Below are 72,089 nucleotides of genomic sequence, written 5' to 3' on the forward strand. Positions count from 1 at the left end.
GATCTTAACATAAACAGAAACTAGTGAAAGGTAAACTAAAGGAATCCAAGATAAACAAGCACAGATTTAGCCATACGCCTAACGAACAACTGTGCCTAACTTTTACCGCTGAATGATATAGATCTATATTCATGAGTTGGGTCTCTCTTTCTATGGTCACTAAGGTCCGGTGTCTCATTTCCAAAGATACTAAGTAAGTAATATTAACCAAGTGTCCTTGCGCTAACATACGAACAAGCATTAAGCAACAGAGAGCATTCATAAAGAAACCCCAATATGTGTTAGTTTTCGTATCCGTCCACTACAACATATGCCGATTAGCTGTTTCCATTACGTTGGAGCACTGTCGTGTCATCCTCGATAACTATCAAATAGACTCGATCTTAATCTATTCTTTAAGCATGCTAATAACACTCAATCATGGATAAACATACTTCATTCATTAATAAAAGATACTTGCAGTCGCCGTTTAAATGGCTGGCTAGGCCTGCAGAGTGACTACTCACTCATTGACATGAGTGAACAACTTGTTCTTCCCAAAAACATCTTTGCAACGGAAAATAAAAACAGAATATAAAAAACTAAGGGTGGCGGTAATGCCGAGGTCCCCTATTACAATCATCCTTCTCCTATTTATACTCCCCTTACATCAACCCTAATTACAAGGGCAAAAAGTCACAAAAAGGTAAAAACAAGGACAAGTAAACAATCTTCCTACACTTGGCGCAAGATGGAAAGCTGTTTTGCTTTCCACGTAATTCTCTCTTTCTCTCTCCTGTCACTTGCTCGACCCGCGCGTTTATCCGTTTTCCTTCCAAATGACCCGTTAAACGCTGTTGTTTAAGTTGTTCTGTTCTACTGAGAGGCTGTTCGTGAAGATTCCTGCTTGAACTGTAATTTTTGGCTGTTTCTTCCATTTCTGGTTGAAAACTAGGACTTTGAAGCTCTTTTTCATGAATGACCGTCCTCATAAATTTGCTCTTTTTACTCACATCAAATTACCCCCAACTTAAGCTTTTGCTTGTCCTCAAGCAACACATCAAAAGGAATGGAAGAACATGATGAAATTTACACAAACAAACGAACAGCTAAGTCCATGCATTTAAGGTTTCTGTGATGATTGAAATTCAGAATGATGAGTAATTATGCTGACATAACCAGTTTGCGAATCCCCTAATCAAAAATCAATTATTTTCCTAGTACTTCTGGGAATTCGCTCATCTTTCACAGTGTTTGCTCTTTGTTTGTAGGATGTTTAAGTCACTCGACAGCTATGCATAAAAAGAAAAAGTTTTGATCTGACTTCTTGTCCAACAGATACTTGAAACTTCTCTTGGCACCTCGGAATCCTTACAAGGGTGAGTGGTGGTTTGAATGGTGGATTGGTTGGAATTTATAGTTGGAGTGGATGTTTCGTGTTTAGCGGATAAGTTTAGCTTTGAATAGCTGGTCTTTTTCTGTTTGTAAGCTTTCCTGTTTCGTTTTTCTTTTTTTGAATGCTTTGAGGGGAAAGGTTTTCTACTGTTTATTTGACAGCGTCCCCTTTTGATATATTTAGGGAAACATGGCCTTTTTCTTTTGTTACCAGCTCCCAGCTATGGTTGTTTGATGGTGAATGATTGGATGTTAATCCTCATGTGCCAAGATTCATTTCTTTCTACTGAAGGGCAAACAAGGCAAAATCTAACTCATCTAATATACACAAAGCCCACTCTAAAAAATAATTTGCACACAATATGCACAATTTAAGCACAAGCCTCACTGGTTGTTTGTACTTGGTCAATACTTGATCTGATCAGGGACTTCACAAATTAATTAATCAGCCTAAACTACTCATCAACAAATCATCACCTCATCACAAAGAAAAAAAAACAGCAATTTCATGGTGACTTAACTATGCTAAGTTTGGTAAAATCATCCCAAACTGATTATGGATGGATGAGTGGCGGGTGAAGCGCACAGGGTGATTATGGTGTTTGTGCTTTGTTTTTCTTTTTGTGGGGTGGTGTTGATGTGAAACGAGGACCAAGCAAAACTCAAAAGTGGGAATAAAATAAACGAGCATGGAAAACATTATAGCAAATTTAAACAGCTAAACAGTTGCTAAGACGCTGGTCTCCTACCCCCAACTTAACAAACACATTATCCTCAATGTAAGATAATTGGGCAAGAGACATGCGCCAACAGTATCGCGCGAAAACAACAGCAGCAGCAAGTCGAACAAAGGATAGAGAGAAAGAGAGTGATAGATTTACACTGTGGGGGACTGGGAGGACTCTGCCTCCTCATCGGCAGTGGGTTTGGGGACAGATGGTGTGGTGCTTGCTTCAACTGGTTCATTTTTTATGGGGCTCTTCTGTGATTCATCGGAAACATGGGGCTTTGGTGCGGACTGGGTGTTCCCTTCTAGAATGGTTATTCTGGCTCGTAAGATCTCCACTTCTTGCTCGTAGGCATTGATTCGCTGCTCCATCACCCACATGTTGAGAAGGATGGTTTCCATGCTCATTCTAGAGGCAATGCGGTAGATTTTGTCATCATCACCGGTTGGTGGGTATTCTGGAACAGAGCGTATGGGGGTGACATTAGCAGGTTCTGGCATGGACTCTTCGGATCTGCGTCTCTTGGAAGTACCAGCTGGGTCTTTGTCCTTTTTCTTGAGTTGTTCAGCCTCGCGCCATAGGTACCAGACTCCTTTGATATCGAAAATAGACTTCAATCCGCTTCATCACCTGCAAGTTCAAGGGTTCCATAACTGGACCAAGGGTTAGTGTAGTGAATTTGGGATAGAAAAATCCCAAATTCTAAGCAATGGTAGTGATGAATGGTCCACAGAACAGGCCAGCGACATTCTTCTTTTGTTGTAATGAGGCAATGTACTCAGCAAAATAGTACCCAACATTCAGCGGCTTCCGATCACGCAAACATGCTAGTGCGAATAGGTCAGCGGATGGTACTGTGGCTTGATGGACCCTGCCAAAAAGTGAACCAGCAAGAATATGGTGTAAATATTTCAGTGAATAACTCTCAATACCTGAGGCCTTAGAGGAACTGGGATTATACTCGGGGTGACCAGTGATTGCATGCCAGAAGGCACTAGCATCAAATTCCTCTGGAATCTCGCGGTATGCCGATAGGTAGGGTTCTTCTTCGAGTTTGGTTTGGTCGACCAGGCCAAGAAAAATGTTCATTTTGTTGATGGAGCAGTTCATGTGGTTCCCCGTGAGTCGAAATTGGTAGCGCTTGTGATGATTGGGGTCAGTGTACTTGGCATCCCGTTGGAAGGTGGAAATGAACTCCATTGTGAGTTCGTGGTACGTGAACACGTCAATGGCTATAAATTTAGCCATATTCGCGTCTTCAATCATTTGTTTAACCTCCGCATCAAGACTAACCTCTCGTAAAATTTCCCAGCAAATTTGTCTGGTGGCGCACAGCTCCGTGTTTTGGAAAGTTTCGTAGTTAGTTTGCTCGATCTCATCGAAGAAGGTAAGAAGTTGCTTAGAGAGAACACGAGAAGTTTGGGTACTGGAGCTCACATCAGGTTTCTTTTCCTTGCCCTTGGTGGCAGTTGCAGACCTTGTGTTCTTTCGTGCCATGGCAGAGTTGCAACCGCGGTTTGTGGAGTTGAAGGTGAGAAAAAGTGTGGGTTTAGTAAAACGGGCAAACCTTTATACAAGATGGGGCAGAAAGGTGAACCGTCAAGGATGTTTGCAACCGTTTGAACCAATCATGTTCCTTATTCCACCGTAAGAATAGGGAATCAAATTGCCCTGTTTGGAAAGAGGGATAGCCACATCAATTCTTATGACCGTTGAGGTTGAAGGTATGTCGTCTGACAATGTGGCATTAAAGGACAAGACGGCTGAGGTGGTGATTGTCTCGTGGGTGGTGCGGGTTGGTGAGAGGAATGATTGTTCGTACTTCCCTATGTACTAAGACACAAATTTATTCAAATGGGGACTAAAATAGGGGAGGTGAGAGAGTGCAATTGAAAATGAACTAAATTGCGGAAAATAAAAATTTAAAACAAAAGTAGAAAAATGAAATTTATTTTCCCCCAACTTTTGATTTTTCATGGGTTGGTTAGGCGATGGGTAATGCCCACAGTTCCGGGGGGTTCATGGGCCAAGTAAGGCTTCAGGCGTTGTCCATTAACTTTGAATGTATCGCCATTGGTGTTCTGAATTTCTATCGCCCCATGAGGGAATATGCGGTGAACGGTGAATGGGCCAGACCATCGTGAGCGAAGTTTACCAGGGAATAGGCACAGGCGTGAGTTATACAGGAGCACAGGATCACCCTCTTTAAAATGCTTGGCCTGAATACGCTGATCGCGAACCTGTTTGGTCCTTTCCTTGTACTTGATCGCGTTTTCGTAAGCGAATAGTCTGAATTCATCCATTTCATTCAACTGAGCACACCTGTTTAGCTTAACATTCTGATCATCAAAATTTAAAAATGTTAGTGCCCAGTATGCCCTATGTTCTAACTCAACAGGGAGGTGGCATGCTTTTCCGAACAAGAGCCGAAAAGGGGACATCCCTATGGGTGTTTTATAGGCTGTTCGGTAAGCCTACAGTGCATTATCGAGTTTTAGAGACCAGTCATTTCGTGAAGAATTGACTGTTTTCTCTAAAGATCGCTTCAGCTCCCTATTAGATAATTCCACCTGTCCGCTCATTTGGGGGTGGTATGGTGTAGCTATACGATGTGTAACACCATATTTCTGAAGTAGTTTCTCAAATAATTGGTTACAAAAATGAGTACCTTGATCACTTATAATTGCCCTTGGTACTCCAAATCTGGCAAACAATTGTTTCACAAATTTTATCACTACCTTGGCATCATTCGAGGGACACGCGTATGCTTCTACCCATTTACTCACATAGTCCGCAGCGACGAGGATATACTGATTCCCAAAAGAGATGGGAAATGGTCCCATGAAGTCGATACCCCATACATCAAAAATCTCGCAAACAACGATGTTGTTTTTGAGGCATAGCGTTTCGGGCAGAGATGTTGCCTGTTCGTTGACATTCATCGCATCGTTGAACGAACTGTTGCGCATCCTTGTATATGGTGGGCCAGAAGAAACCTGCTTAAAAAAACTTTGCAGCTGTTCGATTGGCCCCAAAGTGACCACTTGATTCCGTAGCGTGGCATTTGTGCAAGATTTCTATGCCTTCCTCCCTGGTCACACATCTTCGCATGAGCTGGTCTGCACATAATTTAAATAAATAAGGTTCCTCCCAAATGTAATATTTAAGATCAGAATAAAACTTTTGCTTCTTATTAGTGGAATATCGAAACGGTTTTATTTTGCAGGCCAAGAAATTCGCAATGTCAGCAAACCAGGGGAGCGTGGAGATAGCAAACAGTTGTTCATCAGGGAAATGGTCGAGTTTCTTGGGTTGTTCGATTTCTATGGTCGCTTGTATTCTGGATAAGTGATCATCTGCTAGATTTTCTGATTCCTTTTTATCCTTGATCTCTAAGTCGAACTCTTGTAGGAGTAACAACCATCGTATTAATCGTGGTTTAGCGTCCTTCTTGGCAAACAGGTATTTCAATGCAGAATGGTCGGTGTAGACAGTCACTCTGGAGAGCACGAGATAGGGACGAAATTTATCAAATGCATAGACCACTGCAAGCAATTCTTTTTCTGTGGTTGTGTAATTCTATTGAGCTTCATTCAGAGTTTTGCTTGCATAGTGTATGGGCTTAAACTGCTTGTTAATTCGTTGTCCAAGAACAGCCCCTACACTGAGATCACTGGCATCGCACATGAGCTCGAATGGTGCGTCCCAATTTAGTGCGGTGAGTATAGGTGCGTGTGTCAAAAGCTTCTTGATCTGTTCGAATGCCTGGTTGCACTCATCTGTGAATATGAAGTTAGCCTCCTTGTGTAATAGTGCAGAGAGCGGTTGTGCGATCTTTGAGAAGTCCTTGATGAATCGCCTGTAGAAACCAACGTGTCCCAAAAAACTTCGAATGTCCTTAACCGTTTTGGGCGCAGGTAGTTTCTCGATTACCTCTAATTTAGCTTTGTCAACTTCCAACCCTTTGCTCGATATTTTGTGACCAAGTACAATACCCCCTGTTACCATGAAGTGGCACCTTTCCAAATTTAGGACTAACTGTGTTTCCGTGCAGCGTTCCAGAATAGCTTCTAAGTTCTCCAAACAAGCTTCGAAGGATGTTCCGTAGACCGAGAAATCGTCCATAAATATTTCCATTGTTTTCTCGATCATATCATGGAATATGGCCATCATGCACCTTTGAAATGTTGCTGGAGCATTGGACAGCCCAAATGGCATACGTTTGTACGCGAAGGTCCAATATGGACAGGTAAATGTGGTCTTTTCTTGATATTTGGTGCAGATGTGGATCTGATTATACCCGGAATATCCGTCGAGGAAACAATAGAATTGATAACCAGCTAGTCTCTCCAACATTTGATCAATAAATGGTAATGGGAAGTGATCCTTTCTGGTTGCTTCGTTGAGTTTTCTGTAGTCAATGCACATCCGCCACCCTGCAATTGTTCTGGTAGGGATGAGCTCATTTTTGTCATTTTTAACCACGGTGGTCCCTCCCTTCTTAGGAACAACTTAGACAGGGCTGGTCCACATACTATCGGAAATGGAGTAAATGATTCCTGCCTCGATGAGTTTGATCACTTCTGCTTTCACAACATCCTTCATGGTCGGATTTAGTCGTCTTTGCGGTTGCACAGTTGGTCGGTGATCTTCTTCCATTAAAATTTTGTGCATGCAGATGGTTGGGCTGATTCCTTTTATATCTTCGATTTTCCATGCTAGAGCCGTCTTGTGCCTCCTTAGGATGGTAAGCAACTGTTCCTTCTGGTCTTTTGTCAATATTGCCGAAATGATTACTGGTCTACTGTTTGGTGGATCTAGAAATGCATATTCCAGGTGGTCAGGCAACTGTTTCAGTTCGGGACATCTCTCCTCATTCCCCTTTTCGGGATCTATGTCAGGAAGACTATCCTGTTCTTTTTCATTGTCAATGCCTTCGTTATTACTCCCTTCTTGGTCTAGATCAAACAGTTGTTCCTCCTCTTGGCGTTTTTCCTTATCCACTTGCTCCTGCAAGAACAATTTCATTATCTTGTGTATCGAGAAAGTAACATGAATCATCAAAAACTAAAGCGTAACGAACTGCTTCATGCATCTTAAATACTACTTCTTCATTATTGATTTTTAGAACAAGTTGTCCTTTGTGCACATCAATGATAGCTCTTCCTGTGGCTAGAAAAGGTCGTCCCAAGATTATGGGAACTTCCAAATCTTCCGCAATATCCATTATAACAAAGTCGACAGGCAATATGAAATTTCTGACTTTAACCAAAACATCTTTAATTATACCCTTAGGGTATCGAATTGATCGGTCTGCTAATTGGACCGTGACCTTTATTGGTCTTGGTTCTCCTAATCCTAATTGCATATAGATTGAGTATGGCATAAGATTAATGCTGGCTCCTAGATCACATAAAGCATTCTGAATAGTAAGTGTTCCTATTGAACAAGGTATAGAAAAACTCCCTGGATCTTTGAGCTTCTTTAGAAGTTGTTGTTTGGCTTGTAAGATTGATGAGCTGTCCCTATTCAGTTGCACCATGGCTACACTTTCCAGTTTCTTTTTGTTGGTCAGCAAATCCTTCAAGAATTTGACATACATGGGCATTTCAGACAAGGCTTCGATGAATGGAATGTTGATGTGCAGCTTTGTCAATTGTTCTAGAAAGCACTTATATCTCTTCTCACAATTCTGTTGCTTCATTCGTTCAGGGTATGGAACCCTTGGTTTGTAACAAGGCATGCATGGTTCATCTTCAATCAACTATTTATCTTTCTTCTATTGAGGCACAGGTGGTTGATCATTGGACTTTGCTTCATCTTCTTTATCTGTAACAGATTTTTCACCATTATTCCTTATTTATTTACCTCCCCTTAGTATGATGGCATTGACTTCTTCTTTTGGGTTGGTCACAATGTAGCTTGGGAGAGCGCCTTTTTCCTTAGAGGATATGGCTGTGGCAAATTGCTGAATTTGAGTCTCGAGATTCTTTATGGAGGATTGTGTCTATTTCATGAACTGCATCATCATGGCCTCTAGATCAGGCTTTCCTTCTTGTTGAACATTTGATTGGCACTGATACTGTTGGTTAGATGAGTTGCCTTGTTGTGGTTGATATGCTGGCCGTGGGTGCTCTTGTCTATAAGGTTGCTGCATAGCTGGTTGCGTCTGATTATCTTGCCAAGAGAAGTTAGGATGGCTTCTCCACCCTGGGTTATAGGTGTTCAAATAAGGATTCGGTGGTTGGCGAGCAATGAAATCACACTGTTCCTGCATTGATGCACCTGGTTTGGTTCCTGGGCAATCTATGGGTCGATGAGGTCCACTGCAGAAATCATAACCATCGGGTGATAAGATCTCCATCAGTGCGGAAAGCTGTGTGTTGACTGCTGAGACGTTCATCTTTCCCATCATTTTGACCAGTTGTTCCATTTGTGATGATAACTTACTGATTGCCTCACCGTTTACGGTATTCGTGACTCTCTTACCATCAGCTCTCACTGAGTGCCAGTTGTAACTAGTGTTGACCACTCTCTCTATTAGCTCATACAATGCTTGAGGTTCAAGTTCCTCCGGATTTCCATTGGCAACTGATTCAATTTTTATCTTATACGCGTTGGTCACTCCATTATAGAAGTTTTGCACTTGCATCCATATGGGTATGTCATGATTTGGTACTCTTCTCAACAATTCTTTGTATCTTTCCCATGCTTCAGATAAAGATTCATCCTCCTCTTGAAAAAAATGAGAAACTTCATTCCTTAACTTGATTGCTTGTCTGGGCGGAAAATATTTCATTAAGAACATGGTAGCCATCTCCTCCCAGTTCGTGATAGATCCTGGTTGTAGATTCTTCAACCAATTCCTCGCCTTATCCTTCAAGGAAAAGGGAAACATTTTGAGTCGGATAACCTCATCACTATCATTTCTGTGAGTACGAAATGTGTTGCATATGGTGACAAAGTCTTGAATGTGCGCATTTGGGTCTTCATTTGGGTATCCTCCGAACTGCACAGCTGTTTGTAGCATCTAAACCATTGACGCTTTCACTTCGAACATTCGATTGCCTTCTTCTGGTAGGACGATGCACGATGAATGGCCCTTAGTAGATGGCCTAGAGTAATCCTTCATCCGCAATCTCTAGTTGCCATTATTATTATTTTTGTTTTCACCATGACCCTCCTCATGGTTCTCATTCTGTCTCTCGTTGTTTGGCATTTTGACCTCGCGATCCATTCTGATGCGTCTAGCTTGTCTAAGTATTCTTCTCCTTCTTCTGTACGTTCTCTCTATTTCAACGTCTATAGGAAGGATAGGAACACCTGCTCTTCGCATACAAAGCTAGAAACCGAAAAACCAAAGACTAGACAAAAGATGGTTAACAGGTAACGAAATAAGCATACGTATTCTTCAAAACTTAAGTTTAAATAATCCCCGGCAACGGCGCCAAAAACTTGGTGTATTAAATAGGGATGCTAGCAAGTGTACTAGGTCGTCTGTAATATTCGGTAAGACCAAGTGTCGTATTCCACAGGGATTAGTCTTTAGTGAGAAGAATAGGTTACCTTAAGTGTTAGATTCTTAACTTTGATGAATAATGTGTGGGATCTTAACATAAACAGAAACTAGTGAAAGGTAAACTAAAGGAATCCAAGATAAACAAGCACAGATCTAGCCATACGCCTAACGAACTGTGCCTAAATTTTACCGCTGAATGATATAGATCTATATTCATGAGTTGGGTCTCTCTCTCTCTATGGTCACTAAGGTCCGGTGTCCCATTTCCAAAGATACTAAGTAAGTAATATTAACCAAGTGTCCTTGCGCTAACATACGAACAAGCATTAAGCAACAGAGAGCATTCATAAAGAAACCCCAATATGTGGTAGTTTTCGTATCCGTCCACTACAACATATGCCGATTAGCTGTTTCCATTACGTCGGAGCACTGTCGTGTCATCCTCGGTAACTATCAAATAGACTCAATCTTAATCTATTCTTTAAGCATGCTAATAACACTCAATCATGGATAAACATACTTTATTCATTAATAAAAGATACTTACAGTCGCCGTTTAAATGGCTGGCTAGGCCTGCAGAGTGACTACTCACTCATTGACATGAGTGAACATCTTGTTCTTCCCAAAAACATCTTTGCAACGGAAAATAAAAACAGAATATAAAAAACTAAGGGTGGCGGTAATGCCGAGGTCCCCTATTACAATCATCCTTCTCCTATTTATACTCCCCTTACATCAACCCTAATTATAAGGGCAAAAAGTCATAAAAAGGTAAAAACAATAACAAGTAAACAATCTTCCTACACTTGGCGCAAGATGGAAAGCTATCTTGCTTTCCACGTAATTCTCTCTTTCTCTCTCCTGTCACTTGCTCGACCCGCGCGTTTATCCGTTTTCCTTCCAAATGACCCGTTAAATGTTGTTGTTTAAGCTGTTCTGTTCTACTGAGAGGCTGTTCGTGAAGATTCTTGCTTGAACTGTAATTTCTGGCTGTTTCTTCCATTTCTGGTGGAAAACTAGGACTTTGAAGCTCTTTTCCATGAGTGATCGTCCTCATAAATTTGCTCTTTTTACTCGCATCAGATTGTTATTTACTTTTTTCAAAGTAAGGACTGGGGTTTTCAATTTTAGCAAAATAAGGACTTTTTCGATTGATACTACTAAAATCACCATTGACGACTTCAAAAATGACATATTTTAAGAACTACTAATATTCTAAGCAACTTTAATTCTTTAATTTTTTTTTATTTTCAGATTATTTAGATGATGTTTGGTAAAGAGAGAGAAAGTTAATGTTTAGAAAGAGAAAGTTCTAACAAATATGATTTTCGAAAATCGAAAATGTAGTTGCATAGTAAATATGACATTGAACAGCTTTAATTCTTGAAAATTTTCATTTTCAGGTCGTTAAAGATGGGTTTAATAACATTAATCCAAAAAGTCCTTATTTTATTAAAAGTGTGAAACCTCAATCCTCGTTTTAACAAAAAGTAAACCACAGTCTTTTATCTGAAAATTAGTTAAACCACGTGAGTTTTATTTGAAATTTATCCTAATATTTATGATACAAGAAGGGTGTTGTTATATTCAGCCCCAATTTCCCACCACATCCACGTGAAATGATGAAAATGCCCTTTCATGGGTTTTGGAGTTGAGAAGCTTTTTTTTTTGCCTTTTCGTCACGCGGACGTGTGGCTATCACGTCCCACCGTCTACCGTGTGGTGGGGCGTATGTCTATCACGTCCGACCACACGGTAGGGCGTGTGGCTATCACGCCTGACCGTGTGGTCGGGCGTGATAGCCACACGCCCTACCGTGTGGTCGGACGTGATAGACACACGCCCCACCACACGGTAGAGCGTGTAGTTATCACGCCCGACCACACGGTGAGGCATGATAGCCACACGCCCGCCCGCACGGTGAGGCGTGATGGCCACACACCCGCATGTCGGGAGGGCAAAAAAATTAGCCCGTTAATCCGATTAAACCTGTAAATACCTGTTACCTGCTCAAACTACACAATTGTACTTAAAACCTATAAATACCATACAATTTTAACTAAAATCATTAACAATAATATAAGTTCATGAATAAATATTATTAATTACAACACATAAACTAATATAATCTAGTCCAAGATGCTCTCCTTTTAGCGTATATATTGTCCAAGTGACGAACGCTCGGATCACGAAATGTATGCCATTGGGTGGCAATGGGAGGCACTGGAAATCCAGGTCTTAAATAAAGACGTATGTAGTGATGATAACTCCCCAAATGACAAATCATAATCTCTCGCTCCGGTGGTCTTCCATCGTCCGAACGCATCAGCAGTATAGTGCAACATCCTAACTGTGATGTAGTAAAAAGGAATATTACTACATTCAACACAAATGCAGCAGCATATAAGTCATCCGGACTCACCATCCAGTAGGACTCACCACACCCCGCTCCTGCCCATCTAATACGCGTGAGGGCAGCATCGAATCCGTTCCAGAACACTGGTGCATACAGATCACGGTGTGCCCGCACCTCATTCTCTATAAGCACTTTAATCAGCTTCCAGTTAACAGCTTCATGATATGTTAGAAACGTTTGTTCGGGAAAAAAACTGCGCACTGTAATCAACGCCGTTCTCGCCAAAATCTTCTAACGGAACCTCCTGCAAATGATAAATAAAGAACATTAGATTCCAATACACGACATTTCTACAATGTTTCAGTGCCTAAACCCGAGAAATCGCCAAAAATAAGCTCGGGCGTGTGAACATCATGCCCCACCACATGGTGGGGCGTATGAACATCACGCCCCACCATATGACATCACGCCCCACCATGTGGTGGGGCGTAATAGCTATACGCCCCACCACATGGTGAGGTGTGATGTTCATACGCCCGTGGGTCCGAATTGCGATTTTTTGAAATAAATTAACAGAATCAATCGGGAAAATACCTCGACTTCAGGGACAACGTCATTCTCTTCTCTTCCCGGTGATAATGGATTGCTCGCCATGAAACGTTCTTTGATTTCGGAATAAAATGTGTTTGGGAGAGTTTGGGAGGGTTGAGATTTTTCAATTTTTGGCTAAGGGGCAGGAACGTCTTTTTTCGGGGCTGGAAGTGGAAATTTGGGGCTGGATATAATAATTCACTACAAGAACTTAGCAGTGACATAACGCTAACATACCTATGATAACGTCTCATAATTTTGAACTAAAGATTATTTTATAGGTCCCACGCGTTTGTAGACACCGAGTCGGAGGACCTGTGATGAAAACCTGTAACAAGACGGTCGAAGCGGTTGGTTCCGGAAGTTTTAAAACAAAAATATATAATAAAAAGGGAAGAAGTTAGTGGGAGTCGCGGTCGTCGAGTGGACGGCTCGCGAGGGCTCAGCGACGTGGTGCGAACGCCTAGCGGCAGCCGACGCGGGGCGCACGCTTGACGTCCGCGGGGCGCACGCACCCGACGGCCGTTGGGTGAGCGCCCAACGACGTGGGGCAAACGCCTAGCGTAGGTGAGGCGAGCGCCCGACGGCCGTTGGGCGGACGTCCAACGTCCGTTGGGCGAACGCCCAACCAGCGTTGGGCGAACGCCCAACCTGCGTTGGGCGAACGCCCAATGCCTGTTGGGCGCGCGCCCAACGCAAGTTGGGCGTTCGCCCAACCTGCTTTGGGCGACGCCCAATCTTAATCGGGCGTCGCCCAAAGTCCCCGGGATCCGTGCCTATATAAGGCACGGATCCCCATGCATTTAAGGAGAGGAAATTTTTGGAGCTTTCTCACTCTAGACATTTTTAGAGAGAGAAAGTTAATTTTTTGGAGAAAATATTTTTTTTTTCCGAAAAAATCCAAATTTTCCAAAGTTGAATATTTTATCGAAAACACAAAAAACGCCGGAAAATCATAACTCGTGGAATCAAACGACTTCGACTGTCAGATACCGATCTTAAGGTATTATCCGAGGACTAGACTCGTTTTATTTTATTTATTTTTTATGTTATAGTTTTTTATTTATTTAGTCTTTTATTTATCACGTTTTATTTATTATTCCGTATTTATTTAATTTTCGTCACGTGTTAAATAAACGTACGGTTTTGTTTTGAAATAAAAACCTCGTTTTAATATCCCAATACGAACCGTGATCCGATTCAAAGGTAGTTCGGGAATTAAAAAACGTTGTAATTATAAGTTTTTGAAAATATTTCTAAATAATGTTTTAAAAATAAAACGTCGTTTTAGGGATCTCCGTTATAGACTATGATCCAATTTTGGTAGTTCGGGGACCCAAAACGATAGAATAGATCTAATCTAAAGCTTTGGAATAAATCTGGAAACTGTTGGACTAAGTCTGTAATTTCCCGTTTTCTGTCACTAAAGGCTGTTTACCGACGGATTTTCCGTCGGTAAAGCTGCTGGAATGTAAAAAATGCTGTTTTGGTCCTCCTTTCTCAACTTTTAGACATTAGGTCCTTTATATATATAGGTATAGTTATGTAATATTTACTTTCAAGCTATTTTTAAATATTTTGTATAAATATTACTCAATGTGTTTGTATATTGTTTTCATTTAATTTGGTTTAATAAAGTTATATATATATATATATATATATATATATATATAGATTTTGCCATTTAATTCATTTAAACCATACATATTTGTTATTTTGGGGTTATTAGGGGTTATTTTCTATACATATTCATCATAAACCATTTTGGGGGTTAAATTCTATTTTCTTGTTTATGAATCTTATTCATTTCCTTTACATGTTTATGAACCTTATTCATTTCCTTTACATGTTTATGAACCTTATTCATTTCCTTTACATATTCATTTCCCTATTTTATTTTAGTGGGTATTATTACTCACTTTTTGTACATATGTATATCTATGTATATGTATTCTATTTTCCTACTTATATATATACTCTTTCAAATGTATTTGATGTGGGTGAATTTGAGATTTAATTCATTACTTGTTGTCATTTTATTTACATAAAGGATAATTGAGTGAAAAAGGGGAAAATAAACCACAAAAAAAGAGTTTAATTTGTTTGTTTAAATTAAAGCTTTTCTAGATATTCCTAAAGTGTAAATAACGTTTTCTTGTCATTTTTAAACCATTTCCAAAATATCACGTGTTGAAACCTTAATTCGTTCCAACGACGGATTAAGCGAACCTTGTAATTAAAATCGTGTTGTTGTAAATAATAGAGTTTTGAATCGTTTTCTTATTCAAATGGATTTGTACAAAAATAAATGAACTTGTATGCTTAATCACGTTTTCGGTTAAGACTTCTTGTTCAAACGTTTTCAAACGCTCGAGTCGTTCCAACGGCGATTCGAGTCGATGTCATGTAAATTAACGGGGTTTGAAAACATACCTAAATCGTTCCAACGACGATTAAGGTACGAACCGTGTAAATAAACTCGTTTTCGGGGAGTAAGATTAGCTTAGAGTTAGTGTATAGTCTAAAGCATAAAATCACACTGTGAATAAACCAATCCTCTCTTCTCCCCCTCTCTCTCCTATGTATTTTGAATTTGTGTAAATGGGTGATTCTTTACTAAAATGGCTTTCAATAATATATGCTCAAAACGGTTTTCAAAACGAGAAAGAAAAGGTTTCAAATGAATTTCAAACTTAAAGAAATATGTGATTAGTCCGTTATCGCCTAACACGCTGAGTAGGAGGCCGGTGGTTCATAACCGGGCGATGTCGGGGTGCCTAGTAGCCTTTCTCCGGAAAGGAGCTAGCCTTCTCGGCTCGTACCTAAGTTTCCCGAACCCTCACCGGTCTCCCGCAAGGGATCGGTGTTCATTTTCCCATTCGTGGGTGGCGACTCTTCCATACTCCGAGCTCCGATCCTGCCGAGCAGCTTGATTCCACGATTGGTTGCTTTCGGTGCCAATCACCGCTTACGTCGCCATGAGGTGTCCACCCCCCGGTCCGCCCGGGCGAGGCCGTTCGGCACCTTGTCTAACAAGTGGCGACTCTGCTGGGGAAGCGAGAAATTTGATTCCGGAAGGCGTGTATTAAGCCCTTAACGGGGACGGATCGTATTATTTCTTTTCGTATGCATTCATAAGCATTATTGCAAACCTTTTGGGTAATTTCCGCGAAACCTCTAGCGAGAGTCCATTCGTCGCTCGAAAGAGGCTAGCGTAAGTTCCCCCTTACAGTAAGGCGCCAAAGGGTCCCCATCCATTCGTTAGGGGCGAATTTATGCGGTCCTGTGAGGTCCCGCGATCAGCCGTGTCAGCATATAGTAGCCTTAGAAGTTGCCATAGGATTACCCGTTACTATTTTTGATGTGATAAATGAATCAGTTCGTGTTTTCAAATTGCCATGATACGTGTCTAATCCTAAAATATGTAAAGAAAATGAAACGATATGTTAATATATACTTTTAAACCGATATACAAACTACCCCAAAACGTCGAAACGATTCGAACTAAAGACGACTTAGTCATCTCGTATGAATGAACTTGTGCGACCCGCCTGGTCCCTTTCTGTGTCCCGAAGAAGGCACATATTCAGGAAATACGTTATAATGTAAGCACGTATTAATACGAATTGGTTTGGTATTAAGGATAGTTATATATCGATTCAAAGGACTATATTAACAGTAGCCGTTATTCACATTCTTTAAATAAGTTGGGATAAAACGAGATTATGACAAAACGAAAACAAAGAACATTTCTGTTTCGAATGACCCCGTTGTAACGTAAAGAGTTTCGCAAACGTGGCCCGTCCCTTCCGAATAAAAGACGAGCTCTTACGTTATGCCTTGTGTTGTTCTTAAGAGAAATGGACGTGTCCGCGAAAGTGACTAAGAGAATAAAAGAAAAGCAAAAATAAACAAACGACCAAAGTCATTCTGTATCTACGATGTATATCCATCCCGAGGGTAGTTAAAGAAAATGAACCAATGCCGTTAAATACGTGCCTCGAGCCGGTATATACGCCGTTTAAAATCATAAAGCCGAATTAAGCTAAAACCGTATAATTGCGCCATATGGACGAGACTGTGGGTTTGACTAATGGCTCGATCATTTCGACCGTTACCAAAACTACAAGAAGTATGGCCCGATCTCGGGGTGCCTAGTAGCCTTTCTCCGGAAAGGAGCTAGCCTTCTCGGCTCGTACCTAAGTTTCCCGAACCCTCACCGGTCTCCCGCAAGGGATCGGTGTTCATTTTCCCATTCGTGGGTGGCGACTCTTCCATACTCCGAGCTCCGGTCCTGCCGAGCAGCTTGATTCCACGATTGGTTGCTTTCGGCGCCAATCACCGCTTACGTCGCCATGAGGTGTCCACCCCCCGGTCCGCCCGGGAGATTAGGCCGCGATACCTCATCTAACAACTATCTCCTCCCCGAAAGGGAATTTGATCATTTGGTGGAGCGTGGAGGGCACACCTCCCAACTTGTGGAACCATGGACGTCCCAACAACACGGCAAATGTCACATTGTAAACAAATCAATTCTTTCTTCTCCCTCCTCTTTCTCCTACGTATTTTGAACTGATGCAAATGGGTGATTCTTTACCAAAATGGCTTTCAATAACATATGCTCAAAACGGTTCTCAAAACGAGAAAGAAAAGGTTTCAAATGAATTTTAAACTTAAAGAAATATTCGATTAGTCCGTTATCGCCTAACACGCTGAGTAGGAGGCCGGTGGTTCATAATCGGGCGATGTCGGGGTGCCTAGTAGCCTTTCTCCGGAAAGGAGCTAGCCTTCTCGGCTCGTACCTAAGTTTCCCGAACCCTCACCGGTCTCCCGCAAGGGATCGGTGTTCATTTTCCCATTCGTGGGTGGCGACTCTTCCATACTCCGAGCTCCGGTCCTGCCGAGCAGCTTGATTCCACGATTGGTTGCTTTCGGCGCCAATCACCGCTTACGTCGCCATGAGGTGTCCACCCCCCGGTCCGCCCGGGCGAGGCCGTTCGGCACCTTGTCTAACAAGTGGCGACTCTGCTGGGGAAGCGAGAAATTTGATTCCGGAAGGCGTGTATTAAGCCCTTAACGGGGACGGATCGTATTATTTCTTTTCGTATGCATTCATAAGCATTATTGCAAACCTTTTGGGTAATTTCCGCGAAACCTCTAGCGAGAGTCCATTCGTCGCTCGAAAGAGGCTAGCGTAAGTTCCCCCTTACAGTAAGGCGCCAAAGGGTCCCCATCCATTCGTTAGGGGCGAATTTATGCGGTCCTGTGAGGTCCCGCGATCAGCCGTGTCAGCATATAGTAGCCTTAGAAGTTGCCATAGGATTACCCGTTACTATTTTTGATGTGATAAATGAATCAGTTCGTGTTTTCAAATTGCCATGATACGTGTCTAATCCTAAAATATGTAAAGAAAATGAAACGATATGTTAATATATACTTTTAAACCGATATACAAACTACCCCAAAACGTCGAAACGATTCGAACTAAAGACGACTTAGTCATCTCGTATGAATGAACTTGTGCGACCCGCCTGGTCCCTTTCTGTGTCCCGAAGAAGGCACATATTCAGGAAATACGTTATAATGTAAGCACGTATTAATACGAATTGGTTTGGTATTAAGGATAGTTATATATCGATTCAAAGGACTATATTAACAGTAGCCGTTATTCACATTCTTTAAATAAGTTGGGATAAAACGAGATTATGACAAAACGAAAACAAAGAACATTTCTGTTTCGAATGACCCCGTTGTAACGTAAAGAGTTTCGCAAACGTGGCCCGTCCCTTCCGAATAAAAGACGAGCTCTTACGTTATGCCTTGTGTTGTTCTTAAGAGAAATGGACGTGTCCGCGAAAGTGACTAAGAGAATAAAAGAAAAGCAAAAATAAACAAACGACCAAAGTCATTCTGTATCTACGATGTATATCCATCCCGAGGGTAGTTAAAGAAAATGAACCAATGCCGTTAAATACGTGCCTCGAGCCGGTATATACGCCGTTTAAAATCATAAAGCCGAATTAAGCTAAAACCGTATAATTGCGCCATATGGACGAGACTGTGGGTTTGACTAATGGCTCGATCATTTCGACCGTTACCAAAACTACAAGAAGTATGGCCCGATCTGCGTGTTTGCTTGACTCGTGCCTAAATGAAAAAGAACGGTAATATCCCTGCTTCGAATAAGCATGCGATTCAACGAAACGTTGACTTTCTATAACCACGCTAGGGTGATAAATCCCGTAGATTGGAAGGAATAAAAACTTGTTAATAGCCGAAGGATTACCGTGCGCTCAAATAAGACTCGCCGTCTTTTTACGTAGCCAAAACGAGCAAACAGATTCTTAACGCTAAAAACAAACACGTTACGCGATAAGTCCGTTCCTTAAAATAAAAAGTGCTTTCATCACTAAATGAACACGTGGTTACGTCTCTCGATAGATCCAAAAAGATCCTGTTATAATCGAGACACGAACCCACGCGAATAAAAGGGAACGAGTCATTGTCAATAACGAATGATTGAACCAGAAAAATAACTCATACCACGTCTAAATCCGAGATACGCTCAAAAGGGAATCAAAACCCGAACTAATGCATCTCGCGAAATGACAAAAGACGAGTTATTCGAAAGGACAATCCATTTGGTCGATATCTTAGTCACTGGATGTTGATACGTAAAAAACGAACTGTATTGTCTGATGGATGATTTACTTTTTCCGTAATAATCGTCGGCATCACGCGTCCCCTGGACTGCATTGTGAGCCCCAAACCAAAATCCTAAGAAAGAGACTTGGATCATTGAGTGTGTGGAGGAATAAGGGTGGAAGAGAGATGTTGTGATACGTGTAATTAGACTGACGTTTGTTCTTCTTATCTTATATATCCGTAAATAAATAAACGCACACACCACGAATCATGCATATAAAATCATGCATACATGCTAATGGATGACCGTTCGCGTAGACTTCATCATTAAGCGGTTGTGGTTTCGCGAGAGTAACCGGCTAGTCAGGCAGTTTGATCAGCTACAGATAGACAGTTCTGAATCGGCAGTTGTGGCTTCTGAATCATCTTCGTCCGAGTATACTCAGTCTTCTGTCAGTATGTCTGCGACCGACGAAAAGGTGGCCGAATTGGAAAACTCTGTGAACAACATTAACGATCAGTTGGCCGCAATTTTGGCCCAGCTAGCTGAGCTGGCATTGAAGGATAACAAGAGTGGTAGTAAGCGTGCTGAGAATGAGGTAAACACTGGCCCCCGCTTTGGGAACGAGGATGACTATCAGGATTATATCCAGAAACAGCTTGAGAAAGAGAAGGCTAAGGAAGAGGAGTGGAAGCAGCACATCACTCAGGAGGTGCAGGATCTGCGTGGGGGAAGCTCCGGAAGTCAGGACTTTTATAATTTGAAGAATTGTTTATCAGCAGCTGCTTTGCCTTTAAAGTTTCGACTTCCTGACATGAAAAAGTTTGACGGAACTGGGGATCCTACCGCCCACATGAATCAGTATGTCGCAGTAATGAAGCACACGATCCTGACTGAGGATCAAGTCTTGGGGCTGTTTAATACTTATCTGGAGGGGGCTGCCCTCATATGGTTCCATGCGTTGCCGATGGTTACGAAACGAGATTGGAAGGAGTTGGCAAAGTCATTTATCGCTCAGTATAGTTTCAATACTATGCTTGAGGTTACTCTGAAGGAGCTAGAGAGCACTAAGCAGCAGGCCGGGGAATCTTTTCCCGATTTTGTGAGGAGATGGAGGGCCAAGGTTGCGGTTATGAAGCAGAAGCCGCTTGAGCAGGATCAGATCCGAATGGTAGTTGGTAACACATTGCCGTATATTAAGAATGAGCTGCGGTATATGCCTTTTACCGAACACATTGCCGTATATTAAGAATGAGCTGCGGTATATGCCTTTTACCGATTTCAATCAGATGTATAGCTGCGCCTTGACAGTTGAGGGAGACGGAGAACCGAAGAAAGCTAATACCAAGTGGACGAAGTCGGGATATAGTGCCGGAGGGCCAAGTGCGAATGCAGAATCTGCAACAGTGAAAGTGCTTGATCTTAATGCTATCGAAAAGAGGCGGTTTGCCAAATTTGATCAGACCTACGCAAAAGTTTTCGAACGATTGCAGAAAAAGGGATTGTTGAAAGCCCTCACTCCTTATAACAAAGCACCACCTTCTCCGCAGATACAGGCAAGGGGATACTGCGAGTTCCACAGTAGTTATGGGCATACTATTGAGAACTGTGAGAGGTTGAAGCACGAGATCCAAGATTTGATTGAGGAGAAGAAGATAGCTGATCCTTCGTCGGCGAACCCTTCCACTAGGCGTAATCCACTGCCTAATCATAGGGTGAGCATGATCGGAGTCGGGCTGAAAGAAAGTATGGTTGTGGAATCCTTCGGGGAAAATGAAGAGGAGTTGTTGGACTCCGATGATGAGAGCAATATAGGAAATGGTCTATATGTGTCCTTCCTTGGCAAAGAACAGGAGGGTGAACCGATGGATGAAGGGTTGGACGGTGGAGCACCGTATGATGAAGATAGTGCTGAAGAGACCGGGGAAGGGTCGTCTCGGACTATTGTGCCAGAATTGAGTCTATTTAGTGGAGGAGAGGATCCCGATGTGCACTTGCGTGAGTATATGCACGATATGTTTGTTGAATCCTTCGGGGTGGACGAGATTGCTCAGTGGTTCCACCATTCGCTAATAGGCGAGCCTTTGGGGTGGTTCCACTCATTACCCGACTCTTGCAAGCATGATTGGGAACAGTTGTCCGATCTATTCCTTGAAAAGTACAAGAACACTAAGAACATGATGGCAGAGTGCTTCGCACTGCAGATTGGGCCTATCAAACGCCCGTTGCCGATGGTCAGTAAGTATAATGGCAACAAGGATCCAATGGAGCACCTTCACTTCTACCTATCGGCCATGGGGCCTTTGGGTTTTAAGGAAGAAGAGATCACCAGTCTGTTTTGCAATTCACTGATGGGGGAGCCACTGATGTGGTACATGTCTCTCCCGATGCATATTAAGCGCGATTGGGCCGCGATGACCAAAAGGTTCATTAAGGAATACACAGTATGGATGCACAGAGCAACCCTCGGACTCACCCTCTTATGAAACACTCGAGGCGGTGTTGGCAATGCCCAGATATGGCGGATATCAGGATCCCGTGGAGCATGCAAGGTTGTTCCGCAACCACATGTATGACGCTGGATTTCCCCAATGTGAACTACATGAACATTTCCCAGAAACTCTCATGGGAGAAGCCTTGTTGTGGCACCAAGGCATGTCAGAAGAAGAAATGGGTCATTGGATACCTCTTAGGGATGCTTTTGTGTCGAGATATGAGATGTACGTTCCATGGACGGGATCCCTGGAAGATCTGGATAGGATCAGGCAATTCTTCGAGGAACCATTCGTGGATTATGTTAGGAGGTGGAGGTACCGCTACGAGTTATATCATGAAACGATGAGCGATAAGGTGCAGATCATGTGCATACAGCGAGGCGCTATATCGTTAGCGGCAAGGAGAATGAACATGGTGTTTCTCCGGAACTATGATGAATTGATAGGCTGGGCTATGTATGGATCGGCAGATCCCTTGTATTTAAATTCAAACGTTCCTCACGTAATGGATCTGATGATTGTGGACATTTGGGAAAGTTCCTAGGATGAGGAGGATACTGATCGGAGGATTCCTATCAATATTTGGGATGAATCTGATGATGAGCCGGAAATCGCCGTCATGACAAGATCAGGTTGAGTGGCCGAGGGAAAGGCACCTGTGGTTGAGACTGAGATAAGGGAAGGATCGGCTCCTAAGCCAGATGACCAAGTCCTCGAGCAGTTGAAGAAAACACAAGCTAAGTCTACGGTGTGGGAAGTCCTATGCCATTCCAAGTACCACCGTGAAAATCTGATGAAAGAGCTGCAGAATTTGGTTATTTCTACCGATACTGAGCCGGCAGCGTTAGTAGGGGCAATTATGGCCCGGAAGAAGACCGAAATCACGTTCACTGACGAAGATCTCCCAGAAGAGGGGAAGGCTCACAACAAGCCTTTGTACATCCGAGCGGAAATTAACGGGAAGAAGACTAGCTGTGTGATGGTCGATGATGGATCGGCCATTAATGATAACTGTAGGCACATTGAAGGAGTTTTTAAGGCTAAGCTAAAAGTGGGGCCGCATGAGGAAGAAACTGAATTCACGGTGCTGGATATACCGGTGACATTTGCCGTGTTGTTGGGACGTCCATGGTTCCACAAGTTGGGAGGTGTGCCCTCCACGCTCCACCAAATGATCAAATTCCCTTTCGGGGAGGAGATAGTTGTTAGATGAGGTATCGCGGCCTAATCTCCCGGGCGGACCGGGGGGTGGACACCTCATGGCGACGTAAGCGGTGATTGGCGCCGAAAGCAACCAATCGTGGAATCAAGCTGCTCGGCAGGACCGGAGCTCGGAGTATGGAAGAGTCGCCACCCACGAATGGGAAAATGAACACCGATCCCTTGCGGGAGACCGGTGAGGGTTCGGGAAACTTAGGTACGAGCCGAGAAGGCTAGCTCCTTTCCGGAGAAAGGCTACTAGGCACCCCGACATCGCCCGATTATGAACCACCGGCCTCCTACTCAGCGTGTTAGGCGATAACGGACTAATCGAATATTTCTTTAAGTTTAAAATTCATTTGAAACCTTTTCTTTCTCGTTTTGAGAACCGTTTTGAGCATATGTTATTGAAAGCCATTTTGGTAAAGAATCACCCATTTGCATCAGTTCAAAATACGTAGGAGAAAGAGGAGGGAGAAGAAAGAATTGATTTGTTTACAATGTGATTTATGCTTCGTATTACACACTAACTCTAAACTAAACTCACTTTCCGAAAATGAGTTTATTTACATGGTTCGTACCTTAATCGTCGTTGGAACGATTTAGGTACGTTTCAAAACCCCGTTAATGGCGTTCACTCGAACCGCCGTTGGAACGACTCGAGCGTTTGAAAACGTTGAGATAAAAGCTTTTAACAAGAAAACGTGATTAAACATACAAGTCAATTTATTTTGTCCAAAAACCATTTAGTTAGGAAAACAATTCAAAAACTCTATTATTTACAATTAAAAGCAATTTGAAGGTTCGCTTAATCCGTCGTTGGAACGAATTAAGGTTTTAAAACGTGATGTTTTAAGAAATGGTTTAAAAATGTCAAGAAAACGTTATTTACACTTTAGGAATATCTAGAAAACTTTAAGTTTAAATAAGCAAATTAAACTCTCCTTTTGTGATTTTACTTTCCCCTTTTATCACTCAATTGAACCTTACTTGAACATTATCATAATTACAACAATAAACCAACTAAACCAAAATTTACCCAACCAAATGCATTTGAAAGAATATACATATAAGTAGAAAAATATAGTGAATATATATAGATATACATGTGTATAAAAATAAGTAATAATACCCATTAAAATAAAATAGAGAAAATAATATACATTAATAAGTAAAAATGATGATGAAAATACTAATAAGTATAATAAATTTTTATCCTAATCAAAAGCACAAAAAAATGAATAAGATTTATGAATAAGAAATTAGTATTTAATCCCTCCCAAAATGATTTATGATAAGCATGTATAGAAAATAATCCCAAAATAACCAATATGTATAATTTAAACTGAATTAAAGAGAAAATCTATAAATCTACATATAACCTTATTAAGTCAAATTAATGAAAAACAATATATAAATATGTTGATTAAATAGATACTATATAATTGAAAATGATTTGAATGTATATATTACATAACTATAAACATATATGTATAAAGGACCAAAAGTCTAAAAGTTGAGAAAAAGGGACCAAAACAGCATTTTTTATATTTCAGCAGCTTTACCAATCCGTCGGTAAACAGCCTTTAGTGACAGAAAATGGAAAATTACAGAACTGCTCCAACAGTTTCCAGATTTGTTTAAATACTTTAAATTAGATCTATTCTATTGTTTTGGATTTCCAAACTACCCAAATAGGATCATAGTCTATGATGGAGAATCCTAAAACAATGTTTTATTTTAAAACGTTTATTTCGAAATATTTTCAAAACTTATAATTACAACGTTTTTTAATACCCGAACTACCTTTGGATCGGATCATGGTTCGTATTGGGATATTAAAACGAGGTTTTTATTTTAAAACAAAACCGAACGTTTATCTAATACGAGACGAAAACTAAATAAATACGAAAAATTAAATAAAACGTGATAAATAAATAAATAACTAAATAAATAAAATTATAACATAAAAATAAATAAATAAAGGAAATAAATTAAATAAAATAAAACGAGTCTAGTCCTCGGATAATACCTCAAGTTCGGTATTGACGGTTGAAGTCGGTTGATTCCACGAATCGTGCTTTTCCGGTGTTTTTTGTATTTTTGGTAAAATTTTAACTTTTAGGAAATTCGGAATTTTTAGGAAAAAAAATAACTTTCTCTCTCTAAAAAATGTCTTAGAGTGAGAAGGTCTCCCCCAAAATCCCCGCCCTCAAATGCATGGGGATCCGTGCCTTATATAGGCATGGATCCCCGGAAATTTTGGGCGACGCCCGATTAAAATTGGGCGTCGCCCGAAGTAGGTTGGGCGAACGCCCAACTTATGTTGGGCGAACGCCCAACATAGTTGGGCATCCGCCCAACAAAAGTTGGGCGTTCGCCCAACTATGTTGGGCGTTCACCCAACCACGTTGGGCGTCCGCCCAACGAAGGTTGGGCGTTCGCCCACCGCTGCCGGGCGCGTGCGCCTAGCGGCCGTCGGGCGTACGCTCCGCACTGTCGGGCGCGCGTGCCCAGCGGCCGTTGGGCGTGCACCCCGCGCTGTCGGGCGTGCGTCCAACTGTCGTTGGGCACGCGACGACTGCCGCTAGGCGCTCGCACCACGTTGCTGAGCACTCGCGAGCCGTCCACTCGGCGATCGTGACTCCTACTGACCTCTCGTTTTCGTTTTTTTTATTATTATACATTTTTTCGCGTTAAAACTCCCGGAACCAACCGCTTCAACCGTCTTGTTTCAGGTTTTCGTCACAGGTCCTCCGACTCGGTGTCTATAATAGTAACAATCAGAGCTGAGAAATTGAGTTCGGTGGCGGCATTGGGAATTGAGCCTCAGCTTTTCTCCGGATTCCAAGTTTTTGGGATCTACGAGTCTAGCATGACCACCGATGTGGTGAAGATGATGAAAGGGGGTTTCATCCCCGGTATGGGCTTGGGAGCACACCATCAAGGGTTGCCAGAATTTCCGGACTTCAAGAGTCAGAAAACCCGAAGGGGCTTGGGGTATGAACTGGGAGGTCCGTTCAACACAGGTGGTGAAGGAAAGGTGGGCCTAAAGAAGTATTTTGTGAATGAGGGTCACAGGAAGGTTTATTCGGGGGCTCCTGAGTCATGGACTAGCACCGAAGGAAAGATTCTGCCAGGTTTTGAGATCTTCAATGATGTTACCGACTGGGGCAAAGGAAAGGCAAGCTGTTTCGTCGAGGAGATCATGATGTTAGATTTGAATGCCGAGGAGTAGGTCATCACTATGGAAGCCACTGTGGGAGCGGTGGATGAGCCCAGTACCTCCAAGGCTTATGAGAAACCCGAGAACCCCGATGATGAAAATTGTATTACTGCTTTATTTGAATCCGATGATGTACTCGCCAACACTATCAATGAAATTAATTCTGATTTTGCTTACTTGCTTGATGTTGATTCTGATCATTCCATGCATTCTCATTCATATAACATGCCTACATTTGAAATCAATACAATAGAAATGTCAACTTTCAATCTTGGCACGGATGAAAATCCTAAACTTATACAAATTGCTCAAGAATTAACTACTGAAGAGAGGAAAGAATTTGAGAGAATAATTAAAAAATACGAAATAGTGTTTGCTTGGACATACGAAGACATGCCAGGAATCGATCAATCAATCGTAACTCACCGTATTCCGACATACCCCGATGCTAAGCCCGTGAAATAGAAACTCCGACGCATGAGGCCGGAATGGGCAGATAAGATCAGAGAAGAAGTGAAGAAACAGTTAGAAGCGGGGTTCATCGAAGTAATCGACTATCCCCCTTGGGTCGCAAATGTAGTGCCAATCGCTAAGAAGGACGGCAAAGTGAGAATGTGCGTCGATTATAGAGATCTCAACAAGGCTTGCCCCAAAGATGAATTCGCATTGCCTCACATCGACGTATTAATCGACAGTGCCGCATCGAGCGTCTTGCACACGAATGTTGACGGCTTCATGGGTTACATGCAAGTTCAAATGGCAGAAAAGCACAAGGCAAAGACCTCGTTCACAACTGAGTGGGGAACGTACTGCTATAGGGTAATGCCGTTTGGTTTGAAAAATGTTGGGGCAACTTATCAACGGATGGCTACGGCACTATTCCATGATATGATACACAAAGAGGTGGAAGTCTATGTGGACGACATGATGGTCAAGTCAGAGACGAGAGAGGGGCATTTCGCTGCACTTGAGAAGTTTTTGGCCCGAATTGCAGAATTCAAGCTAAGGTTGAACCCGAAGAAGTGCTTCTTTGGCGTTTCATCGGGGAAGATTTTAGGCTATGTGATCAGTAACAAGGGGATTGAGGTGGATCCCGACAAGGCAAAGGCCATACAGGAAATGCCAGCACCCAAGAATGAGAAAGAAGTGAGAGGATTTCTGGGGCAGGTTCAGTATATCAGTCGGTTCATAGCACGACTCACTGCGATTTGCGAACCGATCTTTAAGCTGCTACGGAAAGATCAACCCACGGTTTGGAATGATAAGTGCCAGCAAGCATTAGAGAGTATCCGGAACTATTTGTCTAATCCACCGGTTCTGAGACCGCCTAAACTTGGAAAACCGCTTCTCCTCTATGTAGCAATCGAGGAGCGATCTATTGGGGCAATGCTGGCCCAGGAAGGGGACACCGGTGTGGAGCACGCGGTGTATTATTTGAGTAAGAAGTTCCTGGAATACGAGCTTAAGTATAACATGATCGAAAAGACATGCGTGGAAGTAGTATGGCTAACAAAGAAACTACGGCACTATTTTCAATCTTACAAAGTGATCATTATTTCTCGGATGGATCCCGTGAAGTATCTGTACCGAACTCCGTCTCTAACAGGGAAGCTAGCCCGATGGTTGTTGCTCTTGTCCGAATTTGACATCGAATATGTAACGAAAAAGGTTATTAAGGGAAGAGCCGTAGCGGAATTTCTGGCCAATCAGCCTCTAAATGCGGAAGAGGAAGAGATAAACTATGATTTCCCCGATGAGCACTTGAACGCGATAGAAGTTTTACCGTGGAAAATGTTCTTCGATGGAGCAGTTAACTCAAATGGAGCCGGAGTAGGAGTGCTACTTATCTCACCAGAAGGAGAAAGGGTCCCAATGGCAAAGAAGTTATCCTTCCCTCTCACCAATAATATGGCCGAATATAAAGCGTGCATCTATGGGTTGTAGTCGTTAGCAGCACTGGGAGCATCATATGTTGAAATCTGGGGCGACTCAAAACTGATTATCGAACAAGCGCAGGGAAACTGGGAAGTAAGGGAGGAAAGGTTGCGTCCATACCTAGACCAGTTGGAGGGATTGGCGCAGAGATTCAGCGAGTGTCGTTTTTATCACATTCCTCGAGCGCAGAACCAGACAGCGGATGCTTTGGCCACTTTGGTATCAGTATGGGATAACCCTCGGTACCTTGCCTCGAAGCCTTTGATATTGAGGAGGTCTCACAAACCATGCTACGAAGATGTAATGCTGTTGGGGGCAGATGAAAAGCCTTGGTATTTCGATATCATAAACTTCATGAAGAGTGGAACATACCCAACAGAATCAGAACTTAGGGATCAGGCTGTGATTAGAAGGTTAGCTCAGCAGTTCATCATCCACAACGACTTGCTTTACAAAAGGCACACCGATGGTTTACAACTGAGGTGCTTGGATGCGGGAGAAGCCCGTGAGGCAATGGAGTCAGTACACTCGGGAATTTGTGGGGCCCATATGGGAGGAGCAGTATTGGCAAAGAAAATCATAAGGCAATGCTTCTATTGGCTCACCATGGAAAGAGATTGTAACGAGTATGCGAAGAAATGCCACGATTGTCAAATCCACGGAGATTATAATCACTTACCAGCTATGGAATTGCACGTGTTAGCACCCATTTGGCCGTTTGCGGCTTGGGGCATTGATATCATCGGGGAGGTGAGGCCTAATGCGTCAAACGGACACAAATTCATTGCAGTCGCCATTGATTACTTCACCAAGTGGGTAGAGGCAGAATCATTTAGCAAGTTGGGGTCTAAACAGATGAGGAAGTTCATTGAAAAGCACTTGATCACCAGGTTCGAAGTGCCTCATCACACGATCACGGATAATGGGGTCCAGTTTCAAGGAGAAGTGAAAAGTCTATTCCAAGAATACGGTATTGAGCATCATAGGTCTTCTCCATATCACCCGCAAGCTAACGGGGCAGTAGAAGCGGCAAATAAGAACCTTAAGAGGATCCTTGTAAAGACAGTGGAGTCGAATCCGAATTGGCACGAGCGGCTTCCACTTGCTTTGTGGGCCTATCGCACCACCATTAGAACATCTACCGGGGCAACGCCGTTCTCCTTAGTGTAGGGTGCGGAAGCCGTTCTCCCAATTGAGATTGAAAAGCGATCGTTGAGAATCACAGTAGAAGCAGAGATTCCTGAGACGGAATGAGTGAAGAAGCGATGTGAGCAGTTGGCATTGGTGGACGAGAAAAGAATGGAGGCCCTTTACCATGTGCAGTTATATCAGAGAAGGATGGCCCGAGCCTTCAACAAAAAGGTCAAGGCCAGCCCTATCAAAGAAGGAGACCTGGTGCTGAAACAGATTCGAGTGACGCACACCGACCCTAGGGGCAAGTTTAGGCCTAACTGGGAAGGACCGTTCTTCGTGAAGAAGATCCTGAGCAAAGGGGCGGTGAAGCTTACTACTATGGACGGCATGGAGTTCTCTAAACCTACCAATCTGGATAGGCTTAAGAAATACTTTTCGTAAAAAAAAAAGAAGAAACGAGAATTCCCGATAGGTTGAAAACCCGCAAAGGGTGGCCTATGCAACAATAAGGGACATCCCAATGGGTAAAAACCCGAAAGGGCACTCATTTGAAAACTTCGGGATAGTAAAAGGAGAGATGAAAAATCGCTGGGATCTGAAAACCGAACAGGCGGGTCCTGGTAACGATAGTTATATCTTGAGCAATTATAAAAATAATGTATAAGCGGCTAAGTATTTCTATTGTTTGTAAATAAATAAAGGCATGAATATATTTGAAGAGTATGATTGGAATCATTACAATTTACTGAATGTATCGTAATATGAATCATGAGTTATACATTTCTTATCTCTCTTTTCACATAAAAGCCTACGTACTATCCACCCCTCTCCCTATACACAAGCTATACATCGGGGTAATACTAACGAAAAACCTATAAATAATGAGCCTAATAAGGAGGAAGATCCCAGTAATCCTCAAAGTCCCTCAGATGGGAAGCCCGCTCCGCAGATAAGGCCTCCTCGGCAACTCGAAGTCTCTCCTCGGCGGCAAGGCGCCCCGCGGTCTCCACTCGCGCCCTCTCCTCTGCAGCAAGACGCCCCTCGGTCTCCGCTCGCATCACCTCGGACCAATGATCATTTCTCTCCCGATAGACCTGGCCGACCCTGGCATCGGCATCCCGCTGCGACTCACTCCTCCTCTGCTCGTTTGCATGGAGATCGCTCTGTAAAAAAAAAAGAAAAGAACATTGAAACAAGGCAACAACAGAAGTCATACATACATATGTGCATACATTTCACTACACTAAAATAAAATAAGAATACTCACCATGTGACTGGTACAACGCAGGTGGAGCCGCTCTCTGAGATAACCGGACAACCCCACGTAGTCAGTGCACGTCTCCCTCGAAGTCTGGAGGGCGTCCGGGGGATCAAACGGTATCCTCGATGTGAAAGCAGGAGGAGCTATCTCAACACCGGCATAGGCCACTCCGGACTCGTCGTAGTGAACTGTCGAGAAGTCCCTCACAAAGTCAGGGATAGGTACGCCTAAGGGGGGCCACTCTGGCCAGGCGGTGCCTGAGGACTCACCCGCATAATAGGAGGGCTCGCCCGTAGGCGTTCGAGCTTGAGAACCATCAAAGAAGTCGGACATCCGAGCACTCCTCAAAGAACCCTCCTGCATATGAAGACACAATGAGTACCCCTAACCACTTCACAAATAAAGAATGAAAAGGGTCAAGCACTCATCGGGAGCTCCTCCCTACGAAAAACCGCCTCGACGGCTTGATAGGGGTCAAAAACCCCTATCTTTGGGTACGGTTTTAGGACGGTTTTTAGCGTTATTTAGTTAATAAGAGAGCATTTCTCGAAATTTAAATGCTTTTGTGTGAGTTAGTTAGGAATTGGAAACGTTTTATTAATTTTTCATTGTTTAGGCTCGTTTTATGACCAATTTAGGCAATTACGGCCAAAATAGCATGCATAGTATAATTTCGTTATCTTTTGAAGCTAATTGGTCCGTCAAAAGTCGCACCAAACGAAGCGTTTGCTCAAAATAAGCGATTGGCGGGTCAATTTAGCCTTTGGACTAATGTTATCTGGAGTTTCTGTACATGCGCAGGTATAAGTTCGGACGAAAAAGGCATCGACGGCAGTCGGCAAGCACGCGGGGGCATACCGGGCAAGAATGCTCGATGAGCGGGCCTCTGTAGGCCATGCCTGCTCGCCGAGCAGGCCACCAGAGGCCTGCTCGCCGAGCAGGCCGCCAGAGGCCTGCTCGCCGAGCAGGGTGCTGCTCGCCGCGAGCAGCGCCTGCTCGCCGAGCAGCTCGCCCTGCTCGACGAGCAGACTTGCGGGAATTGGTCAAAAAGACCAATTCCGCCCCCACAATGCCACGACGGACCCACGACTTCCTACCTGCATAAGGACACGAAAATAGGTCAAAAAGAGGGCCGAGCCACGCCTATAAATAGAGTTTTTCCAATGTAAATTAGTATCTTTCATTTATTTGTAAATTACTTTAGCTTTCCCCTTGTAATTCCTCTCCATCTCCTCCATATCCTTCAAACCTCCATTGAAGCTCCTTCAAAGCTTTTCTCGAGGAATTATCAAGGTTCGTCCTTAAGATTAGGTCGCCGGCTGCAGAGTAAACAGGTTCCCTAAAAGGGATTTTTGTATCTCCTTTTATCTTTCCTTGTTTGTACTCTTTGATACAGTTGCCGAACCTAGCTTATTGTATCTTGTGACATTGTTCTTCGCCTTTAATAATAATTTAGCTCTTATTTTATTCTATGATTATTTGTCTAATCTCTGTCTTACGCTTTATTCAATTGGTTTAACTCATTCAAAAGCCCCAAAATCTAGTAGGCACATATTGCGAGCTGAATCTGACCTAGTCAGAGCCTAGGAGATTGACAACCTCTTAGTTGATTAAGCGCCAATTTACTGAGCCTTAGACCTAGTTTCGGCCTTAGGGAATCACGCGCTAGGAACCTCAGGAGGGTAAGTAGGGTTAATCGCCTTGAATACAAGTGACTCAGATTAGGTTTTTACTCAATAGACCTAACAATCTATCTTCATTATTATCGTTCATACCATGTTCCTTCGGGTAATTGCATCTAGTGAAAGATCAATTAGGAGTAGTTTACACTACAACAAATCATCACTTGCGCCACAGTTAAAATCGTGGCCCAAGTTTAATATTTCCGTGGCTATGCTATTTAGCCATGGAAATTCAAGGTAGGTAATTATGTGGCGCAAGTGAACGTGGCTAAGTAGTTGCCACGGGAAAATAGTGGTCGTGGCATAACTTGGTTTTTATGCCACGTAAAAATCCGTGGCTAATCATATACATTTTGCACAAATAAAATCGTGGCAAAAGTAAAATACATGTGGCAAAACATAACAACCCGTGGCAATCAATTCTACTTAGCCATGAGCATTACCGTGGCAAAAGTAGGACACATCTTACTAGAAACCTTGCTTAGCCACAAACATAACCGTGGCAAATATAAAACACTCGTTGCTAGAAACCTTACTTAGCCATGAACATAATCGTGGCAAACTTGATTAAATTTTGGTAATCTGTTATTATTATTATTAACTCTTGGATTGAAGGGAGCTACACTAAAATCAAATGAAACAATAGAAAATAAACAAAGTTAAAAATCTTAATCATACTTAATGAAAAATAAATAATTATTAAATGAATATCAATCATTCTACAAAAAGAACTCCTGGCAACATAGAAAAATCTCCTAATTAGAAAAAAAAAATTAAGAAAACCCAAGTCTAAAATAAAGGTATCCAACACAAAGATTTTATTCCCAAATGGTATAATACATTAGAATAACAGTGGAAAAATGGTGGAGTTGAATATAATGAATTTTTCAAAGTTACAATGTACTCCCGATAAATCAGCTCCATGTTGATTTCTGCAAATCCCAAACAATCATCTATTAAGATAAAAAAAATTCATTTTCTATTGATATGACTAAACTTACATGCTAGTATATCAAAATTGAGCTCAGATTTCATTGACAAATGTATTGTGAAGCTGAATGAATAAAAGGACTATTGCATACCACTTTTCTGCCAAGAGAAAAGCACTGTCTGTCTAATATATATAAAAAAGATGATCAATAATCAATAAATGGACAAAGTGCCAATTACAAAAGAATTTAGAAAATAAAACCTTAAATAGCTTAAACAATTATGACCATGTGATTGATAAAGTGCCAATTCCAAATAATTTAGAAAATAAAATCAGATGACTATTAACCAATAGGCTGACACAGCAATATTCACATGCACAGTAGGCTGACATAGTTTAGAAAATAAAACCTTAAAGCTTAAAGTTTAAGCACTGCTTGTTTTATTCTATGATCAGAGTAAAGATAAACAAAACCTATAGATTAATATAAAATCAGATGACCAATAACCAATAAAGTGACAATGTGTCAATTACAAATAATTTAGAAAATAAAGCCTTAAACACCTTAAACCTTACACCTTAAGCACTACTTGTTTTATCATTTATTATCAGGATAGAGATAAATAAAACCTTAAGGAGGCCTCAAAGAGAATAGAAACCTTAAGCCTTAAGCTTTAAACACCCTGTAATACCCTACCTCTAACACCATTAAGCCTTTTTTTCATGCACCAGTTCTGACCTTTAAACTCATTTACATCCTTATAAAGTAAAGAAACATAATATATAGAAGAAAAATCCAAAAAATACTTACCCAGAGAAAACAACGAAAGAGGTCTCAAACAAATGGCCACAAAATGCAATATCTAGTAAAGCTAAATCCTTACTACTAATATGTGTAAAATATTTGCAGGAGGTAGACTTCAATCCACAAAAAATTGCATACTTTTTTTGAGTTACAGGAACACGCAATAGCCAAGCACAGGGGGCTGAAGTGAATATCTACGTTCTTCGTGAATTAAGAAAATGCAGTAAATGACAACCTATGCCAACTTGCCTTGATTATTAAATCACTAAAATGTATTCAGTTTTTAAGACCATGACTTTGTACTTCTTTATAGTTTGTTGTTAGAATCCTTGCTTAGTGAAGTTTTGTGCACGCAAGAAGACTATTATTCAAATCAGTAAATCATTAAATCATTGAATTTTTGAAATTGTGGTTGAATTCTAATACAAACAAACAAGGTGATCTTTTCAACCCAAATAGCAAACAAACAAGATGATATAAATATAGGAGTTGTTATTGAATTCATCCGAATTTGGAAATAAAAGGAACAGGGATAAGCTACCCTCCCAGGAAGAACTCCCTCTCCCCTCTCTGCTCAAAATAGAACCCTTCTACAAAGCACAAAGTACATAACAAAATCAACCTAATCACACAATCTTTGCATCAAGCTTTTTCTGTTTTTCTTATTTCCTTTTTCTTATTTATGAAAGAGGCATTTAAAACTTCTAAATGATTAAATGTTTTAAACATATAAAATTGGAACCTCAATATTTAAAAATGGGTTAATACACATATTTGCCCTTAAATCAAATAAACCCACAAAACTATCCCTGAATTTTTCACAAACCTACAATTATACCCTAATCTAACAGAGCTGTTAAACGACGTTCACATCAAACCTGCTTGTCTCCAGAAAAACTTCAGAAAAGAACAACCAATCACAAACAGAAAAAAATATGCACATTCAATTTCGATTAAAAGCAAGTTAGAAGAACAGATTGGTCAAAATTCATTTTCATAAAAGCTCAATCAACCTAATAAAATGGCGTCTAAACCTCCTAATTAATCCAAAAGCAATAGTAATAGAAAACAATAAGAAACCAAATGAATTTTGATTGTCGTCATCCAATTTTTTTTTGACAAGAAGGTTTGATGTCATCGCCGTTTAGCAGCTCTGTTAGATTAGGGTATAATTGCAGGTTTATGGAAAATTCAGGGATAGTTTTGTGGGTTTATTTGATTTAAGGGCAAATCTGTTTTTCCGCGAAAACAACAACAACAACAAAGCCTTAGTCCCGAAATGATTCGGGGTCGGCTAACATGAACCATCATATAAAACCGTGAAAATCAAGTCGTGTCAGCGACACAGATTCGCTCCCTCCACTCTGTCCTATCCACTACCATATTTTCCTCAATTCTCAATAAACTCATATCACCCTCGATCACCCTCCTCCAAGTTTGCTTACACTAACTGCTAAATTGGTTAAAATTTCCATATCCAAATGATTCATCACACATGCTTATATCACATTCAGTTAGAATGCCATATTTTGACCAAATTACAAAGCAACTATCAACTCATTAGGGCCATCCAAACGAATAAAAAGTGAGAAAAATAAGCTAGCTTAATGAGAGGATGTGTTGAGCATGGAAGACAACCTATATGAACTCAGGATTGCAATTGGCTTTCCAACATATCATGTAAACTCAAAAGCTACATCACTATTTTATACCAAATAATAGGAACATATCACTTCTATCCTCACATGTGAGAGTTATTCCCTCTATCAAGAGAAAATTATGAAGTAAAACGAACCATTGCACAAGAACTTATATAAACCAACAAAGTCATTCAAAAACAAAAGAGGAAGACTACTGCATTGCAGTCATTACAATTAGATTTTCCACCCAATCGTGGAGAAGTTTGTTCGTAAATAAATATAATGCCATGACTAAATAGCTTAACAGAACCAAAACTGGGGGACCATATAGTTATTTGGAAAAGCACAAGGATTGACTGGTCTATTAGGTATAACCATATGGGCTAGATAATTGTTTACAGTTTACCCAATTTATTGTTATAATCCGTGAAATTTATGAGTAATTATGACTAATTGTGACAATTCTAATCCAATTAAATCAACATTCTGGAATTTTTTATTCATTCAGCTCCTAATTTTTTAATTTGTCATACTCAGCCTCCATCAATTATTATCAAACACATCAAGCCTGCCTAACGAGACCTTTAGCTCCAATTATCAAAATGGATAAATAATGTGTAGCCTATTTCACTTGCATCTGAAATTACAACTTTTTATAGTCCAAAATGCAGTATAGGTCTAATCTGACTATATATAAACTGTAAAAATCTCCTTCCGACTTGTGAAGCATGAAAGTATTCAAGCATTTTGAGAAAGAAAAAATGGATGCTAGAACCATAAGGAAAAGATATAAGAATAAGTCATAACTCCATTCTCTTTTACCTGAAGAGAGAAGTAGCAGTAGAAAGACTGAAAGAGTTGCCAGATTGCAAGTTCTTTAGACTGCTACTGATTTTGAGCAATAACCAGAGTTTTGGATGCACTGCTTCTACCGTGAAGTCCTATTGGCTGTGCTGACACAAAGGAAGCAAAATAGACCCAAATTCTCCTTTGATCGGTAAAATTTCTGACAGGAATGCACCCATGCATCAAAGACAACACATGTTTTTAGAGTCATATAAGAACAAACCAGCACTGTTTAATAGCATGGGTAAAGATATTAAGAATCCTAAGATCTATAGCTCATTTGAGCAACTGAAAAGATGCAACAAGGGATATTAAGTAAAAAATTAAAAAAATCTGAAATTTTTAGCATAAGTTACATGATCGATATTGATTGCAAATACATTGCGGATTTTCCAATTTTTGAATTCAACTAAATGTACACATTATGTAGAAATTCCAAGTGCAGTGCAGTAATTATATACTAAATGATCTAAACAGAATAAAATTATAAAAAAATTTGCTTCAAATTTTTAGCACCAAAGCTTTGAGATTGCATTCAATCAACAATTGAATTTGTTAGGTCTAGTTAGGTCTATTATCTAGTTCCATTCTTTAATACATTATATCAGCCAACAAAAAGACACATCTTGAAATTTGCATCACTGAAGATAGAATAAATTCCTCTCACAAGAAGGAAAAATCACTTCATTCTGGATAAAGGAAATCGAGAACTTACCAAGACCAAAATCACCAATTTTAATATCATTCTGAGCATAAAAAAAGATATTATTCGGTGTTAAGTCCCGATGGATGATTCCCTGTCCATGAATGTGTGCCAAGCCTTCAACTATTTGTCAAGATAAATGACATGCTAATTTGTTGTCAAAATGGGTATATGATTCAAAAACTTGACCAAGAACCCTTCATAAAAGAACAGTACAAAACACAAAGAGAAAAGAAAAAACTTAACAAAATTTGTGGCAAGAAAAAGAATCAGAATATATTCAATTACATACCTAAAGTAGATTAATAGGCAGTAGCGTGGCAGTGTTGGAAACTAAATACTATGAGAAAATAACACATATAATTAATTTGTTATTAACAGTTCAAAGGAACTCCTTTGAGATACAGAAGTCAAGCTTGTAATGAAGCCAGAAATTACAGGTAAAAGAAAACAGAAACCATTATGAGAACTCCATAACAAAGTCAAAACAAAATTTATCCTACGACTGCTCCATGTCCAAAATGGTTGTTGCACTTCCCCAAACAAAAACTACAGTTCAAGATAAACTCTATCTTCCAATGACTAATCCCTAGTGAGCCTATTCCAAAAAATGCTCCAAGCTTACAAAAGAAATTAATTGTTGTCTGAGAGTTCCAAACCGCAAATTCCATAAAGCTATAAGGTTATGAGCATCGGTTTTGTAGTGATAATAAATATAATTTCAGATGAAAAGTTTTACGAAATTAAATATGAAAGCAACAAAATGGTGGATAATGTTGTGAAACCGAGGCTATGAGCCCTATTCATGTGCATTTGAAAATAATCCTCTTATAAATATGAAAGTAATCCCAATTGCAATTGAAGTTTGAATATATTATGTCCATAAAGAAGCATTAAAACTCCATTCAAGCATTATCCACTCAAATCCCTAATGTAAAAAATTGGAAAGAAGATGCAGACCATACAAACTAAGATGCAAACTAATATGAAACTAAAATCGAGCTCTCCCTTAAACTTAAATTGAACAATTAAATGTCTCACTTTTCAATTTCATAAGGTCTAAGGACCAACCAATTAGAATTAGTTCTAAATTTCCCAGTAATAAAAAAGGCAAAACAAGTAACAGAAAAAAAAGAAACACAATACTGTATATGGCGTTGACGGTGAAGATGTTGCCCAGAAATTGTGAAAGAGTAAAAATCAATCTGAAAGAACCTTAATATTTGACTCTTAGAGTCGATCGAGACCGAACGGTGAACAAGCCTCTTGGCGCAAAAGAAGTTGCGAGATAGCAAGTATAGAGAGAAACGAGGGTTAAGAAAATAGTACAAAAATTGGGAGCCGCTGGGTTTTGAAATTTTGGCGCAAATGAAATTTTATTCTGCCCCGCCACATTAACTAGTGGAAAATAAAGATAAGAAATTGATAATATTAAAATTAAGAGTAAATAATTATTTACTAGCCATAGCTTTATCTAATATATTAAATAGTTGATAAAAATATACCTTAGGAATTATATAATTATTTTTAGATATATAGAAACTCACTCATGTAATACTTAAAAATATAAGTACTAAATGATTTATTACCTTAACCTTAATAGATTGCAAATAATTTGAAAATAATTAATATATTCTGGCCATGAAATAAATTACTCATGGCATAATTAATTTTATGCCATGTAAAAAAAATTATGTGGTATAAATAGATTTAGCCACACCCAAAAAAACCGTGTTGCAAAGTTCATGGCATAAGTGTATTTTTGCCACGAAAAACATTTACTAGTGGTATAAATATATCAAGTAATTTAAAGTTTGTGGTGGAATTTCTTTTTCCCGTGGCTAAATGAAAATATGCCACGAATTTTGAAATCATGTGGCATAATTCGTGGCGCAAGTGATGAGTTATTATAGTGTTAACTTAATTAGGGGTAGAGTAGCTTAATTAGGCATAGAATAACTTAGTTAGAATCAGATAACTTAGTTAGGATTAGTATAATTCAACCTAGGAGTAGATTAACTTAATCAAACAAACTCAAAACCCCCTAGGCCTAGATAACTCCTGAAACCAAGTAGCTCGATACTTGCAGAAATAAATCCTGTGGACGATAACCTGGACTTAACCAGAAATTTATTACTTGATAACGACGGGGTACACTTATCCCTTAGTGAGTCTTCATCCCAACTTAGGTGGAGGCGCATCAAGTTTTTGGCGCCGTTGCCGGGGATTTATTTCTTCTGCAATATCGAACCAAATGTTGATTTGTTAGTTTAGGCATTCCTTTGTGAATATCTTTGTTTATATCGTCTATACTTGTTGATATATAATTTCTTTATACTTTTCTATACTTGTTCATATCTGTATACTGTTACTTATCAACTTTTGTGCTAGAACTTCACTTTTTCTCAGCATTCTCTGATCAATGAATTGGCAAGAAAAAGTCGAGTGGCAAGCTCAAAAGTTTACTATCCCATCAAGACAATACATTCATGCCCTGGAGAATGAGGCTCCCAATCCCTCCATGCCCGACTTAAATGAGAAAATGGATATCTTGATGGCGAAACTGAGCCTCAACACTAATGAAAGTGTAAGTTTTGTGGGTAATCACCAAAGGTATAATTCTAACCCCAATTCTTACAGCTTTTATGGTAGTGATTGGAGGAGACCTCAACACTCAGATTTGTCCTACGGGAACCCTAACATGTTGAGGCCTCCAAATAGGTTTGTTAATGAGCACAGGGAAAACGAATTGGGAATGTTCCCTTACGAACAAGCAAGCCAAGTTCCTCCACAACCCTCTAGCTCACGAGATGAGGTGTTGTCCCTTTTGAAAGGAATATCAGCCCGACTTACAATCAACGAGGAGGTTTGCAAGGACTTGAGCAACCAATTGGCTCAAATAAACCATGAGATGCAAGAGCAATCCCGAGATGCTCTCCCAGGCATAAAGGAAAACATAGAAATCCCACAAAAGGAATCAGCTCAAGCCATCTCCTTGAGGAATGACAAAAAGGTAGAACCAAGTCCACTATCGCATGCATCACTCGAGGTAAGTGAGGAACCGGAAGCGGTAAGCAACCCCGGTTCAAAATCTGAAATTCTAAATCATGTGATAGAGATAAAAGATCAAATCAAAACTTGTGTATCTCAACTACCTTTTCCTCAAAAATTAGAAAAGTTTAGGTTTACTTCATGCTCAGAAGTTTTCATTCTCTTCGACCTACCAAGAGAATCCAAAAGGGAGCAAACCAAACTTTTTCATAATATGTTTAAATTCGACCTCCTGCTTTCATTAAACTTATTAGAGGCTCTTAATCCGTTTTGTAGGTACGGGTTATTTCTCAAGGAGTTCGAGTTCCTAACGCGAGTAGAAGCTTACACCTAGGAAGGAACTCCATGTCGAGCTAACCGACTATAAAGTAGCGCTTCTTGGGAGGCAACCCAAGTTTGGATTAAACTTTTTCTAGGTTTGTTTTTCTTTTTAATTCAATTATAGATTTCTATTTTAACTTTGGTTAGTAAGTTGTCTTCTCCACCCTAACTTCTTTCACATGTGTTTTATTGTTTTATATGCAATGTTGGAACTTATTGCATGATTTAAGTGCGAGGAGGAGGGGTAGACAAACTTACAAAAATTTGTATAATTTTTAAATTTTTGTTGCGTCGTGTCTAGTTTAGTTTAAATGTTTTCGGGTTTTATTTATGTTTTTGCATGTTTAGGACCTAAAACCGTGAACCTCCTTCGAATCTAAACTTCGTTATTTGTCCTTGAGGGCTGAGAACCGAATCTAAGATTGCATGACAACTAGTTTAGGTGTAGGACACAATCCTTGTATCTGTAAAAGCATGAGCTAAAGTTTGCATTTAGACCCTACTTTTGAAGAAATGCTACAATCATTACTTAGGTAGATAACTTAAGAATTGAATGCATGTGATATTAAACTCGAGTTTGGGGAGAACTAGTAAGCACAAATTTGAAACCCAAGAACTGTGAGTTGAATTTGAGCCCAAGAGCGAACATCAAAAAGCTCTTTTTCTTGACATTTTTGTGTGAATGCTTTGACTTGTGGAAAGATTACAGATTTTGCACCTAATACTGAGTTGAACCTACATGTGATGATTTGAGATGTTAAACGATGAATCAGCCTCATTAGAATTAACCTTTTCTTTACCTTATTTTCTCTTTTTCATCTACTCTAGGAAGCCCCTTTGAGCCTGTATTTTGTATCTTGTATATTTTCTTTCGTTCTAACCCAATTTTTGCAAACTATCACTTAGTTTGTTACCTAACCCAAGTTTTTGCAAAGCTCATATTGAGCCTTGTTTTCTTCTAGCGCTTTTTCTTTGATTATGGCATTCTAGTAGCAAGCCAAAAGGCTAAGAGGTGAATGAGCATCACTATTAAAAAAAAAGAGGAAAAATGAATAGAAAAAGAAAAGAGACGAACAAAAAGGGGAGAACTTCATTCCCCAGTTCTTAAAATCAGAATGTCTCAAGAAAAAAAAAATAAATAAAAAGCTCAGTCACTTCATATTTGCTAAAGCCATTTTAACTTTGTTTTTCTAGCGCTAGAACTATTAACCCTTGTTGTACCTTTAACCCTCTAACCACATTACAACCCCAATTCGAGGCTGTTTTTGATATCATCGGAGTCATATAGCATAGTAGAGGAACTTGGATCAACGTGCAAAATCAACGTAATCCTAAGCAAGAACATAAGCCGAGAGTAAACACTTCAGCCACCAAAATTGTGTGAATTGTGTGAACTACCTATGGTGAGGTGTTTTACTTAGCTATCCCCTTAAGCTCGTTTGATTGAACATGTGTCCTTTTCCTTAAAACATATGACCTATGATAATTGAAATGCGGCTTTTGGATATCGTGTCTCTACTTTGTATTTCTGAATGCATGTAATTACAGATGCTCGAAATTGTGTCAAGCACCTAGTCAAACCGGGAGGTTTTCTAGCTTGCTTGTGATTGCGGGTTTAGTTTTTTTAGTTTACTTGGGGACAAGTAAAGTTTTAAGTGCGAGGAGGTTTGATAGGGGTCAAAAACCCCTATCTTTGGGTACGGTTTTAGGACGGTTTTTAGCGTTATTTAGTTAATAAGCGAGCATTTCTCGCATTTAAATGCTTTTGTGTGAGTTAGTTAGGAATTGGAAACGTTTTATTAATTTTTCGTTGTTTAGGCTCGTTTTATGACCAATTTAGGCAATTACGGCCAAAATAGCATGCATAGTATAATTCCGTTATCTTTTGAAGCTAATTGGTCCGTCAAAAGTCGCACCAAACGAAGCGTTTGCTCAAAATAAGCGATTGGCGGGTCAATTTAGCCTTTGGACTAATGTTATCTGGAGTTTCTGTACATGCGCAGGTATAAGTTCGGACGAAAAAGGCATCGACGGCAGTCGGCAAGCACGCGGGGGCATACCGGGAAAGAATGCTCGACGAGCGGGCCTCCGTAGGCCATGCCTGCTCACCGAGCAGGCCCCTGGAGGCCTACTCGCCGAGCAGGCCACCAGAGGCCTGCTCGGGCGAGCAGGATGCCTGCTCACCGAGTAGGCTGCTGCTCGCCGCGAGCAGCGCCTGCTCGCCGAGCAGCTCGCCCTGCTCGGCGAGCAGACTTGCGGGAATTGGTCAAAAAGACCAATTCCGCCCCCACGATGCCACGACGGACCCCACGACTTCCTACCTGCATAAGGACACGAAAATAGGTCAAAAAGAGGGCTGAGCCACGCCTATAAATAGAGTTTTTCCAATGTAAATTAGTATCTTTCATTTATTTGTAAATTACTTTAGCTTTCCCCTTGTAATTCCTCTCCATCTCCTCCATATCCTTCAAACCTCCATTGAAGCTCCTTCAAAGCTTTTCTCGAGGAATTATCAAGGTTCGTCCTTAAGATTAGGTCGCCGGCTGCAGAGTAAACAGGTTCCCTGAAAGGGATTTTTGTATCTCCTTTTATCTTTCCTTGTTTGTACTCTTTGATACAGTTGCCGAACCTAGCTTATTGTATCTTGTGACATTGTTCTTCGCCTTTAATAATAATTTAGCTCTTATTTTGTTCTATGATTATTTGTTTAATCTCTGTCTTACGCTTTATTCAATTGGTTTAACTCATTCAAAAGCCCCAAAATCTAGTAGGCACATATTGCGAGCTGAATCTGACCTAGTCAGAGCCTAGGAGATTGACAACCCCTTAGTTGATTAAGCGCCAATTTACTGAGCCTTAGACCTAGTTTCGGCCTTAGGGAATCACGCGCTAGGAACCTCAGGAGGGTAAGTAGGGTTAATCGCCTTGAATACAAGTGACTCAGGTTTTTACTCAATAGACCTAACAATCTATCTTCATTATTATCGTTCATACCATGTTCCTTCGGGTAATTACATCTAGTGAAAGATCAATTAGGAGTAGTTTAACTTAAGTAGGGGTAGAGTAGCTTAATTAGGCATAGAATAACTTAGTTAGAATCAGATAACTTAGTTAGGATTAGTATAATTCAACCTAGGAGTAGATTAACTTAATCAGACAAACTCAAAACCCCCTAAGCCTAGATAACTCCTGAAACCAAGTAGCTCGATACTTGCAGAAATAAATCCTGTGGACGATAACCTGGACTTAACCAGAAATTTATTACTTGATAACGACGGGGTACACTTATCCCTTAGTGAGTCTTCATCCCAACTTAGGTGGAGGCGCATCAACGGCCTCGGCTGAAAACACGTCCGTCCTAGGATCCACCTCCATCGCAATCTCGGGAGCATCCGTCGGGGTCAACAAGGTCGATAAATAGTGAGCACGACCCCCTGCGTGGTCCCACATGTCTCGAGGGGCAAACTGGCGGGTCAGGTCGCGACGAATATCCGACAGAGGCATGGTCCTCACTGCAAACATGGACACTGGAATCTCGCCAGGTGTCTAGTGCGAGGAGCTAACCCCGGTAATGCCCCGATCGTCCAAGTACCATGCCCGCACGCAGGGGCCTGTAAGTACACACCGCTGCCCCTGGATGCGGGTAACATACGTGTAGTCAGGACCAAAGTCGAGGTCATCCCATCCGAATCGAATCTGAAAACAAAAAAGAAAAGTCAGGTCTGATCAAACAAAGATCTAGCGTAGTTAGAAGATGTTCACCTGCCCCAAAGTCCGCGAGTCGATCCACGCTAGGAATCGCGCCACTGTCCGCCCCTCCTCGGCGCCCAGATCAAAATCACTCCAACGAGCCATAAGTGGAGGCCTAACCACCTGCGGCCTGTGCCGACGCGTGCATAGAAGAATCCGCCTCTCATAGGCCCAAACCTGCTCGCAGGAACGAAGGTTACTAACAGAAATCGCGAAAAGAATAAAGAAACAAGTTAAGGATGAAAGACGTACCAAGAGAGCAAAGGTGTAACCACCGAAGTCCTTGCGCTTCCGGCAAGTCAGATCCAAAAACTTGTATAGAAAAGCCAAGTCGGCTCCTGCCCAATCATAAGACGACACCGCGTCCAAATCACGGAAGGCCTGGATAAGACCCGCGTGTATCGTCCCACTCTTGGTGCGGAAGATCGTCTCGCCCAAGGCATATAGAAGAAAGCTGCGGACGGCCCGATCCGTGTCGTCTAGCCCACAGGAGTCCCTGCGACTCAATAGTCCGGATGTGGTAATAAACTTCACCGGGGTGGACTTGACCCCCGTATAGACTCCTGGTCCAATCAGAGCAGCTAACTCGTCGCGGTCGACCCGGGGACGCACCATGTCGAAGAAGAGGGGAACCGGGATACCGCTCCCCCGCAACCCGGTCAGTAGGGAGAAGTCACGGGGCGAGATCGTCATCTCCCCAAACGAAAGGTGGAAGGTGTGGGTCAAGTCTACCCATCTCTCACATAAGGCACGAAGGCCGAATCGATCACACACTCTGTTGGCGTGAGGCAACGCCAGGATAAAAGGCTCAAAGCCCAACTCTCGAACCCGGGCTTTAGCCGCCGGGCTCAGCATGGCATACCAGACATGAATTTCCTCAGTGGTCCCGGAAATACCAATGACCTGGAAGGAACAGAACGGGTAAGTTTAAATCTCGCTCCTAGGCTTGTGTCTAATAAAGGTTTGTTAACCTAGTTGTTCTTTCGGTCATGCTTAAGTCTAACCTAGAGACTCTTTCTCAATTAGGACCGTCATTTGGTGAAATTTTGTTCTTAGGGTCGTTGGTATAAGATTTGACTATTTCATTATTTGGTGTTCCACTCTCCCGCGTGTTGGCAAAGAGATTGATCCAATTTTAACATTTAATTTGGTCATTTAGGCTTTTCTACTATTCACGTGCACTATTCATGTTTACTATTCACGTTTTTACTATTCACGTTTTTACTATTCACGTGTACTATTCATGTTTTTACTATTCACGTGCGCTATTCACGTTTTCACTATTCATGTGCTATTCACGTTTCTACTGTTGACATGCATTGTTCGTGTTTTTACTATTCACATGCATATAATTCACATTCTTTCAAAAGATAAATAAAACGTTGCTTATGGGCGTAGAAATTAGTGTTTTCTAGCTAAAAGTCTTCTAAATGACTTAGAGGTTGGCATGCAAATCATGTTCAAAGTAGGGCTACTAAAGCCTAGAAGTCTAGCCAAAGGACGAGAGAATAGGAGAGTACTTACCTGGTTAGAGTGGGTCCGGCTCAGATGTGAAGCAGGATCCTGAAAAGGGGCCACTGTAGTCAGGTTCTCAAAACCCGCATCCATGCCTTTCGTGCCATCGTATTTATCCAAATCCATCACGGGAATGCTCCAAATTAGAAGTTAGAGAGAGAGAGAAGAGAGAGAAGGTGTGGGGTTGGAATGAAACCCCACCACCTTATATAAGAAAAGGGAATGGCATTCCCGTAAATAGCGAAAAAGGTACGATGTGACATAAAGGTAAAAAGTAAATAATTAATTACCAGGTGCACAAACCTCCGATCTGCAGTCCGTTTCAGCCTGCGTTTCTGCCAGGCGGTGACCGATAACATCAAGATATGACTCCAGACGATAGCCAAATTTTACAGAACAATGGTGCCAGTCAAAATACAGACAACAGTCAACAGAAAAATAATTGTTAGTCTAAATCGTTCCAGATAAGGACGCTCTTATCAAGCAACTCAAATACCCGAGACGATAGCTCCAGTAAAGATACAGACGACATCGCTTTAGAATTCAGAATTGTTAGAAAGAACCTTTTGCTATTGAGCCATCTTACCCGCGGTCGTGGACCAGGGTTGCTTTTGAGCCATTTTACCCGCGGTCGTGGACCGGGGTTGCTTTTGAGCCATTTTATCCGCGGTCGTGGACCAGGGTTGCTTTTGAGCCATTTTACCCGCGGTCGTGGACCAGGGTTGCTTTTGAGCCATTTTACCCGCGGTCGTGGACCAGGGTTGCTTTTGAGCCATTTTACCCGCGGTCGTGGACCAGGGTTGCTTTTGAGCCATCTTACCCACGGTCGTGGACCAGGGTTGCTTTTGAGCCCTTTTACCCACGGTCGTGGACCAGGGTTGCTGTTGAGCCATTTTACCCGCGGTCGTAGACCAGGGTTGCTGTTGAGCCATTTTACCCGCGGTCGTGGACCAGGGTTGCTTTTGAGCCATCTTACCCGCGGTCGTGGATCAGGGTTGCTTTTGAGCCCTTTTACCCCCGGTCGTGGACCAGGGTTGCTGTTGAGCCATTTTACCCACGGTCGTAAACCAGGGTCGCTTTTGAGCCATTTTACCTGCGGTCGTGGACCAGGGTTGCTTTTGAGCCATTTTTACCCGTGATCGATTTAGAGACTAGGGTCGCTAGAAAGAGCTTTTTACCCGCAGTCAATTTAGGCTAGGGTCCTTAAGAAGAACATCCACCAGCAGCCGATTCAAAGGCAAGGACGGAGAGGATCGAAGACGATGCTGGAGCGCGCAGCGCAGAGATCAGGTATTCTTCCTCCTACTCTTTACGTGTCTTTTACTTTAATATATTTACATTGCATGTGTTGCGTTAGCAAAAAACGTTATCAAAACACACACATCACTGTCAAAATAGGAAAGTAGGGGCAACTATAGACACCGAGTCGGAGGACCTGTGACAAAAACATGTAACAAGACGGTCAAAGCGGTTGGTTCCGGAAGTTTTAAAACAAAAATATATAATAAAAAGGGAAGAAGTTAGTGGGAGTCGCGGTCGCCGAGTGGACGGCTCGCGAGTGCTCAGCGACGTGGTGCGAACGCCTAGCGGCAGTCGACGCGCGTCCGACGACAGTTGGACGCGCACCCGGCGGCGCGGGGTGCACGCTTGACGTCCGCTGGGCGCCCGTGCCTGACGGCCGTTGGGTGAGCGCCCAACGACGTGGGGCAAATGCCCAGCGTAGGTGGGGCGAGCGCCCGACGGCCGTTGGGCGGACGCCCAACGTCCGTTGGGCGAACGCCCAACGCCTGTTGGGCGCGCGCCCAACGAGAGTTGGGCGTTCGCCCAACCAGGTTGGGCGTTCTCCCAACTAATGTTGGGCGTTCGCCCAACTCAAGTTGGGCGTTCGCCCAACATAAGTTGGGCGTCCGCCCAACCTGCTTTGGGCGACACCCTATCTTAATCGGGCGTCGCCCAAAGTCCCCGGGATCCGTGCCTATATAAGGCACGGATCCCCATGCATTTAAGGAGAGGAAATTTTTGGAGCTTTCTCACTCTAGACATTTTTAGGGAGAGAAAGTTAATTTTTTGGAGAAAATATTTTTTTTCCCAAAAAATCCAAATTTTCGAAAGTTGAATATTTTATCGAAAACACAAAAAACGCCGAAAAATCATAACTCGTGGAATCAAACGACTTCGACTGTCAGATACCGATCTTAAGGTATTATCCGAGGACTAGACTCGTTTTATTTTATTTATTTTTCTTTATTTATTTTTTATGTTATAGTTTTTTATTTATTTAGTCTTTTATTTATCATGTTTTATTTATTATTCCGTATTTATTTAATTTTCGTCACGTGTTAAATAAACGTACGGTTTTGTTTTGAAATAAAAACCTCGTTTTAATATCCCAATACGAACCGTGATCCGATTCAAAGGTAGTTCGGGAATTAAAAAACGTTGTAATTATAAGTTTTTGAAAATATTTCTAAATAATGTTTTAAAAATAAAACGTCGTTTTAGGGATCTCCGTTATAGACTATGATCCAATTTTGGTAGTTCGGGGACCCAAAACGATAGAATAGATCTAATCTAAAGCTTTGGAATAAATCTGGAAACTGTTGGACTAAGTCTGTAATTTCCCGTTTTCTGTCACTAAAGGCTGTTTACCGACGGATTTTCCGTCGGTAAAGCTGCTGGAATGTAAAAAATGCTGTTTTGGTCCTCCTTTCTCAACTTTTAGACATTAGGTCCTTTATATATATAGGTATAGTTATGTAATATTTACTTTCAAGCTATTTTTAAATATTTTGTATAAATATTACTCAATGTGTTTGTATATTGTTTTCATTTAATTTGGTTTAATAAAGTTATATATATATATATATATATATATATATATATAGATTTTGCCATTTAATTCATTTAAACCATACATATTTGTTATTTTGGGGTTATTAGGGGTTATTTTCTACACATATTCATCATAAACCATTTTGAGGGTTAAATTCTATTTTCTTGTTTATGAACCTTATTCATTTCCTTTACATGTTTATGAACCTTATTCATTTCCTTTACATATTCATTTCCCTATTTTATTTTAGTGGGTATTATTACTCACTTTTTATACATATGTATATCTATGTATATATGTATTCTATTTTCCTACTTATATATATACTCTTTCAAATGTATTTGATGTGGGTGAATTTGAGATTTAATTCATTACTTGTTGTCATTTTATTTACATAAAGGATAATTGAGTGAAAAAGGGGAAAATAAACCACAAAAAGAGAGTTTAATTTGTTTGTTTAAATTAAAGCTTTTCTAGATATTCCTAAAGTGTAAATAACGTTTTCTTGTCATTTTTAAACCATTTCCAAAATATCACGTGTTGAAACCTTAATTCGTTCCAACGACGGATTAAGCGAACCTTGTAATTAAAATCGTGTTGTTGTAAATAATAGAGTTTTGAATCGTTTTCTTATTCAAATGGATTTGTACAAAAATAAATGAACTTGTATGCTTAATCACGTTTTCGGTTAAGACTTCTTGTTCAAACGTTTTCAAACGCTCGAGTCGTTCCAACGGCGATTCGAGTCGATGTCATGTAAATTAACGGGGTTTTGAAACGTACCTAAATCGTTCCAACGGCGATTAAGGTACGAACCGTGTAAATAAACTCGTTTTCGGGGAGTGAGATTAGCTTAGAGTTAGTGTATAGTCTAAAGCATAAAATCACACTGTGAATAAACCAATCCTCTCTTCTCCCCCTCTCTCTCCTATGTATTTTGAATTTGTGTAAATGGGTGATTCTTTACTAAAATGGCTTTCAATAATATATGCTCAAAACGGTTTTCAAAACGAGAAAGAAAAGGTTTTAAATGAATTTCAAACTTAAAGAAATATGCGATTAGTCCGTTATCGCCTAACACGCTGAGTAGGAGGCCGGTGGTTCATAACCGGGCGATGTCGGGGTGTCTAGTAGCCTTTCTCCGGAAAGGAGCTAGCCTTCTCGGCTCGTACCTAAGTTTCCCGAACCCTCACCGGTCTCCCGCAAGGGATCGGTGTTCATTTTCCCATTCGTGGGTGGCGACTCTTCCATACTCCGAGCTCTGGTCCTACCGAGCAGCTTGATTCCATGATTGGTTGCTTTCGGCGCCAATCACCGCTTACGTCGCCATGAGGTGTCCACCCCCCGGTCCGCCCGGGCGAGGCCGTTCGGCACCTTGTCTAACAGCGTTAATATTGCAAACAGCTTATTACCCATAGCCACTCCCTTCTAGTTTCTCTCTTAAAATTCTCTCAAATTTCCATCAAATTTTGATCACATTGATTTTAATAACCATATAGTATTTGATTATTCACAATTAGATTTAAGATTATTAGCATTCTATGATAGAGATTCTAAGCATCTCAAGATTTAGAATTATGGACCATTATCTAAATGTTTTTTGTGTTTGATAGTAGGGGTGTGCATCGGTTCGGTTTAAACCAGATACCGAACTGATTGAATTTGGTTCGGTTTAGCATCGATTTTAATTTTAAGTGTATTTCAGTGTTCGGTTCGGTTTGACAAAAAAATGTAAAAAAACCGAACCGTACCGAATTACACATATTTTATATTCTTTTATATATATATACACATATATTTGATTTTACAAGTTTAATTTTTATTATTATTGTTGAGATAATAACCTAATATAGATATATTTTGGAAGTATTTCAATCTTTATTGTTGTTGAGGTAAATTTAATGAGAAAATATAGTGATTTTTATTTGTTATTTTCTATTTTTAACTTAATTCAGTTTGCTCGGTTTAAACCGAACCAAACCGCATATTTCGGTTCGATTTTAATTCGGTTTTACCTATTATTCGGTTCGATATCGGGGTGAATTATTTTGATCATTTCGGTATTCGGTTTTTTCGGTTCGTTACCGATGCAGACCACTACAGGCTGATAGAAGAGCTAAACAGTATCTTAGAAGAGGTGGAGGTAGACAGAAGAATTTGGGTATAGATAGAGGTCGATGTGTAGTGCCTCGACAATCCAAAGTCAGTCAATTTCTTCGCTCACCTTACACCAATCCTTTCACCAAAAAGGGTAAGAAGAAACTAGTACTTGTGGAGTTTTAGATGATAGGAGGGACCTACTCGATGGTAAGTCGGTTATCCACTTCTGTCAGTGGGTGAAAACTGCAGATCCGAATGAACATAGGCATCTGATTGGGGTGTTATATCACCAACCCATTGTATCTTGGTTTAAGCTAGGGTGTTCATGGGTCAATCTAGGGGTGTTCAAATATGGATGGGTTATTATAACCTATCCATTTTCCACCCATCCAACCCATAGAACATGTATAGATGGGTTATATGTGGGTTCTATGGGTTGGATGGGTTACAACAAAAATTATTTTAGTTACATGGGTTGGGTTATAATAACCCATAAAATTAACCCACCAACCCATCTAAAAAATAACATTCATTTGTCCTAATACCCATCCAATTAAATTCTTCTTTCATTATGTAAATCCTACCTATCCAACATCTTTAGTTCAAATTCCTCCACCACCTCCTGGTCGGACCACCATAGGCCCTAATCAAACTTAAGATATCAAATATGATAAACCATAGGCATTACTTTGTATTTTCAACTAAATTTAATATCTTTATAATTATCTATAGTTGTGCAAGAAAAAAATAATAATAATGGAAATAGAGTGAGATCTAGTCATAGTTTGTCTTATAATAATTCATAATCTTTTGGTTAAGGTGCAAAAATACTTCTAACGTTTTAGGTTAAGAACAATTTTACCCTCTAACGCTTAAAATAGTGCAATTTTACCCATAACGTTGGAAGCCAATAGCAATTTTACTCCTAACGTTGATAATTTGAGTCAATTTGAGAAATAATTAATCAAACTGTCTTCTCGGTCATAAATCTTGTCATCTACACTTTACACGTGAGTCATTTTATCAGTAACAAATCACAAACATATGTTGGGATGTGAAAAAAATAATAATAATAAAAAATGTACTGTTTTGTACGAATTGAATAAAAAAATTCGAAAAATTCATCGACTTTATAAATATTAATCTCCAATTCTATTATCAAATTATAAAACATAAAATCATTTTTTAAAAATGAATTGATATGCAATTGGAATAAAGAATAAAAATATCTGTGTTTTATAATATTGTCTGAAATTGACCCAAATTATCAACGTTAGGGATAAAATTGCTTAGAAAAGGAGAAAGCTGTTCCTAAGAGGTAGGAAGGTCACCAATTCGCGTTAGGAAGTGGGGTCAGCAATTCGTATTCTATACTACATTGATGGTGCATGCCCCAGAACTAGCTACCAACGTTAGGGGTAAAATTGTTCTTAGCTACCAACGTTAGAGGTAAAATTGCACCATTTTAGACGTTAGGGGTAAAATTACTCCTGATCCAAAACGTTAGGGGTATTTTTGCACCTTAATCCTAATATTTTTAATGGTTGCACTACACTGAACGACATCATTATTTTATGATTCGTATTATCATATATCGGTCTGTATTCCGATATTCATATACTGATTTCTTAGTGGTTAACTATGATTTTGAGGTTTACTTATTATTATTATTATAATAAAAAATAAATCAACTCAATAAAAAAAACATGAAGTTGAATTGTTATCTACAATTCATAATAAATATATAATAACCCATCCAACCCACTATAACCCAACTCATCTAACCCACTTAAAAAATTCATCCAATCCATCATAACCCACCATAATCCAACCCATTTAAAAAAAATCCTTATATGGGTTGGGTTAAAATTATACTATAACTCACCCAACCCAAGTTTGAACACCCTGTCAATCCAATAGTTATTGGATCAAAAAACCAATCCAATCCAATAAAGGAAAGAATTCATGGATTGGTTGTAAATAATCAATCCAATCCATAGATACTCTATAGAGTTGGATTGGATTGGTTTTGGTTTGGATTGGTTATTAACCACCAATTCAAAGATCAATTTCATCCAAACTTTTTTTTAGCAATATTAACCAATCAATTTTATTTAAATATATATCATATCCAATTTTTTCAATAATATCATTTAGAGAAGAAAACATGAAAACAGAAAAAAGAGAAAATGAACAGAGAACGTGAAAACGGAAAAAAATGTGACAAACGGAAAAAAACGTGGAGAACGAAAAAAACATGAAAAAGTGAATTAGGTTGAAAACTAACGAGCGAAAAAATGGGAAACATAATATAATTGTTACTCGTACATTTTTTTTGACCGAACTACTTGTACATGTTTTTTTGAACGGACTACTTGTACATGTTTGATATAATTGCACTAGTATTTTATTTTCTATAAATGACCACAATAAAAAAAAAATTGAAGTTGATTTCAATTTGATTATAACCAATAAATCTTCTTCTTTTTCATTTTAACATTTGCTGAGTATTTTCCTTTTCTTTTTCTTATACTAAATTTTAAAGGTACTTCAAATGGAAAGTTTAATTTTAATTTGAATGTGAAATAAGATAATTGTTGTGTCAAACTTGATGAAAGCAACAAATTCTTGGAAAACTATGAGTTTTATGGACGTAACGATTATATTTTTAAACAGAAATAGTTGATCAATATTGTAGATTACACAAATCTTTCACAAGCAAGTGCTCTTATTTGCATTTATTATTTACATTTTTCCCATTTTTTCTGATTTTTACGTTTTTTTTCTTCTGTTTTTCAGTTTTCTACGTTTTTCACAAACTATTTATTGAGTCATTTCTCTAGCCATCAAACTCTCACAATTTTCTTTAAGGTTTAGTTTGGATTGGTTATAACTGGTTAAATTAAGCAATCCATATGAAATAATCTATTGGTTTGGTTATAACCAATCCAATAGAACAATAGTAAACTAGCTATTTTTATGTTGGATTGGATTGGATTAAAATCATTGGATTGGTTATTTTTTGAACACTCCTAGTTTAAGCAGCTTCAAACATCGGGTGAAAAAGTTGATAATGATGTAAGTTATCTGACTAACTGTCTTAATGTATGTATTTATTTTTATATATGGCTTAATGTATGTATTTATTTTTATTTGAATATTGAAACAACATATCAGTGGATGGTTTGCTTTATTGAGACACCGTTCTTACACCCAATCTGAGGTATGGACTACCATCGACTCAGAGTTCATTGGTTGCATGTCCCAAGATATGTTTGTGAAAGGTTTCATGGAGGAAGGTTGGGAAGACACCTTCTTTCTTGACCGAGTCAATGGGCTTGCAGAATTCTTTATATGACCTTGGAATGAAGTTGATATGGTACTTATCCCGATCAACGATAGGTTTTTAAAGTTAACTATAGGTGTGTGATAGGTTATTTTAAAAGTTCAGGTGCCAATAGGCAAAACGTGTCAAATTTAAGGATATAAATATGTATTAAGCCTATTTTTATATTTTTATGTTTTTCTAATTAAAGCATGTTTATGGAAATTAAATTATGCATTCAATTAATAAATGAAAAATCTTTACGTTTTTTTTCATTCCAAGCTCTGAAATGTGACTCGGAATCGTCCTAACTAAAGTATGAGCTACATGATTCATAAATCAATTAACAAGTTGAACACATCAACTATGGATAGCCTTTACAAGAGCTTTATAGTTATGATAATTAAACTAATTATAGAGATTGAATCCTTATAATCATTGATAGCTTGAATTAAAAGTTGAGAATCTTTTGAAGCGTGACATTATAAACTCATTTGCCTTTAGCCACCTTAAAGCATCGCTTACACTAAGACCTTCGGCAATCAACACATCATAAGTGTAAGGAAACTTGTCATTTCCAGCAAACACAAAACCATAAGAGTTCCTCAAGATGAAACCATATCTAACACGTTGAGACAATGGAAACACAACAACATCGACAATACAAATAAGCGAACTAGGGACATATCAATGAGTTGTCGAGTTGGTGGTAGTAGAAGCAATAGGTTGATGGGTATGAAACTGGTTCCACTGAGCTAAAAAGAAGTGATGGTTGTGCTAAAAATTACTCACATCGGCGAAGAAGAATTATTCCAAACAAGTTGGTTCTGATTACGCCATAGACTTCAACAGATAATCGCTGCAATAACAGAGTCTGTGATAGATTTATTAGCAAAAATATATGCCAAAAATCAGTTGAATCGGTAAAAACTGAGCTTATATCCCCAATATTAGAGCCACATTTATTTTGTAGTTATACACTCAACAAAAACATGATAAACATTTTCATCAATGAGACCATATAGAGGGCTGTTAAGCCCAAAATATACCTAAAATATCATCAATAATTACATCAATATTGCTACGAATTTATGCTATTTATAACTGTTTAGGAAGCTTTTACTCTCGAATATGTTTCTTTCTTGTAAGGTACATAAATATTTGGTAAAATCCAAATAGGAACGAAAAGAGCTCGAAAACAGAAGAAAAACCCTACAAAAGGAGTCGAAGACGACAGAAATTAATAACGCCAAATCGAGGATGCGAACGAAAGTAGAAGAACTGAAAAACGTTCCGTGCCGCCACCGCGGCCCCCAAATTCACGGTCGCGACACGCGTTCCCCAGCTTTTCCTTCCTTCGTTTGAAGACCAATTGATGCTCCCCCATTCTCGATAGAGAATTTAATATTCTCGGTACGAGCAGGAGTTTTTAGAAGCCTAGTTACACACTTTCGTTTTCGACGAAACGCGATCGTTCGGGTGGATAAAGACGTCCTTTCGCAACGGACACGATCCTTCACAACGGCACGACACCTCAATTAAGACTCTTCAACATCTATAAATAAAGAGTTGATGGAGAGTTGAAGATATGTAGAAAAAAGAGATTAGTATAGAATTTATGCAGAAATTCCGAGTCAAGTGATTCAGAAGTTAGATTTCGATTCTGTAAAAAGCAATATGTTGTACACACATTGTTTATTCAATAATAACAAGTTTAGTAGCGTTTAGACATTGTTCCAGTTTAGTTTTCGTTTTGGTAGTAGACCGACCCAGTCTCTATTACGAAGATTCAGCAAGAAGATTGAGTAGAGGATCTGCCCCTGAGCCTGACAAACTCTAACGAAACCCAAGGAAAGGATTGACAACCCGTTCACTTGCAAGTCGTCGAATGTTTCCATGCTCCATGTTCTCTGTAAACTTGTATCAATTTATATTTCATCTAATAAAGTCCGTTCTATTCGATAGATTTTTATGCAGCACTTATGGTAACCAATCCACTAAAGTGACTGCTGGTGTTTTCATTAAAACGTATTTAATCCAAAATCTTTACAAGGAAACTTTGTTGAACACTTAGGCAAATTATTATCTCGAAAGAGTTTTAATTTGATTAAGGGCAACTATCCCGAAAGGGTTTTGTCATGTTCAAAGCCAATTAATTAGAGGTTCCGTCATTTATTTCATCTTTATAATTTGTACAAAGTTTAAAGTTGTTTTCTTTGCTTAATGCAAACAAATACATCTGTTTACTTTTCTAAAAAGTACTAAACATTCCTATCTTGCAAATTCATTCTTAAATCAGAATATTTTCTAACGTTTTCATACTCTATCTAATTCTCATTCTAGCAATTTCAAAACCAAAACCGATTAAACGATTTTTCCATATTATAAACCTAAAAGTAAATTTAACCGATTATAAATAAGTTTTGTTTAAAAAACGTTCCCTGTGGGATCGATATCTTTTATTACTACAAGCGTATACCGTGCACTTGCGGAAATCGCTCAACAAGTTTTTGGCGCCGTTGCCGGGGAACGTCAAAATTTTTGACAAAATTTTAAATTTTTCGTGTTTTATTACGAATCTAGGTTTATTCATACTTATTCAAACTTTTATATTTTATTTATTTTCAATTACTAACATATTTATTTTTCAAATTCTGTTTTATAGGTAGTTTCGGTTCGTGCGAAATTTCAAGTTCATGCGCAGTTCTCGAAGTTCAGGCACATCACCAGATCCTATTGACCCAGAAATTGAAAGAACTCTTAAAAAGAACAAGAAAGAGAAGAAAAAGAAAAACAAAACCCCAATAAAAACTAAAATTACCGAGCCAGAAGTTATGGCCACACTTATGGATTACGCTAGGTCAGGAGTGGCCGGTGTAACAAACAGTATAGTTAGACCCCAAATTAATGCACATCATTTTGAAATTAAGCCTGCGTTGCTTAATATGTTGCAAAATAATGTAACGTTTTACGGGTTACCTAACAAAAATCCTAATACCCATTTGACAAATTTCTTAGAAATTTGTGACACTTTTAAAATTACTGATGTAACTGCAGAAGCAATCAAACTTCGCCTTTTTCCTTTTACTTTGAAGGATCGAGCCAAAGAATGGTTAACTTCTATGCCAGCCGCATCAATTGAGACTTGGGAGCAATTAGCCCAAGCATTTTTATCAAAAAAATTTCCTTTAGCAAAAACCGCAAGAGTCATTAAAGAGTTAACATCTTTTTCCCAAAATGATAATGAAACTCTTTATGAGGCTTGGGAACGTTTTAAAGAACTTCAACGTTTATGCCCACACCACCAGTTGCCCGCTGAACTTTTAATGCAAACATTTTATAATGGACTAAATCCTACAACTAGAGGTTCATTGGACGCTATGTCTGGAGGGTTATTCATTAAGAAAACATCTACCCAAGCAAGAGAACTTTTGGAGGAAATGGCAATCAACAGCAGTATGTGGCCCGCGGAACGTGGACACGTACCATTAGCGAAACCATCATCCTCAACTACGTCATCAGTTAAAGGTATAGTGAATCTTGATCCAGTTGCGATGTTGCAAGCCCAGTTTTCTGCCTTATCGCACAAAATTGATAGGTTTATGGCACCGTGTGATTCTAATGGTAAGTCAATCCAAACGGATGTGGACTACGAAGGTATGAGTGAAATTGAACAGGTAAATTTTGTCCAAGGGCAAAACCAACCTAATAACCCGTACTCCAATACATATAATCCTGGGTGGAGAAATCATCCTAACTTTAACTGGAGAGATAATAATAATAATACTAATGCTAGTCAAAATCGTACTGCTAATTATCAAAATCAATCAAGAGATACGATTAGCACTTTTGTTAGACGAGGTGCCGCGGCCTAATCTCCCGGGCGGACCGGGGGGTTGACAACCTCATGGCGACGTAAGCGGTGATTGGCGCCGAAAGCAATCAATCGTGGAATCAAGCTGCTCGGCAAGACCGGAGCTCGGAGATATGGAAGAGTCGCACCCACGAATGGGAAAATGAACACCGATCCCTTGCGGGAGACCGGTGTGGGTTCGGGAAACTTAGGTACGAGCCGAGAAGGCTAGCTCCTTTCCGGAGAAAGGCTACTAGGCACCCCGACATCGCCCGGTTATGAACCACCGGCCTCCTACTCAGCATGTTAGGCGATAACGGACTAATCGTATACTTCTTTAAGTTTAAAATTCATTTGAAACCCTTTTCTTTCTCTTTTTAGAAACCGTTTTGAGCATATATTATTGAAAAGCCATATTAGTAAAGAATCACCTATTTACGTTATACATACACAGAGAGGGGGGAGAAAGAAGTGATTTATTTACAACCGCATTTAAAGGTCATGTTGTGTGTTTATTCTACACTAACTTATTCCCCCAAAACGAGTTTATTTACATGGTTCGCACCTTAATCGCCGTTGGAACGATTTAGGTGCGTTTTAAAACCCCGTTTGATGAGGTTTACCCGAATCGCCGTTGGAACGACTCGAGTATTTGAAAACGTTTGAGATAAAAACCTTTTAATGAGAAAACGTGGTTAAACATACAAGTCAATTTTATTTTGTACAAATCCTTTAAGAAAATGATTCAAAAATTCTATTATTCACAAAGAAAATGATTTTAATTACAATGTTCGCTTAATCCGCCTTTGGAACGGATTAAGGTTTTAAAACGTGGTGTTTTGAAAACGCTTCGAACTATTGCAAAAAAAACAACTCTATTTATTTACATTAGGAATCTCTAAAAATTCATTAGTTTAAATGATTAAGTTGAAAAACTCTCTTTTTGTGATTTATTTTCCCCACTTATTTAATGGACTCTCTACCTATTATAATTACATTAATAAACCCATTTAAACTAATATTCACACTCAAATAATACTCATTTGGAACATGGACCCATGAATGGGCCAAAAGAATAAAGAAAATAATTTAGACATATATATATATATATATACATTTAAATCAAAAAAGAAGATATGAAAACTAAGAGTTAACACAAAAGAAACTATATGTATATGAAAATAATAGGTACAACACATTTATACAAAAAAAAAATGTGAAAATAATAAGTAAATCTTATAAATAAGAAAAAAAACATTTACCTAAAAATAATTTCATTCAATAATCAACAAAATAACCCAAATATCCCAACACTATATATATACATAACTAATATAGTTTTAAATACCAAAAATAACATATACTAATATCTATCAATTATTTCTCAAAATATCAAATAACTATCATTTAAAACATAGCCTAAATTAATAAAAAGGAAATACATATACATAATTATACTTATATTTAGAAAATAGTATAAAAATGGTATACAAATATTATCAAATAATTATATATGCTAAAGGTCCAAAATAATTTGAAAAACATATATTACATAATTATACATATATATATTAAAGATTAAAAGCTTAAAAGTTAGGAAAAAGAGGCTGAAATGGTATTTTTTACGTTTTGGCAGATTTACCGACGGAAAATCCGTCGGTAAACAGCATTTAGTGACAGAATAGGTAAATTACAGCAGCACTCCTAAATGTTTTCAGATTTATTCAAAAGCTTTAAATTAAATCTAATTCAATCGTTTTGGATTTCCGAACTACCAAAGATGGATCATAGTCGAAAACGGAAGTTCCTAAACGACGTTTTTTATTTCAAAACATTATTTAGAAATTTCTTTTAAATTAAAAACTTATAATTACAACGTTTTCGATACCCGAACTACCTTTTTATCGGATCACGGTTCGTATTGGGATATCAAAACGAGGTTTTTTATTTTAAAACAAAACCGAATTTTATTCAACACGAGATGAAAATTAAATAAATACGCTAATTAAATAAAATGTGATAAAATAAATAAATATCTAAACGAATAAAAACTACAGCATAAAAAAATAAATAGAAGAAGAGAATAAATTAAATAAAATAAAGAGTCTAGTCCTCGGATAATACCTTAAATTTGGTATCTGACGGTCGAAGCCGATTGATTCCACGAACCACGATCTTCCGTTTTTAATGAAAATTTAGTAAAAATTGAACTTTAGGAAATTTGGAATTTTTGAGAAAAAAAATATTTTTCTCAAAAAAATTCACTCTCTCTCTAAAAATGTTTAGAGTGAGAAAGGTCTCTCCAAAAATCCTCCCTCTTTTTTGCATGGGGATCCGTGCCTTTTATAGGCAAACGGGTCCCCGGACCAATGGGCGACGCCTAAAGGAAATTGGGCGTCGCCCATTGGGGTTGGGCGGCCGCCCAACCTTGTGTTGGGCTACCGCCCAACATTTGTTGGGCGATCGCCCAACAATCGTTGGGCGATCGCCCAACGGCGTTGGGCGAGCGCCCAACGCAAGGTTGGGCGCCCGCGCCCAACCTTCGTCGGGCGTTCGCCCAACAGTCGTTGGGCGTTCGCCCGACGTGGTTGGGCGCCCGCCCGACGACCTTCGGGGCGTGCCTCGCGCCGTCGGGCGTGCGCACCCCGCGGCCGCCGAGCGCGCGTTCTGCGCCGTCGGACGCTCACACGTCGCGGCCGCCGAACGCGTGCTTCGCGCTTCCGGGCGCGTGCGCTCAGCGGCCCACGAGAGCGCGCACCATGCCACCGGACCCGGGCATTGCTCGAACGTCGAGAGCGTGCCACTCGCGGTGCGTCCGATGGACGCCGAGCGCACGTCCCGTGCCGCCGATTTTCCTTCGCTTATTATTCTTTATATATTTTTTCAAAACTTCCGGAATCAATCGCTTCAACCGTCTTGTTTTCAGGTTTTCGTCACAGGTCCTCCGACTCGGTGTCTACAGTTGCCCCTACTTTTCTATTTTGACAGTGATGTGTGTGTTTCGAAAACGTTTTTTTGCTAACATAACACATGCAATGTAAAACATATAAAAGTAAAAGACACGTAAAGAGTAGGAGGGAGCATACCTGACCTTTGCGCTGCGCGTTCCGGTGTCGTCCTCTGATGCCTTCCATCGTCATCTTCGGAGTGGCCGTCGATGAATGTTCTTTTCTCGGAATCTAGCGTACGTTGACTATGGGTAAGAATGGCTCAAAAGCAACCTCGGTCGTGGACCGTAAGTAAGATGGCTAAAAAGCTACCTCGGTCGTGAACTGTAGGTAAAATGGCTAAAAAGCTACCTCGATCGTGAACCGTAGGTAAGATGGCTAAAGAGCTACCTCAGTCGTGAACCGTAGGTAAGATGGCTAAAGAGCTACCTCGGTCGTGAACCGTAGGTAAGATGGCTAAAGAGCTACCTCGGTCGTGAACCGTAGGTAAGATGGCTAAAAAGCTACCTCGGTCGTGAACCGTAGGTAAGATGGCTAAAAAGCTACCTCGGTCGTGAACCGTAGGTAAGATGGCTAAAAAGCTACCTCGGTCGTGAACGGTAGGTAAGATGGCTAAAGAGCTACCTCGGTCGTGAACCGTAGGTAAGATGGCTAAAAAGCTACCTCGGTCGTGAACCGTAGGTAAGATGGCTAAAAAGCTACCTTGGTCGTGAACCGTAGGTAAGATGGCTAAAAAGCTACCTCGGTCGTGAACCGTAGGTAAGAGGGCTAAGAAGCTACCTCGGTCGTGAACCGTAGGTAAGATGGCTCAAGGGCAGAAGAGTTCTTTCTAACGATTCTGAATTCTTTTAAAACACCATTGTCTGGAGCTAGTGTCTCGGAGGTTTAATGGGAACGTGTTTTGGTCTGGAATGATATAGACTAATGATTATTTTTCTGTTGACTGTTGTCTGTATTTTGACTGGTGTCACTATTCTGTAAAAATTGGTTGTTGTCTAGAGTTCATATCTTGGCAATGTTGGTCGTTGTCTGGGAGAAATGCAGGCTGAAACGGACTGCAAATCAGAGGTCTGTGCACCTGGTAATTAATTATTTACTTTAGTGTAGTGGAATGTATGCATGTATGTATGATTTATGTTTTTGCCTATGCTGCTTTTTATCTGTTCTTTTTTCTTCTTTTTCTGTAGAGTGATCTGCATGCCCACGAGCGGAGGCAGAGCGAGTTGGTGCGGGAGGCCGACGCCCGGGTTGGTCAGGTGTATCAGGAGAGAAATGACCACTGGTCAGGGATGATGCGACGGGAGACTGAGGGTCGCCTTGCCATCGAGGAGAGGGCGCGTGATGAGTCGATCAGGCGCCTTGCTGCAGAGGAGAGAGCACGAGCTGCTGATGAGAGAGCACGCGCCTCTGATGAGAGAGCGCGAGTTTCTGATGAGAGAGCGCGTGCTGCCGAGGAGGCACTATCTGCGGAGCGGGCATCACACCTGAGAGATTTTGAGGACTATTGGGACTTCCCTCCGTATTAGGCTCGTTATGTATTGCTTTGTAGCTTTCATTATTGCTTTGTAGCTTTCATTATTGCTTTGTAGCTTTTATTAGAGTTTCCCCGATGCATAGCTGATGTATAGGGAGTGGGGTGGATAGTAGGTAGGCTTTTTGTGAAAAGTAGGATAGGAAATGTATAACTCGTGATTCATATTACCATGCATTCAGTAGATTATGATGATTCCAATCATTCTCGTCAAATATATCCATGCCTTTATTTATTTACAAACAACAGAAATACTTAGTCTCTTATACATTGTTTTTGTAATTGCTCAGGTCATAACTATTGTTACCAGGACCCGCCTTTCGGTTTTCGGATCCCGGTGATTTTTCTCCTCTCCTTTTACTATCCCGGAATTTTAAATGAGTGCCCTTTCGGGTTTTCACCCATTGGGATTTCCCTTATTGTTGCATAGGTCGCCCTTTGCGGGTTTTCAACCTATCGGGAATTTTTCTTTATTTTTCTTTATTTTTTTTTACGAAAAGTATTTCTTAAGCCTATCCAGGTTGGTAGGTTCGGAGAATTCCATGCCGTCCATTGTGGTTAACTTCACCGCTCCTTTGCTTAGTATCTTCTTCACGACGAATGGTCCTTCCTAGTTAGGCCTGAACTTCCCCCTCGGGTCGGTGTGCGTCACACGGATCTGTTTCAGCACCAAATCTCCTTCTTTGATAGGACTGGTCTTGACCTTTTTATTGAAAGCCCGAGCCATCCTTCTTTGATATAACTGTACATGGTAAAGCGCTTCCATCCTTTTTTCGTCAACTAGAGCCAACTGCTCACATCGCTTCTTCGCCCATTCCGCCTCGGGAATTTCTGCATCCACTGCGATTCTCAACGATCGCTTTTCGATCTCAATCGGCAAGACTGCTTCTGTTCCATACACCAAAGAGAATGGCGTTGCCCCAGTTGAGGTTCTAATTGTCGTGCGATAAGCCCATAATGCGAGTGGGAGCTGCTCATGCCAATTCCAATGTGATTCCACCGTTTTTACGAGAATCCTCTTAAGGTTCTTATTAGCTACTTCTACTGCTCCATTAGCCTGTGGACGGTATGGAGAAGACCTGTGATGTTCAATGCCATATTCTCGGAAAAGATTTCTTACTTCCCCCTGAAACTGGACCCCATTATCCGTAATCATGTGATGAGGCACTCCGAACCTAGTGATCAAGTGTTTTTCAATGAACTTTCTCATCTGCTTGGATCCCAGTTTGCTAAACGACTCTGCTTCTACCCACTTGGTGAAATAATCGATGGCGACTGCAATAAACTTATGTCCATTTGAAGCGTTAGGCCTTACTTCGCCGATGATGTCAATGCGCCAAGCAGCGAATGGCCAAATAGGTGCTAGCACATGTAGTTCCATGGCCGGAAGATGACTGCAATCGCCGTGGATTTGACAATCATGGCATTTCTTTGCATACTCGTTACAATCTCTTTCCATGGTGAGCCAGTAGAAGCCTTGCCTTATGATTTTCTTTGTTAACACCGCTCCTCCCATATGGGCCCCGCAAATTCCTGAATGCACCGATTCCATCGCCTCGCGGGCTTCTCCCGCATCTAAGCATCTTAGTTGTAACCCATCAATGTGCCTCTTGTAAAGCAAGTCGTCGTGGATGACGAACTGACGAGCTAACCTTCTAATCACAGCTTGATCCCTAGGTTCTGACTCTGCCGGATATGTTCCATTTTTCATGAAGTTCACGATATCGAAATACCATGGTTTTTCATTTGCCCCTAACAGCATTACGTCCTCGTAGCATGGTTTGTGAGATCTTCTCAATACCAACGGTTTCGAAGCAAGGTTCCGGGGATTGTCCCAAACTGACACCAAAGTGGCCAAGGCATCCGCCGCCTGGTTTTGTGCTCGAGGAATATGATAGAAACGGCATTCTTTGAATCTTTGTGCCAACCCTTCTAGCTGATCGAGGTACGGACGTAGTCTTTCTTCCCTTACCTCCCAGTTTCCTTGTGCCTGTTCGATGATTAACTTTGAGTCACCCCAAATTTCGACATATGACGCTCCCAGTGCTGTTAATGACTCTAAGCCATAAATGCACGCTTCATATTCGGCCATATTATTGGTAAGAGGGAACGACAACTTCTTGGCCATCGGGATCCTTTCTCCCTCTGGTGAGGTAAGTAGTACTCCTACTCCGGCTCCATTCGAATTAACTGCTCCATCGAAGAACATTTTCCACGGTATAACTTCGATTGCGTTCAAGTGCTCATCGGGGAAATCATAGCTTACTTCTTCCTCTTCTGCATTCAGGGGTTGGTTAGCCAGAAACTCTGCCACGGCCCTTCCTTTGATAACCTTCTTCGTCACATATTCAATGTCAAACTCGGACAGAAGCAACAACCATCGGGCTAACTTCCCCGTCAAGGATGGAGTTCGGTACAGATACTTCACGGGGTCCATCCGAGAAATAATGATCACTTTATACGATTGGAAATAGTGCCGCAGTTTCTTTGTCAACCATACTACTGCCACGCATGTCTTTTCGATCATGTTGTACTTGAGCTCGTACTCCAGGAACTTCTTACTCAAATAATACACCGCGTGCTCCATACCGGTGTCTCCCTCTTGAGCCAACATTGCCCCAATAGATCGCTCCTCGATCGCTACATAGAGGAGAAGCGGCTTCCCTAGTTTAGGCGGTCTCAGCACTGGCGGATTAGACAAATAGTTCCGGACGCTCTCCAAAGCTTGCTGACACTTATCATTCCAAATAGCGGGTTGGTCTTTCCTTAGCAACTTAAAGATTGGCTCGCAGATTGCGGTGAGTCTCGCTATGAACCGACTGATATACTGAACCTGCCCCAGAAACCCTCTCACTTCCTTCTCATTTTTCGGCGCCGGCATCTCCTGTATAGCCTTCACTTTATCAGGATCCACCTAGATTCCCTTATTTCCGATTACATAGCCTAAGATTTTCCCCGACGAAACGCCGAAAAAGCACTTCTTCGGGTTTAACCTTAGCTTGAATTCTGCAATTCGGGCCAAAAACTTCTCGAGCGCGGCAAAATGCCCTTCTCTTGTCTCTGATTTGACCATCATATCGTCCACGTAGACTTCTACCTCCTTGTGTATCATATCATGGAACAGTGCTGTGGCCATTCTCTGATAAGTTGCCCCGGCATTTTTCAACCCAAACGGCATTACTCTGTAACAGTATGTCCCCCACTCAGTTGTGAACGGGGTTTTTGCTTTGTGCTTTTCGGCCATCTGAACTTGCATGTAGCCCATGAAACCATCCACATTCGTGTGTAATACACTTGACGCTGCACTGTCGATCAATACGTCGATATGAGGCAATGCGAACTCATCCTTGGGGCATGCCTTGTTAAGATCTCTGTAATCGACGCACATCCTCACTTTGCCGTCCTTCTTCGCAATTGGTACCACATTTGCGACCCAAGGGGGATAGTCGATCACTTCGATGAATCCTGCTTCTAACTGCTTCTTCACCTCCTCCCTGATCTTATCTGCCCATTCGGGTCTCATACGTTGGAGCTTCTGCTTTACGGGCTTTGCTTCGGGATAAGTTGGAATGCGGTGAGTTACGATAGATTGATCAATTCCAGGCATGTCTTCGTATGTCCAAGCGAATACAATTTCGTATTTTTTAATTATTCTCTCAAATTCTTTTCTCTCTTCAATAGTTAATGCTTGAGCAATTTGTATAAGTTTAGGATTTTCATCCGTACCAAGATTGAAAGTTGACATTTCTATTGCATTGATTTCAAATGTAGGCATGTTATATGAATGAGAATGCATAGAATGATCATGATCAACATCAAGCAAGTAAGCAAAATCGGAATTCATTTCATTGATAGCATGGGTGATTACATCATCTGATTCAAACAAAGCAGTAATACAATTTTCATCATCAGGGTCTTCGGACTTCTCATGAACCTTGGAGGTACTAGGCTCATCTCCCGCTCCTGCAGTTGCTTCAATGGTGATGACTTGCTCCTCGGCATTCAAATCCAGCATCATAATCTCCTCGACAAAGCAGCTCGCCTTTCCTTTGCCCCAGTCGGCAACATCATTGAAGATTTCGAACCCCGGCAGAATCTTCCCTTCTGTGCTAGTCCATGCCTCGGGGGTCCCTGAATACGCCTTTCCATGCCCCTCGTTCACGAAGTACTTCCTTAGGCCCACTTTTCCTTCACCACTTACATTGGGCAGACCTCCTTGCTCATATCCCAAACCCCTCCGGGTTTTCTGACTCTTAAAATCCAGAAATTCTGGCAACCCCTGATGGTGTGCTCCTAAACCCATTCCTGGGATGAAACCTCCCTTCATCATCTTCACCACATCGGTGGTCATGTTGGACTCATAAATCCCGGAGACTTGGAATCCGGAGAAAAGTTGTGGCTCAATTCCCAATGCTGCCACCGAGCTTAATTTCTCAGCTCTGATTGTCACTATCTCCTCCCCGAAGGGGAATTTAATCATTTGGTGGAGCGTGGAGGGCACACCTCCCAGCTTATGGAACCAAGGGCGTCCCAACAGTACAGCAAAGGTTACCGGTATATCCAGCACGGTGAACTCAGTTTCTTCTTCATGTGGCCCTACTTTCAACTCGGCCTTGAAACTCCCTCAATGTGCCTACGGCTGTCATCATATGCTCTAATCACAGTTTCAGAGGCTTTCAGGTCTCCTCTCTCCACTCCCAACTTCGACAAGAGTTTCAAAGGACAAACATTAATGGCCGATCCATCATCGACTATCACGCAACTAGTCTTCTTTCCGTTAATTTCCGCTCGGATATACAAAGGCTTATTGTGAGCCTTCCCCTCTTCTGGGAGATCCTCGTCAGTAAATGTGATCTCAGTCTTCTTTCGGGCCATAATTTCCCCTACTAGCGCTGCCGGCTCAGTATCGGTGGAAATAACCAGATTCTGCAATTCTTTCATCAAGTTCTCACGATGGTACTTAGAATGGCATAGAACTTCCCAGACTGTAGACTTAGATTGTGTCTTCTTCAACTGCTCCAGAACTTGGTCATCGGGCTTAGGAGCCGACCCTTCTCCAATCTCAGTTTCTATCATAGGTGCCTTCCCCTCGGCCACACTGCCTGATCTCGTCATTACCGCAATTTCCGGCTCATCATCCGATTCGTCCCAAATGTTAATAGGAATCCTCCGATTGGCATCTTCCTCGTCTGAAGAACTCTCCCAAATGTCCACGACCATTAAATCCATGACGTGAGGAACATTCGGATTCAAGTAAAAGGGATCCGCCGATCCATACAAAGCCCAACCTATCAACTCATCATAGTCACGGAGGGACACTCTGCTCATCCTTCTTGCGGCCAACGGAATAGCACCTCGTTGTATGCACATAAGCTGCACCTTATTGCTCATTGTTTCGTTACACTGTTCATACTGGTGTCTCCACCTCCTAGCATAATCCACGAATGGTTCCTCGGGGAATTGCCTGATCCTATCCAGATCTTCCAGGGATCCCGTCCATGGAACATACATCTCATATCTCGCCACAAAAGCATTCCTAAGAGGTATCCAATGACCCATTTCTTCTTCTGATAGGCCCTGGTGCCATAACAAGGCTTCTCCCATTAAAGTTTCCGGGAAATGTTCATGTAATTCACATTGTGGGAATCCGGCGTCATACATATGGTTGCGGAATAACCTCGCATGCTCAACAGGATCCTGGTATCCCCCATACCTAGGCATTGCCAACACTGCCTCGGGCGTTTCATAAGAGGGGGAGTCCGGGGTTTGCTCTGCCAGCATCCATACTGTATACTCCTTGATAAATCTTTTCGTCATTGCCGCCCAATCGGTCTTAACATACATCGGCAACGACATATACCACATTAACGGTTCACCCATCAATGAATTGCCAAACAAGCTAGTGATCTCTTCTTCTTTAAAACCCAAGGGCGACATGGCCGATAAGTAGAAGTGAAGGTGTTCCATCGGATCTTTGTTGCCATTATACTTACTGACCCTCGGCAACGGACGCTTGATAGGTCCAATCTGCATCGCAAAGCGCTCCGCAGTTCTGTCTTCAGCTCTTTGGTACTTTTCTAAAAACAAATCCGACAACCGATCCCAATCGTGCTTGCAAGAATCGGGTAATGAGTGGAACCATTCCAAAGGTTCGCCTACCAGCGAGTGGTGGAACCATTGAGCAATTTCATCTACTCCGAAGGATTCAATAAACATGTCGTGCATATATTCACGCAAGTGCACCTCGGGATCTCTTCCTCCACTAAACAAACCCAAATCTGGCACAATAGTCCGAGACGACCCTTCTCTGGTCTCTTCAGCACTATCCTCATCATACGGTGCTCCACCATCCGAGCCTTCCCCCATCGGTTCATCCTCTTGTTCTTCACCAAGGAAGGACACATACAGACCATTTCCTACATTGCTCTTTTAATCGGGGTCCAACAACTCCTCTACATTTTCCTCGAAGGATTCCATCACTACAATTTCTATCAAACCAACTCCGATCGTACTCACTCTATGATTAGGCAATGGATTACGCCTAATGGAAGGGTTTGCTGACGAAGGATCAGCTATCTTTTTCTCTTCGATTAAATCTTGGATTTCGTGTTTCAACCTCTCGTAATTCTCAATTGTATGCCCATAACTGCTATGGAATTCACAATACCCTCTAGCCTGTATCTGCGGAGTAGGTTGAGCTTTGTTATACGGGGTAAGGGCTTTCAACAATCCCTTTTTTTTGCAGACGCTCGAAAATTTTCGCGTAGGTCTGATCGAACTTGGCGAACCGCCTCTTTTCAATAGCATTAAGATCAACCACTTTCACTGCTGCAGATTCCGTACTCGCACTAGGCCCTCCGGCACTATATCCCGACTTCGTCCACTTGGTATAAGCTTTCTTTGGCTCCCCATCCCCTTCAACAGTCAAGGCACAACTATACATCTGATTGAAATCAGTAAATGGCATATACCGCAACTCATTCTTGATATACAGCAACGTGTTGCCAACCACCATTCGGATCTGATCCTGCTCGAGCGGCTTTTGTTTCATCACTGCGACCTTAGCCCTCCATCTTTTCACAAAATCAGAAAAGGATTCCCCAGCCTGTTGCTTAGTGCTCTCTAGCTCTTTCAAAGTGACCTCCAGCATGGTGTTAAAGCTATACTGAGCGATGAATGACTTCGCTAACTCCTTCCAATCCCTCTTTGTCACCATCGGCAATGCATGGAACCATGTGAGGGCAGCCCCCTCTAGGTAGGTGTTAAACAGCCCTACGACTTGATCCTCAGTCAGGATCGTGTGCTTCATCACAGCAACATACTGATTCATGTGAGCGGTGGGATCCCCTGTTCCATCGAACTTTTTCATGTCAGGGAGACGAAATTTCAGAGGCAAAGCTGTTGCCGACAAACAATTCTTCAAGTTATAGAAGTCCTGACTTCCGGAACTTCCTCCACGCAAGTCCTGCACTTCCTGTGTGATGTGTTGCTTCCACTCCTCTTCCTTAGCTTTCTCTTTCTCTAACTGTTTTCGGATATAATCCTGATAATCCTCTTCATTCCCAAAGCGAGGGCCATCGTTCACCTCATTCTCAGCACGCTTACTACCACTCTTGTTGTCCTTCGGTGCTAGCTCAGCCAGCTGGGCCAAGATCGCGGCCAGCTGATCATTGATATTGTTCACAGAGTTTTCCAATTCAGCCACTTTCTCGTCGGTCGCAGACATACTGACGGAGGACTGAGTATACCCAGACGAAGATGATTCAGAAGCCACAACTATCGATTCGGAACTGTCTACTCGTAGCTGATCAAACTGTCTGACAAGCCGATTACTCTCGCGAACCCACAACCGCTTAATGATGACGTCTGCGCGAACGGTATCCATTAGTATATATGCATGATTTTATATGCATGATTCGTGGTGTGTGCATTTATTTATTTACGATTATAAGATAAGAAGAACAAACGTTAGTCTAATTACACGTATCACAACATCTCTCTTCCACCCTTATTCCTCCACACACTCGTTGGTCCAGGTCTCTTTCCTAGGATTTTGGTTTTTGGCTCACATTGCGGTCCAAGGGACGCGTGATGCCGTCGATTATTGCGGAAAAAGAAATCATTCACCATACAACACAGTTCGTTTTCGACGCATCAGCGTTCAGTGACTAAGAAATCGACCAAGTTGGATTGTCCTTTCGGAATAACTCGTCTTTTGTCTTTTCACGAGACGCATTAGTTCGTGTTTTGACTCCCTTTGAGCGCATCTCAGTTTTTAGACGTGGTACGAGTTATTCTTCTAGTCCAATCGTTCGTTATTGTCAATGATTCGTTCCCTTTTGTTCGCGTGGGTTCGTGTCTCGATTTTGGATTACAACGGGATCTTTTGGATCTATCGAGAGACGTAACCACGTGTTTATTTAGTGATGGAATCACTTTTGGATTTTATTTTAGGGAACGGACTCATCGCGTAACGCATTTGTTCTTAGCGTCGAGGATCCGTTTGCTCATTTTAGCTACGTGAAAAGACGACGAGTCTTATTTTGAGCGCACGGTAACCTTTCGGCTAGCAACAATTCGTTGTTCTTCTCAATCCTACGGGATATATCATCTTAGTATGGTTATAGAAAACCAACCTTTCGTTAAATCGTGTGTTTGTTCGAAGCGAGGATATCACCGTTTTCTTTCCTTTAGGCGCGAATTTAAGCAAACACGTATATCGGGCCATATTTCTTGCAGTTTTGGTAACGGTCGAAATGATCGAGTCGTTAGTCAAAATCCGCAGTCTCGTCCATATGGCGCAATTATATGGTTTGGCTTAATTCGGCTTCGAGATTTTAATCGGGGTATACACTCGTCCGAGGCACGTATTCAACGACATTGGTTTATTTTCTTTAACTACCCTCGGGATTGATATGTATCGTAGTCTCGGAATGATTTTGGTCGATTAGTTCATTTTTCTTTTTTTTTTATTTTCTTAGTCACCTTTACGGACACATCCATTTCTCTTAAGAACGACACGAGGCATAACGTAAAAGCTCGTCTTTCATTCGGAAGGGACGGGCTACTTGTGCGAAACTTTTCATGTTATGACAGGGTCGTTCAGGACAGAAATGTTCTTCGTTTTCGTTTCGTCTTGATCTCGTTTTATCCCAATTTATTTAAAGAATGTGAATAACGGCTACTGTTAATATAGTCTTTTGTATCGAGATGTAATTATCCTTAATACCAAACCGATTCATACTACTACGTGCTTACGTCATAACACATTTCCTGAACACGTGCCTTCGTCGGGACACCGAAAGGGACAAGGCGGGTCGCACATGTTCATTCATACGAGATAACTAAGTCGTCTTTAGTTCAAATCGTTTCGATGTTTTAGGGTAATTAGTATGTCGATTCATGAGTATATATTAACGCATTGTCTCATTTTCTTTACATACTTTAGGTTTAGACACGTATCATGGCGGTTTGAAAACACGAACTGATTCATTTATCACATCAAAAATAGTAACAGGTAATCCTATGGAAACTTCTAAGGCTACTATATGCTGACACGGCTGACCGCGGGACCTCACAGGACCGCACAAATTCGCCCCTAACGAATGGATGGGGACCCTTTGGCGCCTTACTGTAAGGGGGAACTTACACTAGCCTACGAATGGACTCTCGCTAGAGGTTTCGTGGAAATTACCCAAAGGGTTTGCAATAATGCACATGAATGCAATGAAAAGAAGTAAAACGACCCATCCCCGTTAAGGACTTAAAACACGCCTTCCGAAATCAAATT

At 40.8% G+C, this 72,089-nt stretch overlaps 1 long non-coding RNA gene and 2 other non-coding genes across 3 annotated transcripts; 1 reads left to right on the forward strand and 2 right to left on the reverse strand.

Annotated features, from left to right (window-relative positions):
* The first annotated feature begins 8,764 nt into the window (after positions 1 to 8,764).
* LOC136204968 (small nucleolar RNA R71) lies at positions 8,765 to 8,871 on the forward strand. Its single transcript, XR_010675778.1, has one exon. It is a non-coding gene; the product is annotated as a small nucleolar RNA R71 (small nucleolar RNA).
* Positions 8,872 to 32,886: 24,015 nt separating this feature from the next.
* LOC136202143 (uncharacterized) lies at positions 32,887 to 38,425 on the reverse strand. Its single transcript, XR_010674323.1, has 3 exons — positions 37,085 to 38,425; positions 36,346 to 36,529; positions 32,887 to 33,079 (listed from the first exon to the last, which is right to left on the reverse strand). It is a non-coding gene; the product is annotated as an uncharacterized lncRNA (long non-coding RNA).
* An 18,745-nt stretch (positions 38,426 to 57,170) lies between these two features.
* On the reverse strand, positions 57,171 to 57,277 carry LOC136204342 (small nucleolar RNA R71). The gene has a single exon (XR_010675186.1). It is a non-coding gene; the product is annotated as a small nucleolar RNA R71 (small nucleolar RNA).
* Between the last annotated feature and the right edge of the window lie 14,812 nt (positions 57,278 to 72,089).

This window comes from Euphorbia lathyris, chromosome 8, assembly GCF_963576675.1.
Source record: "Euphorbia lathyris chromosome 8, ddEupLath1.1, whole genome shotgun sequence".
Classification (NCBI taxonomy): Eukaryota; Viridiplantae; Streptophyta; class Magnoliopsida; order Malpighiales; family Euphorbiaceae; genus Euphorbia; species Euphorbia lathyris.